The following is a 72,089-nucleotide window of genomic DNA, read 5'->3' on the forward strand; positions in this document are numbered from 1 at the left end:
TATGACAACCTTTTTGCAGTCATCCACAAACTTTGCTAACCATAGCCCTCGTGTGCTTGACTGTATTTCTGAAAAGTATACATCAGACAGGAGGGTTCCCGGAACTGAGTCATGGGGCACAGCAGTTTTTACCAACTTACAGTCCAACAGGGAGACCAAAATTCTTACCTTGTGGGATCTATCTGTGCCCCAGTTGGCAATCCATCGATGACATATGTGTTTATGCACAGGTTGTTGATTTTAGTGGATACAACATGCATGTGGGATGTTGGAAAAGGTATTTTCAAGGTCTATGTAGGCCATGTGGAGCTAATTTCATTGATGTATGTCCTGGGTGACTGCCTTGAAAACTGTCTAGCAGGTTTAAGGACCATAATCTGCCCCTGACCAAACCAAAATGGGTAGGGTTGGGTGTTTGTAGGCTCCCAATAGCTCTTTTTATGAGTTCCATAATGATGGACTCCATGGTCTTGCAGATCAGGCTTATTAGGCTTATAAGACAATAGTTCCCATGGGCTGTTGTGCACCATCACTTGTGGAGTGTGCCAAACATTGCTGTAACCCATTCAACAATTTCATATCCTGTACAGAGGGTGAGTCTCAACAGACTGTTCAGGTGCAGGGTCTGTTTGTTTTGGAGTTAACATATGACACAGCCAGGGACACCATGTTATCCCATAGACACTGTGCTTTTAGGTTTGGATAGAGCTGTTTAACCATTGTATATGTGATTTCAGGGTTTTCACTATCTCCAGGTATGGTAATGGGCTCTTTTGTCAGTGAGTAGGGGGTACATATGTATGAACCTGCCTGACAAGATGTTGGCAATGTCAGTCATGTACATGTATTCATTTACACTTTGCACTGACTCAGAACATATATGAGTTTACATTGATATTTATGACATAGCTAAAGAAAGCTTCATGGTTCTCTATGGACTCTTTGGCAATATTTTTGCCAGAACATGACTTGGGTAATGTTAGGAGTGCTCATTGTTTTTTGATTATACTGATCAGAGATTTATTGATCTTCTTTGAATTTTCACATTCTTTGAACAACTTAAGTACTTGTATTACATAGTTTGATTATGACAGGGGTCCAATATATTATATGGGTCTGTTTTCATATCACTGTGTGTGCAAGGCAGGATTGGTGAATAGTGACATGTGTCTGGAGTAAGAATTGCACCTGCCAGATATGTGTGGCCCACTGCTGTACTCAGACATGGCTTAAGTGTGTGAGCATGCACAGTATGACCTTTCAGTATGTTGTTGACTGAAATTTGCTTCGTTTGTTTAAGTGTGTGAGCATGTCCAGTATGACCTTTCAGGATGTTGTTGACTGACATTTGCTTCGTTTGTTTAAGTGTGTGAGCATGCCCAGTATGACCTTTCAGTATGTTGTTGACTGACATTTGCTAAATTTGTTTAGGTGTGTGAGCATGCCCACTAGGGCATATATATACTATATATGTGTGTGAATATTCAAGTTGTTTTTTACTTCAGGGCTCACCTTTATGCTGTAGATCAACAGGAAGCACTCTGTGCCTGCAGGACTTCCATGAGTCAATTTGCATAGACTTATCAACATTTCTACATACAGTGTGGACAGCTATTATTTGTAAATTTCTACCCGGGGGGGGGCACACCTGATTGTTACTGTGGGTGTACATAGGATGAGGGGTACACCTGACACATACACATTTGCTAGGCCTGCACTGCTATGTCAGGTACTCCATTTCAGTCTGTACTGTTGCCTATCATACTGGCTTGAGGCATACCACTGTACTAAAGACCTTAGCTTCCAATTACACACATATTCATTTGTCACTCCATAGCCTACCCAACTCACATCACACTGCCTGGCCTGCTGTTATCTGTCTGCATAGGCCTGGGGGGAGGTTACTCATATGCCTCTTCAGAGGGCATGATACAGCATTTGTTTGTGTTTGCATTTGTCTACAATTGTCCTGCTGGCTGTGACTGTTAGGTATGTGACCCAACCCAACTGGTATGTGTGAGTGACTTATGTTGTGTCTGTGCCAGTGAAATGCTGTCATGGCTTAGTGGTTCAGTACTGTGACTATAGTGCACAGTATCCTGAGTTCGAGCCCTGTCACTGCTTTTTATTTTCCTGCTGGGCAGACCTGACTGGTTAAGGATCAGTAAAGCAGGTGTGAGTGTGTTTACCTGACTTTGCTCAACTTTGCCCAACTTTGTTCAACGTTGCCTGATGTTGCCCAATGTTGCGCTGGTTAGCGCGGTGCGCAGCTATGAGCAATTGGATTTAAATATGCTCAATACTGGTAAAATGTGCTTAGCAGTGCTTTATATTGCTTAAATGCCAATTCCTATTTTTCGCTTTATTTTAATTATTTTCTTGTTTTTATAAGCGCTGCACGTTTGCGTGATGCTGCGCTATGCTTAAACATTGGAGATCGGGGAAAAAAAAAGTTAGAGTTTTATATTTTTAAACATTTATAAATGCCAATGGCCTTATATTTGGCCATTGGTATGCTTCCTCAACTGTATGCATCCTTTATTTGGAGCTGTCATAGCTCCATTTAGCTATTTGCAGAACGGTACTCCGTTACCAACCAAGTACATTTCTGCAGATAACACTAATCTTCCCCGGACAGGTTAGTGTTTCCTGGATCGCAAATTTACCTCATTTGCATAACTTTCACCAGCAAATGAGGTAATTTGCATACCATGACACTGTCCATGCAAGAGTAGTTTTAGCAGCTCTCGTGCACGCCCCTGCTGGCTGTTCCTGGATCGCACGGCAGACATATTGCCTGTTTGACGTCTTACACTACTCTACAACTCCGTGCAAGTTTTGTAAATCCGGCCCAGTATAAGAAAAGAATCAAAGCGATTAATGTTTTTACTTATACTGAAAGACTAAAGTACCTTAACGTGCACACTATTTTGTACAAATATGTAACAAGTCAGTTATGTTTAGTTTAAAAGTCAGTGAGCAATTCTTCTTTGTGAGAAATTACATCTTAAACTGTTTTGTCAATATCCAGGCATAAGAGATAGAAAGCCATGTCTAAAAATATGTAGAAATAAAATTGTTAAAAGGGATTCTTATATAACACAAATGATTCCAAAATTATGGAACAAAATATGTGTTGAAATAAAGCACACCACTTCATTAAAAGCATTTAAGGAAAAATTGGATAATTACATGGAAAATAAATATATTCTATGACTGTGTGAGTCTGCATTACAAAAGGTCTAACTGACTCTTTGAAACATACACTGAACTATAATATTTTTCAGTAGGCAGCAGCAATTTCTTTAAAACATGGTCACTGATCGTTTAGTCATGAGTGATTAAGATAAAATGGTCGAAAAGGGAGTTTAAGCAGTCAGGTTTTAAATATTTCTGCTGTATATTATTCTGTTACAGTTTCAGTGGAACAGAAGTTAGTAGTCAAGAGATTTATATGTGCATGAATATTATCATGGGTCGAGCTTTAAGTTTCATGAAATGATGCTTTTTCTTCAAGTTTTATAAAAAGCATAATAACCATTTCAGTTTAGTAAGAGAATCTGAATTTTCTCCACATGGGCTGAGGTACCTGCCAGTTTATTGATATGTAGAATCTGTATTTCTGAAACAATTAGTGATCAAGGATATTATTCAGTGTAATGATGCAGCTTGGGGTGGGGGTAGGAGTTAAAGGTGCTTTTCAGGTTATTGTCGAGCCAGTTCAGCAGGACATAGCCTCATGAGCCTGAGAGCCTTTTTTCACTGTGACTGGAATTTTAGAGTAAGTTACAATAAGTAAAGGGATTAGATTCTTCATGTACTTGGTTTTAGTGTTTTTTACAAGCACAATCTCAATGAGTTGCATCGAGAAGAGACAGACTTGTGATAAGTAAAAATGATTTCAGGATAAAAGTACTTCAAAGTATTTTGCAACCCACTGTAACTGTATATGAAGTGTTGGGCTACTCAGATCATGCAAGTTTTATATGTCAGCCTTTTCTATTTAAGTGCAAGATTTGATTATGTTTATTGCAGCAGCAAAACACACATGCACACACAGTCATGCAGACTCAGGGAATCACCCACAACAAGTACAATCACAACTGTACTAGAGAATGTGGGAAGGATATAATGTGTTGCTTGTAGAAAACAACACACACACACACACACACACACACACACACACACACACACACACACACACATATATATATATATATATATATATATATATATATATATATATATATAGGTCCCCTTCAAAACATCTAAAACCCATAACATCTAATTTCATAACACTGAGACCAGAACATCTAAAACACAAAACATCTAAAACCCATAACATCGAATTTCATAACATCTAACACTACAAATCACATGAAAATAACATTCCCTCCACATATAACGACACCAAACTACCAAACACACTTTTTACTACATTTCTGTAGGGGGGGCTTGATACAATGGGGTTAGGAAATTAACTTTTTCCCACTCTTGTGCGATCTTGGAGTTGGTATATTTAATTTACGGGGGGGCTTGCCTTTTTAGATGTTTTGGGTTTTAGATGTTCTGGTCTCAATGTTATGAAATTAGATGTTACAGGTTTTAGATGTTTTGAAGTAGACCTATATATATATATATATATATATATATATATATATATATATATATATATATATATATATATACTCACAAAACTCACCCATCTGTTTCTTCATCTGTCCATTCATTTTCCAATAACCTTCTTTATCCTTCCCTGAGTTGTGGAAAATATAACGTGGCTTTATATAATAATTATCACCTGTCAGAAAAAAATGAAAACTGCACTATTATTGTGAACTGAATTTATAGAAATCTGCATTCAGGAAGCTATGAATTTACAAAGTGACTGCTTCAAAACCCAAATTTGAGTTGTGACTTCCTTGTGTTTCTTACTGCATGGTAGTTGACATTTATGTATTGTACTTGCTAGATGCAGTATCTTTGTGTCTTTTGTATTTAATGTTTTATTGATGGATGTCATGCCATACCTGTCAAGGAATCAGATGAGACAAACCTAGAGAACAAAGAAATGTACTAGTAATGAACAATGGAGATGGCTATAGCATGAGAAGTATTCCCGTGGTGAAGTGGGATGTATTTAATTTTCATATTAGGTGATTTACTATCAAGGCTGTTTTGAAAAGTAGTAATTCCCATTAATGTCTTAGAGAAATTAGTCACCATGGCAGAGTAAGTCTCCACAGCTGTTAGATAACAGGAATTAATTTCTGGTGTCATTCTAAGGGGATCCAATGTCTGTCTGCCTGGAATGACATGACAACAAGCCACGCCTGTCGCAAGGGGGGCTTGTTTGCACTCGTCACCCCCGGGTTTCCGATATTGGCAAAGGCCTAAGCCCCTTTTATTAGTGCCTTTTTAAAAGGCAACCCCAAAACCAAACCCTCATAAAAAAAAAAATAAAAAACTATGTAATGGTATGCTGCTGCCAGGAAAGTCAAATCAGATGCATGCATGCCCTCCTCCCCTCCCTGCATGGGAGGAACGTGACTGCTGCTGTGCTGTGACTGGAAACCCCTGCCCTGAGCACTCTGAGAGCACCCCGCATCAGGTTTTACTTACTCATATCGCCCCCGCCAAAACTGCGATCAGACAAAAAGGGGGGGGGGGTATCCATACCACAAGGATACCCCCACCTCTGGGCTTGCGGCACCCTCACTCAGCAAGCCACAGACATAATTAACCATATTAAAAATAGGCAAAACTGTCTACAGTTTTCTCAAACTGTACCACCCAACTCCTCTCGTGAACCCCACACCAGCCTTCCTCTGAAGAGACAGATATAAATGTCTCTCCAAACTCCCACTACACAAGGGATATTTAACTACCCAAACTACCTGAACATTACCTGGGGCCCCCCAACAAGCCTAGCTCACCTCCTTCTGAGTTCATTCCCTCAAAATGCTATGGAACAACAAGTCTACATTCCCTACAAGAGGTGAAAAAATACTCACACTGGGATCATCACAAACATGGGGACAAAATGCTCACAACATATATCCCTCTCCCCATCAATCCCTACATAAACTAATCAGACCATCTCACCATCTCCCGCAAGACCCACATCCAAAACTAGACAACAAAAAAGACCACAGTCAAGACCACACTTCAGCCAACTTCACACTTCTCCCTTCTGCCCTGAGGAATTGGAAGAACCCCTGACCCCATTGGAATGAATCCCTTACAAATGCTTCACGAGTCAAATGCTTTTCCACGCAATCCCAAATCATAAATGATCACAATCAGCCATAAAAAAAAGACCCACAACCCACCCAAGGCAAGTGCAAAAACAACCTTACAACAAGAGGAGAAAAACAAGACAAGATAGAGCAAAGAAAAAAAAAGACAAGATAGAGCAAAATCCCTAAAAAAAAAGTGATCTCTCACATAATCACTCATAAAATCAACTTCATGAAATAAATCCAAGAAAATCCAAAAGACTTCAAAAAACAATCATAAAGGCAAAAAGATTAATAAGCGGCCTTAATCTCAGATATAAATCAAAGATATGCTCAAAATTACAGAACCCATACAAAAATCACTGAAACCCACAGACATCCCAAAAACATATCAAGTAAAATGGACTGGCCTGAAAATTCTCTGAAATCTCCAAAAGGCCAAATATCTCCCCCTATAGAGGCAGGCAGTAGCCTCCATCTCAATGCTCAGGATGCCCAGGTGAGCTAAGAGTGCTGTGATACAGCACTGGGCTGGACCGGGATAATGTCCTGGGGCTGTGTGCTACATGAACTCAATGAGGAACTAAACCCACACATAAGGCTGCTGTTTAATCTTAGCCCACACAGGATACGACACCACTAAAGTATGTGTGGGCGGTCAGTCCCACCCCACTCCACAAAACGGTGTGCAAAGCCATTACCGCTTTCATAAGCTTACATGTATAAGTCTGCAAAGCCATGGTGAAGAGCTCAATGGAACTCATAAATTGAAACTTAATAGGGGACAGGGTTGAATTGCAGATCACCCCTCTCGGTTTCACCAAGTTTTTTGAAACAGTCTTGAACCGGTCTTGGACTTTTTGGTTGTGAAACACACAGCACCACTTGATGAGGTAAAGGCAGTTCACACCCCTACCTGCAACCTTGAAAAGGACGACGAATACCCCAAAATGTAAACCCATATGTCACAAGATGAAGCTTGCAAATGTCACAAGATGTCAAGCAACTGGCTCAAGGACTCTGGGACACAGGGAACCTTTTGCTGGTGAGGCAAACATGTCAGGACCGGTCCAGTCCTGGGCCCCACAGAGCTTCAGTCCTCTTGCCCGGCATCTACTTTCATTCTTTGTGGCAAACATAGTCAAAGGATTGTACGACTGGATAATAGTTGTGGAGCAATCATGGCGACTATAGTTGAAAAAGTAGAGTCATGAGATATCCTTCAATAAGTGGTCTTATAGAAACGGACAACTGGTGTGCCAGCCATGGCTCCAGAGCCAACGCCTTAAAAAAAACAAGGTAAACCCCTAAAAGTAAACAGGTGTTACCACAACATTACTAAAGTAATTAAGTTTCACAGAGGTGGGTAAGACCCAATAAGGGTCCTTTGACGCCACATTGCCAAAGTGGTTAGGGTTGACACTTAGGAGGACCTTCATACTGCCCACCTGGGACATCCCCATCAAGGGAGGTCATTGTCACACTGGTCATTTCTCCTGTCATCTTCACTTATTGACAGGTGATTGAGCGGCCAATGCCCCAACTTATCAGACCAAACCCAAAGTACAAAAATATTTCAAGACCCCAAAAGTTGCTCACCAAAAGGCTAAAGGCACTCAAATAATATGCCCCTCACCAAAAGGATAAAGGCAAACCAATTGCCATATCAGTCCCGAACCACTGACTCATAGAGGGTGACTCAAGCCTGACATAAGAGGCACACTCCAGTGAGGAATTAACCACAATGAAGGCCCAAAAAAATCCAAATCCATCAGCATGCCATACGAGAGAGAATCCCTAACCTCAAGGGAACCTGAATCAAAAGAGACATGGACAGGAGACTCCATCACCTGGTATCACCTAGACCGTGGATGTGGATCCTGGTCAGAGAGACAGAGCACTGTGGAACAGAATCCTGGGAGATAGAGAGACATCAGCACCCCGTATAGGTCCTGTTCTGCTGGACAGAGCAGACGGCAAGGTACTGGTGCTAGTATAATCAACAATCTAATCAGCATGTGAGCTCCTCAGAAAATGTACAGATCGTGACCCATATTCTACTAACATCCTGATTCTATTTGTTGTATTCTTACATGTTGCACCATGTCTCACTAAACACCTCGCATACTTAGCTATGACATGTCCAGCATTCTATGTCGGAAAAACTGATAGAGCTTTTAAGAACAGAATAGATGAACATCATTATGAGATAAAAAACTAAATGATAATAATGCACTATATAGACATTTAGCAGGTAGTCCAGATTGTGTTATATTTAAATTTGCCATATTAGAAATATTGGAACTGAACTCGGGGGGGGTGGCGGGGTGGCAATTTGAAAAGTTTATTAGAAGAAAAAGAGGTGAAATGGCAGTTATTGCTTAACACAACCCCCCACCCCCCAGCATCAATGATAACATTTCCCTTAAACCAGTATTAGAACTTAGGAATTAATAGAGTTAGGATTGTATTTTAATATGTGACATACGTTTTGTCATTTGAAGGCTTGTACAAGGAATTATTTTAATTAATCAGAATAATAGGTTTCATGGTGTTTACTTAAATTAAATTTTAACATTTTTAGAGTACTTTTTTAGTTAATTTTATGTTTTTATGTGTGTTGCCCTTTTAACTAAAGTAATCATGTGACACTCAATTAATGGATATAGAACATACCCTTGGAGGTACTATTTATATATATAATGAGTTTTATTGAACATATTTAGATTCTGATGAAGTCCACCATGGTTGTGGATGAAAGTGCTCAATCTTATTATTAAAAATATATTTTCACCTTCTTGGATGGGTCTTTATTGTCTTGGTTGGAGTCTACAGCCTATTTGAGCGATCATTTTTTTTTTTTTTGGTTTGGAGTTGTTATTCTAGTGATGCTCTATTTGTGTGGATTTTAAAGATAGGGATCAGTTTGGGAGCAAATGTTTTGTAGAAATTTGAAGTAAAGCCATTGGGACCTGGTCATTGTGTTTTTATGTAGGCTTTTAATTGTATCAGCAATTTCTTCTGATATGAAGGAGGCTTCCAAGAGCTTAACTTGATGTTTTTCTATCTTTGGAAATTTGATATTTTTCAAAGGGAGTGTTATAGTTCTTTGAGGAGGGTGAATCCTGGTGTCTATATAGTTTCCTGTAAATCTTTTCAAATGCAAGTATTATTTCTTGGTTGGTGAATAACAGTTCATTATATAAGTTTGTTTGTGTCTTTCGGCTTTTCCCGATTAGGGGTCGCCACAGCGGAACTCCGGTCTGCTAATGATTGGTAGTTGATTTTTACATGCCGAGTTACCAGCCCTGATGCACAACCTTCAACGAAGGTACGCCCATTCACGCATGTCTCCATGCAGAAGACGCTCTAGCTGAGAATCGAACCAGACAGCGTCTTACTGTGAGGCAACAATGCTACCGCAGCACCAATTTACGTAATTACTGGTGGGTTTGGGTAAATGTCTATAAGTCTACCAAGTAGTTTTGAGGGTTGTTGTTCCCATTCTCAATAGTTAGTGAGGAATTTCATTTCCAGGAAAGAGAGGTTTTGTGAGTGAAGTAGATACAACTACTTTTCTTTGTTTAAAAGTTGGCTTTCTAACTCTGTTGTGAAGTTCAATTGAAGTGATTTTTTTAATTTTTTGGATTTTGTATATTATACTGTTTTCTTTTCATTTAGAAAGTTTTTTATAATATGAGGCTTTCTGCATCAACAGACCCCTGATTTTGGCTTTGCTAGCCACCCACAACACATCTAGTGTGATGTCCGAGGTGGAAAGACCATATAGCAGTTCTTCTAGTTCATTATTAATTACTTTTACAACTTCTTCTTTGTCGAGGAGATTTGAATTCAAACAACAAGTCTGGAAGTTACTAACTCTTTGGGTTTTTTTCAGAGGGATGATTTTTAGAGTTATCTTAGAATGGTCTGAAAATAGTCTAGGGCTAGCTGAGTACATGGTCTTTTCATTTAGTAGGGAGTCTGAGATCAGGAAAAAAATCAATCCTGGACCATGATTTATAGCATGGGGAGTAGAATGTATATTTATCATTAGGGTAAGATTTACCCCTTGAGTAAAAGGGGTCTGATAAATTAAAATCTAGCATTAAATCATCTAAAGCTTGTGACGCCTTAGCATTGTGTCATTTATTTCTGCTTGATCTATCTTTTAAGGGGTCAATGACAGTGTTCCAAAACCCCCATTACATAATCATGTTTCGGAAATTTTAGTAATAAGTTATAAATTTGTATAATAAATTTGTGTTGATTTGTACAAGGACCATATACATTTAGGAATAATACAGGTCTGCAGGACATAGAGTTAGTACAGTAAAAATAACACCACATTCCCAATCAAGAATAGTCTCATTCAATTTTTTTTATAAATATGGCTACTCCTTTTGAATTAGTCTTACTACCAGAGTCAGTGACTGAGGTTATCCAAGTTTTTTCTCTATCCCCATTCCAATCCTCATTAAGTAAGTATGTTTCTTGTAGAAAAATAATATTTGCTTGTGCTTGATAAAGTAGATGTAAACATAGTTTCTTTTTCTTTTTATCCTGCAGACTTATTCCATGAGTCTATCTCTGTCTCTGCAGTTAGTTTCCTGCCAGACCTCCCTGTTCTTGCTCTGGCTTTGGAATTGCCCGCCCCTCCTGTAAATTTGTGTTTGAACACTCTTCCTGGGTCTATCTCATTTGCTCATTCAACCAAGTACAGTGAGATCATACTTTGACTTCAGACACTCCTACCAGTCCCATCTGTTCAGCTCTATCCCAGCTCTATTCCAGTCTAGTGTCACTAGCTCATTTTACCTATTACAGAGAGAACATTTCTGAAGGGCAAGTCACTTAGGTCCTTAATTTTGAATTATCTTCTATTTCTCCTTTGTCCCTTCCCACTTTAAAAAAAAATGTTTAAGCTTGTTTCCCGCCTTTCCTGTAACTAGTCTAGTCCAGATACAGATTTGCTGTATCCAGGACTGTTTGTAAGCTTTTGAGCCCCCAAAGCCTTTCTGTGTTGGAGGGAAGCCTTCGAGCTTATCAATGGGAGTGGTAAGCACTAGGTAGCCTATCTATCACAAGAGTGGTTCCTGACCCAGAAATTGTAGTTTATTGGCCGTTTGGGCAGTTTTTCCATCTCTTTCAACTTTCTGGTTTAAAAGCCTGTGTTTGCGCTTGTTTCCCACCTTTCCTGTAACTAGTCTAGTCCAGATACAGATTTGCTGTATCCAGGACTGTTTGTAAGCTTTTGAGCCCCCCAAGCCTTTCTGTGTTGGAGGGAAGCCTTCTAGCTTATCAGTGGGAGTGGTAAGCACTAGGTAGCTTATCTACCACAAGAGTGGTTTCTGGCCTCAAAATTGTAATTTATTGGCCATTTGGCAGTTTTTCCATCTCTTTCAACTTTCTGGTTTAAAAGCCTGCATTTGCGCTTGTTTCCCACCTTTCCTGTAACTAGTCTAGTCCAGATACAGATTTGTTGTATCCAGGACTGTTTGTAAGCTTCTGAGCCCCCCCAAGCCTTCCTGTGTTGGAGGGAAGCCTTCTAGCTTATCCGTGGGAGTGGTAAGCACTAGGTAACCTATCTACCACAAGAGTAGTTTCTGGCCCAGAAATTGTAGTTTATTGGCCATTTGGCAGTTTTTCCATCTCTTTCAACTTACTGTTTTAAAAGCCCACATTTGCGCTTGTTTCCCATCTTTCCTGTAACTAATCTAGTCCAGATACAGATTTGCTGTATCCAGGACTGTTTGCAAGCTTCTGAGCCTCTCAAGCCTTTCTGTGTTGGAGGGAAGCAATCTAGCTTATCAGTGGGAGTGGTAAGCACTAGGTAGCCTATCTAACACAAGATCCAGGTACAGATTCTTAGTTGTAGCACTCGAATTTGCTTATTCGTGCTCAGCACTTGTTCAGAACTTGATGTTAGCACTAAATAAGCTACAAATTACTACAGCACTCAACCTTCCTCTTTACCTAGAGGAAAACAGTTTTTGTACTTACTTTCCTCACTTGCTTAGAGAAAAACAGCTCTTATACTCACTTTCCTCACTTGTCTAGAGGAAAGTAGTTTTTTATTCAGGCATGTCCAAGGTTCAGCTCCCAGTATTCTCTCTTGTCTATCTGATGAATCTGGGCATCTTGGGGCAATGCAGAAATTGCCTCATGTACACAAACAACCCTTTCCTCCTACCACCCAACACCATGACCTGTGAAAGATGCACTTATCTAGCCAAACTGGAGGTAAAGCTCTCTCCAACCAAGACTGAACTTGACAGTCAAGAGGAGAAGGTAAACACTTGCACCACACCACACTCATCACATAGTCCCACTAAACCTACACCACCAAAATCCACACATAGAAACACAAAAAACATTTGCAGAGGCTCTCAATAATAATCTGCTCAAGCAACAAAGACCTCCAAAGCAGAAACACAAGCAACCTCCACCCCCTAACACAACCCAAATGACACATAGCCCACAGACTCAGCGTGCCAATAAACCACAGCCCATAAGGCAAAACAATGTACCCAACACACTAGTCATAGGTGACTCTATAGTCAGGCACATTGATGTCCCACTCACCAGGTTAAACAAGGAGAAGGTTACTGTCAGCTGCCTGTCGGGTGCCAGGATCCGCCGCATAACCCACGCACTCAGGTCACTCCACAACAAGTACAAATATAACTCTGTCATTGTCCATGTTGATGTGATCAACATGAGACTTACCTCCCAAGACTACATGAAAAGAGATTTGGAAGAGCTCTCCGACCTTGTAGCCCAGGCAGGTATGACCCTAGCCCTGAGTAGCATCCTGCCATCACCCAGAATGATACCGCAGTACAAGGACAAAATGATTGACTTCAGCAATTGGTTAAGCTTTTGGTGTCATTCTAATGGGATCCAGTATCTGTCTGCCTGGGATGACATGGTCGACAGACCACAATGCTTTGCCAGAGGTGGTCTGCACCTGTTGCCCATGGGATTCCGGTTACTGGCTAAGGGTCTTGCCACCCCTATAGTGCCTTTTTTAGGCAATGTTCAAATGACAAATTCACCACCGTGACAGGAATAGGCAAGTAAAAAGTGAGGGTAATGCTACTCAATGCTAGAAGTCTAAATCTCAAAATGCACTCACTCGAGACACTCCTTAAAATGGAGAACATCGATATCTGTGTAGTGACTGAGACGTGGTTCAAGGCTCTAGAGAGCATGCCTGCATTACCAGGATATAACTCATACCACACTTTTCGGCCATCTAACCTGGACCAGAACACCAAAGGTGGAAGTGTGTCCATATTCATTAAGGATTTGCACACCTCCAGGCTAGATGCGCAGCATAATGCATCCGAGGTTACCCAAGTGCAACTAACTTTGGGAAAAACTGCAATCCAAATTGTAGCTTGCTACAGATCCCCCACCATGCCCCAGGATTCTCACTCCTCTTTTCTTGATATACTGGAAAATATTAGGGTTCAACCAAACACCCTAATAATGGGTGATTTTAACTATCCCACAATTAACTGGGAAAAATACTCATGTACCAACTCCTTCGCTCAACGCTTTCTGGAATTCATAAACTCTAATGACCTGGATCAACTTATCCACACCCCCTAGGGGCAACTATATCCTAGACCTAGTCATTACCAACATGAGTGACTGGTGTGCCACACCTGGAGTTAACTCCTCGTTGGTCAGATCCGACCATAAGCTAATCACCCTAGATATCCGTATTCTGCCCCCACCCACCATTAAGGAAACCATGGTAGAAAAATCTCTCCAAAGCCAACTTCATGCTTCTTAAGACAGAAGTGGTGAACTTCATGACACCCATACAGAGGGACAATACAGTTATGACTGCTGAATCCTATACAAATGCACTCTATAAGTGCTTACATGAGTGCATGGATCATGCTATCCCAAACAGAACCAAGAAGCTATCCTCCGAAAAAAAAGGAAACCAATCTGGTGGTCCCCTGCCATAAACAAACTCTACAATGGAAGGAGGAAACTGTTGCCAAAGAGAGTAAAATCCTATGAGTGGAGGAGCTCCCTGGTCAGCCTCGGTAAGAAGCTGAGATCCCTTATAAGATCCTTCAAAGCTAGCTACAAAAACACAAGAGCTACTGATTCTAAGGGCAACCACAAAGCATTCTATAGCTATGTCAAGAATCTCAATGGCAACACCCAGATCTGCTCTGAGTTACAGCACAATGGCATGAAAATTACATAATCAACTGATACTGCCAACATCCTGGCAGATAGGTTCAGTGCTAACTTTACCCCCCTCACCCCCTAAAGGGCCTATATCTATGCAGGATGAATGCAGAGTCCCTGTAATCACATCTATGCAGGTAAAAGCTGCACTCTCTAATACCAAAAACAGCATCCATGGGACCGGACAACATCCCAGGCTGCATTTTACATGAACTTCAGAATGAACTGGCTAGCCACCTAAGCACCACATTCAATCATAGTCTCACTTCAGGCTTTGTGCCCACTGAATGGCGCACAGCAACAGTTATCCCACTCCACAAAGGGGGAGCCACCACTGATCCTGGGAACTATCGCCCTATGTGGCTGATGAGCCTGGTCTACAAGGCCATGGAACATATCATCATGGAACTCATAAACAAAGACATTGGTAACCTCCAAACTCTGGACCCCACCCAGTTTGGGTTTGTGAAAGGCAGATCATGCCTTCTGAACCTGATTGACTTCTTTGAGGCAGTCACCAAAGCTGTAGATGAGGGAAAGGTGGTTCACACAGCCTGTCTTGACCTTGCCAAGGCTTTCAACACCATCCCCCATTCTGGAATTATAGCTAAACTGACTAAACTAGGTATAAATCCCTATGTCACAAGATGGGTTGCCAGCTAGCTCACTGACAGAACCCACAATGTAAAAGTTGCAGACTCCAAATCTGACTTCAAACCAGTGACAAATGGAATGCCACAGGGTTCAGTCCTGGGATCTCTCCTGTTTGGTACCTACTTCTCTGAAGTACAGTCTAACACAGAAGGCCTCTGGCTAATGTAGTTCACAGATGACTGCAAACTAGGAACCATAGTCGAGTCCCCAAATGATATGGACATCCTACAGAAGGGCCTCACTGAGGCAGATGCCTGGTGTCAGAGGCATGGCCTCAAGCTCAGTGCCAAAAGTGCATTGTCATCCCCTTTGGTAAAAACTCTATACCCATGAACTACCATATAGGCAGCAATCTACTTAACACCGAATGCTTGATAAGAGACCTTGGGACCCAGGTGGACAGTAGTCTCTCCTTTGATAGTCACATTACCACAGTAGTCAGGAAGTCCTTCTACGTGGCACATCTCATCATAAAAGGGTTGTCATCCAGGAAAAAAGAGGTCATTGTTCCCCTCTACTCGACACTTATTAGACCCATTATAGAGTACAACGCGCCTTTTGGAATGTACTTCACAAGACATCTGCAGCAGCTGGAAACGCCACAGACATACCTCACAAAGAGGATTACTGGCCTCAAACAAATGCCCTACACTGACTGCCTCAAAAAACTCCAGCTTTACTCCGTAGCATATCACCTACTCCGAGGTGATCTCTGCCTAACATATAAAGCTATGTCAAACCCAGAGCTGTTGAACATGCTACACCTAAAGAAATCCCAATCCTTCTGAGCTACACACTCTAGGGACTTAAACCTTGTCACCACAATAAACAGGACATGCTGGAGGGATAGATTCCTGTTCCAGAGACTTCCCATACTCTGGAACAGGCTACCCATCTATGTCAAGAAAAGTTCTTCATTAGCACTCTTCAAGAAAAATCTTGATGAGTGGATGGGAAATAGGAAATACACCCCGGGGATCACTTCTGTGTCTCTCCTCAACAGTGGCACAGGAAAATAACTTTCTTGGGTGGCGTAAGCCAGGGAACCTTGTTGGCTAGGCTTACTTAGGCCCTTGGGCCAATAGCCTAGTACCTACCTATGAACCTATGAACCTATGAACATACTCTACATTTAGTTGTGATCCATGTTCTTATGAAAGTGAATTTTGGAAGTCCCCTCCTCACAACACTGTTAAAAGTATAAGTATGAAAGTTTGGATTTTTCATATTTTCTGTAGCACTAAAATCTTTCAGAGTTACTACTGTGCCTAACCACATTGCTACTACTACTGAGAGAGAGTTAGAAAAGACAAGTACAGTATTTTCTACCTCAGTAATTTTTAAACTGGAGTTAAACAAACAGTAAACGAAAAAACAAACATTTCTAATAAACACCACCAAAATCCACACATAGAAACACAAAAAACATTTGCAGAGGCTCTCAATAATAATCTGCTCAAGCAACAAAGACCTCCAAAGCAGAAACACAAGCAACCTCCACCCCCTAACACAACCCAAATGACACATAGCCCACAGACTCAGTGTGCCAATAAACCACAGCCCATAAGGCAAAACAATGTACCCAACACACTAGTCATAGGTGACTCTATAGTCAGGCACACTGATGTCCCACTCACCAGGTTAAACAAGGAGAAGGTTACTGTCAGCTGCCTGTCGAGTGCCAGGATCTGCCGCATAACCCACGCACTCAGGTCACTCCACAACAAGTACAAATATAACTCTGTCATTGTCCATGTTGGTGTGATCGACATGAGACTTACCTCCCAAGACTACATGAAAAGAGATTTGGAAGAGCTCTCCGACCTTGTAGCCCAGGCAGGTATGACCCTAGCCCTGAGTAGCATCCTGCCATCACCCAGAATGATACCGCAGTACAAGGACAAAATGATTGACTTCAGCAATTGGTTAAGCTTTTGGTGTCATTCTAATGGGATCCAGTATCTGTCTGCCTGGGATGACATGGTCTACAGACCACAATGCTTTGCCAGAGGTGGTCTGCACCTGTCGCCCCTGGGATTCCGGTTACTGGCTAAGGGTCTTGCCACCCCTATAGTGCCTTTTTTAGGCAATGTTCAAATGACAAATTCACCACCGTGACAGGAACAGGCAAGTAAAAAGTGAGGGTAATGCTACTCAATGCTAGAAGTCTAAACCTCAAAATGCACTCACTCGAGACACTCCTTAAAATGGAGAACATCGATATCTGTGTAGTGACTGAGACGTGGTTCAAGGCTCTAGAGAGCATGCCTGCATTACCAAGATATAACTCATACCACACTTTTTGGCCATCTAACCTGGACCAGAACACCAAAGGTGGAAGTGTGTCCATATTCATTAAGGATTTGCACACCTCCAGGCTAGATGCGCAGCATAATGCATCCGAGGTTACCCAAGTGCAACTAACTTTGGGAAAAACTGCAATCCAAATTGTAGCTTGCTACAGATCCCCCACCATGCCCCAGGATTCCCACTCCTCCTTTCTTGATATACTGGAAAATATTAGGGTTCAACCAAACACCCTAATAATGGGTGATTTTAACTATCCCACAATTAACTGGGAAAACTACTCATGTACCAACTCCTTCACTCAACGCTTTCTGGAATTCATAAATTCCAATGACCTGGATCAACTTATCCACACCCCCTAGGGGCAACAATATCCTAGACCTAGTCATTACCAACATGAGTGACTGGTGTGCCACACCTGGAGTTAATTCCTCGTTGGTCAGATCTGACCATAAGCTAATCACCCTAGATATCTGTATTCCGCCCCCACCCACCATTAAGGAAACCATGGTAAAAAAATCTCTCCAAAGCCAACTTCATGCTTCTTAAGACAGAAGTGGTGAACTTCATGACACCCATACAGAGGGACAATACAGTTATGACTGCTGAATCCTATACAAATGCACTCTATAAGTGCTTACACGAGTGCATGGATCATGCTATCCCAAACAGAACCAAGAAGCTATCCTCTGAAAAAAAAGGAAACCAATCTGGTGGTCCCCTGCCATAAACAAATTCTACAATGGAAGGAGGAAACTGTTGCCAAATAGAGTAAAATCCTGTGAGTGGAGGAGCTCCCTGGTCAGCTTCAGTAAGAAGCTGAGATCCCTTATAAGATCCTTCAAAGCTAGCTACAAAAACAAAAGAGCTACTGATTCTAAGGGCAACCACAAAGCATTCTATAGCTATGTCAAGAATCTCAATGGCAACACCCAGATCTGCTCTGAGTTACAGCACAATGGCATGAAAATTACATAATCAACTGATACTGCCAACATCCTGGCAGATAGTTTCAGTGCTAACTTTACCCCCCTCACCCCCTAAAGGGCCTATATCTATACAGGATGAATGCAGAGTCCCTGTAATCACATCTATGCAGGTAAAAGCTGCACTCTCTAAAACCAAAAACAGCATCCATGGGACCGGACAACATCCCAGGCTGCATTTTACATGAACTTCAGAATGAACTGGCTCCCCACCTAAGCACCATGTTCAATCATAGTCTCACTTCAGGCTTTGTGCCCACTGAATGGCGCACAGCAACAGTTATCCCACTCCACAAAGGGGGAGCCACCACTGATCCTGGGAACTATCGCCTTATGTGGCCGATGAGCCTGGTCTACAAGGCCATGGAACATATCATCATGGAACTCATAAACAAAGACATTGGTAACCTCCAAACTCTGGACCCCACCCAGTTCGGGTTTGTGAAAGGCAGATCATGCCTTCTGAACCTGATTTACTTCTTTGAGGCAGTCACCAAAGCCGTAGATGAGGGTAAGGTGGTTCACACAGCCTGTCTTGACCTCGCCATGGCTTTCAACCATCCCCCATTCTGGAATTATAGCTAAACTGACTAAACTAGGTATAAATCCCTATGTCACAAGATGGGTTGCCAGCTAGCTCACTGACAGAACCCACAATGTAAAAGTTGCAGACTCCAAATCTGACTTCAAACCAGTGACAAATGGAATACCACAGGGTTCAGTCCTGGGATCTCTCCTGTTTGGTACCTACTTCTCTGAAGTACAGTCTAACACAGAAGGCCTCTGGCTAATGTAGTTCACAGATGACTGCAAACTAGGAACCATAGTCGAGTCCCCAAATGATATGGACATCCTACAGAAGGGCCTCACTGAGACAGATGCCTGGTGTCAGAGGCATGGCCTCAAGCTCAGTGCCAAAAGTGCATTGTCATCCCCTTTGGTAAAAACTCTATACCCATGAACTACCATATAGGCAGCAATCTACTTAACACCGAATGCGTGATAAGAGACCTTGGGACCCAGGTGGACAGTAGTCTCTCCTCTGATAGTCACATTACCACAGTAGTCAGGAAGTCCTTCTACGTGGCACACCTCATCATAAAAGGGTTGTCATCCAGGAAAAAAGAGGTCATTGTTCCCCTCTACTCGACACTTATTAGACCCATTATAGAGTACAACGCCCCTTTTGGAATGTACTTCACAAGACTTCTGCAGCAGCTGGAAAGGCCACAGACATACCTCACAAAGAGGATTACTGGCCTCAAACAAATGCCCTACACTGACTGCCTCAAAAAACTCCAGCTTTACTCCGTAGCATATTGCCTACTCCGAGGTGATCTCTGCCTAACATATAAAGCTATGTCAAACCCAGAGCTGTTGAACATGCTACACCTAAAGAAATCCCAATCCTTTTGAGCTACACACTCTAGGGACTTAAACCTTGTCACCACAATAAACAGGACATGCTGGAGGGATAGATTCCTGTCCCAGAGACTTCCCATACTCTGGAACAGGCTACCCATCTATGTCAAGAAAAGTTCTTCATTAGCACTCTTCAAGAAAAATCTTGATGAGTGAATGGGAAATAGGAAATACACCCCGGGGATCACTTCTGTGTCTCTCCTCAACAGTGGCACAGGAAAATAACTTTCTTGGGTGGCGTAAGCCAGGGAACCTTGTTGGCTAGGCTTACTTAGGCCCTTGGGCCAATAGCCTAGTACCTACCTATGAACCTATGAACCTATGAACATCCTTTACATTTAGTTGTGATCCATGTTCTTATGAAAGTGAATTTTGGAAGTCGCCTCCTCACAGCACTGTTAAAAGTATAAGTATGAAAGTTTGGATTTTTCATATTTTCTGTAGCACTAAAATCTTTCAGAGTTACTACTGTGCCTAACCACATTGCTACTACTACTGAGAGAGAGTTAGAAAAGACAAGTACAGTATTTTCTACCTCAGTAATTTTTAAACTGGAGGTAAACAAACAGTAAATGAAAAAACAAACATTTCTAATAAAAACAATATATACAAATAAGCTCAAGATGTGAAGTACCACATGATTAACACACTTTACTACTACACTCCATTTAACATGTTCCTAGTGCTTAATCTTCGTATAGAAAAATGTTTGTACTTCCATAACTGAGTCCAAACATCTGTAGTAGCCATGTGGGAAGAAGGATATAACAAGATATTCTTGTGAGAATGCCTAGTCACATTATTGCAAATAGCATAAATATTACAAAGTACATTCATATATAAAAGACGACTGTAACTGTGACCTGTGACCCATCTATAATTCCATGCTCTCACTAATTATACTATAACTAATAAATAAATACCTTTTTTTTTTTTTTGTAACAGGAAGACACGACAATGATATCACTATGCAACATACCCTGGATTATTACATACTATGATACATATTAAACAGACAGGATTAACTGTAAAGCACTTCAAGAGTGCTGCAGGTAAAGAACAGACTCATTTTGCTTTTCTCCTCTTACTATGTTGTTCTATGCAGCCAAGTCAGCAAGTTACAAAAGGAAACAGCATAAACAACATAAACAGCAATAGATCACCAGGTAGATGTTCACCAGTTAGATTAAAGGAAATTATTATTATTAGTTGTTGTTGTTGTTCTTTCGGCTTTTTCCCGGTTAGGGGTCGCCACAGCGGAATGCCGGAACGCTAATGATTGGCAGTAGATTTTTACAAACACCAAGGTGCCAGCTCAACGTTCAACCTTCAACAAAGACACACCCATTTACACGTCTTTCGAATGCCCACCCAACCACAGGGAGGACATGCAGACTCCACACAGAAGGCACTGCCCGCACTCCAGCTGAGAATCGAACGGGAGAACCTCTTGCTATGAGACAACAATGCTACTGCTTTACCACCGCGGGTACTATTAGTAGCAAATCACATATTATTATATTTAACTATTTTTTTGCAGATAGTACTTTGAGGACCGTTTCTGATTTGCTGTTAACCAAGTCTACAACACAATCCCCATTAGTCCAGCTCCATACAAACACAAATGCCTGAAATTGCCTTTAGAATAGCATACAAACACAAACTTGCCTGAAATTGCCTTTAGAATAGCAAAAGTCCCAGAATTTTACTTTCTTTATTCTTCTTTTCACACAGTACTGAAGGAAAATTGCCGTTTTCCCATTTCGGTGAGAAGACAGGGAGAGAAAGTGAATCCATGTTAGTTGCGACAGCAAAAGAGGGATTACAGTCCAAATGTTGCAGGTAGGGCCAAAAAAGCAGCCCTATGCATTTCCGGTCTAACCGACTTCACTGTTACGATCTGCAGCTTAGAATGTTGCAACGGAGCTTGCAGCCTGCTGTTTGAAACATCTACCATGTGGATCAGACCTAAACATTAAATCTGTGATGCAGGAAGGAAACGACACTGGAAAAAAGCTGTTTAGGACTAGTTTGTGCCGTGATCAATGGAATAAGTGGAGAATTACGACAATCTGCTAGTAGGCAAGCTACTTTTTAACTTCTTGATTACCATTCACAGATTTCCTGCTTTTAGAGTTTTGGGAGTTCCTCAAAGGCTTTGAGAAAGGCAGTTTTGGGTTCCGATGGAGTTTGAACTAGGAAGTTCTGGTAATTTTTTGAAAAGGCTAGAGTGCTGGGATATTTAGTTTGAAATTTAACTTTTTTGGTAAAAGGAAGAAACAAAAGGGTACCAGTAGTTGTCTGGCCTGTTTGATTTGCATTGATAAGTCCTGAGCAAATGTGATTCTGTGTCTATTCCAGTGTAGTGTTCCTTTCTGTTTTGCTGCATATAAAACTTCTTGAACATGTTGGTAGTTCAGTAGCTTAGCATAGACCTGCCGAGGATTAGCTGGGTTCTGTGACCTCCAAAGAGCTCTATGTGTTCTCTCTATCACAGTGTCTTTGACAGTGGATTGATTCTCCTACAAGGAACTAAAGATCTTTTTAATTGAAACTTGAAGTTGGACCTGATCATATGTTTCAGGGATTTCTCATATGAGTATGTTATTTATCCTGCTCCAAGCCTCGAGATCTGTAAGCTTTTGCTGCATGTCTTCTAAAACAGCATCTTTCTTTTTTATTTGCTTTTGGAGCTCCTCAATTTTCATTTCATTTGCTGTTGATTTGGCTTCAGTATGATCTAAACGATCGACAATTTGGTCTACCGTAGATCCAAAATTTGAGAGTTGGTCAGAAAAGTTTTGGATGGCAGACTGTACTGGCATTAGAACAGATTTCAGGTAATCCATGGTATAGGCCCCTTCTCTTTTTGCTTTAGAGGTAGACTTATTTACATCTTGTTGTTTTAATGTTTACTGCCTTTTCCATAAAGCTTCTTTTTCAGGTAAAGCTACTTGTGAAAGCTTAGTTTTTGCTGTTTGCAGTTGCATTTTTTCCGAGTCATTAGGCATGGTCTGATTTTACCAAGATCTTTGTTATTTACTATATGCAGCTTTACTCACAAGTAAGATTAGGCCTCAAAAAGACATGTGCCTTTGCTATAGAAGTATCCAGGGTAAAGAAAAAATAGTTTTTGTTGAGTAAGACTTGACTATTTGAATATTGATGTATCCAGATGGTTAGATGCTTATATTATGAACCCCATTTTCATGAGATTGCAGGCTGATGCTTTCTAATTATGAAGATTCAAATAGTGGATTGTGGAGCCATAAGGAGAGAGTGTTCACAGGCTGTCCACCATCTTGAAAGTCATCAGTCAACTATAATTCTGTCAAGTGACAGTAAACTGAGCAATATTGTTTGGTACTTACGTATTATCGCAACCAGATTTCCAACTGATAATACGTAAGTACCAAACATTCATATGCCGTTCACTTGGCGACAAAATTATTTCACGTTATTGTATCAATTTCAAAGTGTGTAACTATTTAAAAAGTACCCCGATTTTTACGTTGTCCTACTGTTATTTTATGTTTTCTCCAGATTTCTTGGAGTATGAAGTTTACACGATTGTCTGTTATCGTCACTTAATTCCCAAAGCTTCCCTTCAGTTACGGCAGAAAGATTAATGTAAAAGGTAAAACTGGTAATGTCCATTTTCAGTTTGTTACATGTACTGATACTACTACCGCAGTCGGACATTAAACGGGCTGTTGGACATTACTGCTGATTCTCTTCCTACTGCAACTGATTGCTCCAGTGTACCTAATTCCCACTTGTGTCTCACTGCCATTGCACCTATACATACTTGTCAGCTGCCCAGATTTTTGCACAATGTCCAGCTTTTTCCCACATATTTTGGGTCTGTCCCTCATAAAATGTGTGACTGTTTACCAGGTCAGCAGGATGATCTGAGGATGGAAGACCATAAATAATGAGATATATATGCCATATCTGTAGCACCAGCCAGGTTAATTGTAGTTTTTATTAAGTGTTGTTGGTTGTTTATTTCTTAGTCAGTAAAGATAATCAAAGCCAAGAAAGAAGGCTGCCCCTTGTCTGCCTTATTATTTGCTGTGGCTATAGAGAAACTTCATAAATACATAGTAAGATTTAAAACAAATGATCAGTACAGTTCCAAAATTCATTTATTTGCAAACATTATACTGTTAACAATAAGTAATACAGATTCTTCACTAGCATATACAAATAAATTCATTAAAATATTTAAAATGATCTCTGGTCTAATGTTAAGTCAGAATAAAAGTAAGAATTTATTAATTAACAAAGAGCTATTTTTTAACAAAAAACTAACGGTGAATTTAAATGAAATAGCAAAAAAATAAATATTTAGGGGTTACTCATATCCAGTTGTACTGAAATAGCAGCAGTACATTATTAAAACAATATTACATAAATGGAATAATTTTTTTTTCAATGGAAGACAGGTTGATGTTAATCAAAATGGTTATTTTACTCAAAATGTTATATATCTTATGTACATAACTCTTTAGCTCCCTCTAAAGAACATACAAGATAAGTTAATAATTTGTTTAAGGTTCTTGTGACACCTTCAAAAACCCTAAAATAGCTCTCAGACATCATATAAGAGAATAGTAAGATGGTGTGACAGGATTTCCTGACCTATAAGCATATGCTATAGCATTAGTTATTAAACCTATAGCTTTGTGGTTAAATTGCCATTATTCAGCAAGTTGGAAAAAATGCATGAAACCATTAGGTTAAATAAATTGAAAAAATCACCATGCAGCATATACAAATCTTAAATAATAATATGAAGTGTCTGTTAAAAAATAATTATTTAAAACACTAATCATCCAACAGATTTGACTGATACAAGCAGCATAATAAAATATTTTAGAAACATTATATTTAAATACCATGAGCTAAAAACATGATGTCTCACATTATTGCTATAATATTTACACCAGAATAAACACATTGTCTGAATCTTCCACTGCAAGGAAATTTCAGTAAATGAAACCAGTGACCTTCTAAACACTTGAAACACTCTTCCTCAAAATTCTTCTCACTTACCTGGTTATCAAAAATACATTAAAAAGTAACCTAAAATAGGGATCTTTTGGAATGAAATGTTAAAAGAAACTAAAGTGCTTAACACAGACTATTTAATGATTTAGATATCAAAAAATGGCTTACAGTACAAATTGATAGAAAAGTTTTACTCTCTGAAGTTGATTTAAAAAGCATATCCACTCGTTCTTGTTTTTCTATGGAATCTCAAAACAAAAGGTGAGAAAAGGAGACCATATTTATCCAAAATATATAAAATAATTATGAACTACAAATCTTGCATGAAAGATAACTGTCAAAATTATACTGACATTTCCTTTATTTTACAGATTATCTTGGAAATTTCTTCATACATCATTTGTCACTCCACATACAATTGAAATTATATGCAAAATGGATGGTATTGGCCGTTGGATGTATAAATCGTTAATCAAAGCAACAATGGTAGTGCATGGCTTATGATTTCAAAGTTTTACAACCCTTTTGATGACAAAAAATTGATGGTTCCTGTAGGCACTGTGGTCTGATAAATATGTATTAACTAAACATTTAGTGTTGTTTAATGCTACATTTCCCAGGTGATAAAAACAACTCAGTTTCTACTTCTCTGGAAGTTATTAACGATAGCCAGGAAAATTACAATATAAGAGTGAAGAGGTTATGCCTTCATTTACAGAATTTATAATTAGAATGGTTGTTGTTTGGATGGAAAGAAATGAAACAACCATAGAATATAAAATCTTAATAAAACTGACTTAAAAACAGGGAAATATGTTCTTTGATCAGTGTATATAACTTGGCTATTTAACAAATCTTCTTTTCTACAGAAGACAGAGGCCGGGATTCACTAATCCTCCGTGTAAGACTAAATAAGTCTTACATGGAAACTGCAGCCTAAGAGGAAGACATCAGTGCACCATGCATATTCATGAGGGTGCGCTGACTCAACTCTAAGGCTAACACGGAGCGTGCAAGAGTGCAGGGGGCATGTCGAACTGCCGAGCAGTCCAAAAATCCATGCCCCTGCAAGTCCCTTAATCTGCAAATGTCAACTGAAATGAGCGAGTCTGCTGAAATGTGTACATACCCAACACTACACTCCCCCACATTCTAAATCCCTGTACAATTCTAAAATGTAAAACTTTCCTTTTTTTTATTATTATTCCTGATATAGCTGCCCGTATTTGCGCGTGTTTGCACGGGTTTGCCCATTGCTTAGCTACAGTTAACAGTTTAGAGATCGAAGAGGATACTAAGAAACATATGTGCAAATTAAGCCAAATAGCATAGTGGTAGAGCCTTTGCACAAAGAGGAGGCATTCCCGGTTCGAGTCCCACCACTCCCCTTTCTCTTTTCTGTAGGAAATCTGTATAGAAAAACAATCCCTGACATTTATCTTTTAAATATTAGTAGAAAGCATTGAAATGGCCTATGTAGTAGTGAATGATAGTTTATATATATATATATATATATATATATATATATATATATATATATATATATATAAAAGAAGGCGAAATGGTTATGCATACTGATGAATGCATAAGTAACGTATCTTAAGCAATGTGAAGCACTGCTAAGCAAAGTTTACCAGTATTAAGCACATTTAAGTATAATTGCTCATAGCTTAGCACTGTTTTAACTAGGCCAATGGATTTGCGCGGAGCTGCGCATCATGCCAAATAGCACAAACAAAGCATATTTGCACGTAGCTGCACACCGCACTAACTAGCACAACTTTGGGCAACGTCGGGCAACGTAGAACACCATAGAGCAATGTAGAGCAACATTGGGCAAAGTTGAGCAAAGTCAGCTAAACACAGCCACACCACCTGGCCGGTCTGGCCAGTAGTAAAATAAAACACAATGACAGGCCTCGAACCCAGGATGCTGTACACCATAATCACAGTACTGAACCACTAAGCCATGACAGCTTTTGACATGCATGCACTTTCAACACACACATACATATTAATGAAAGTTTACCCAGTGCTAAGCAGGTGTGCTTTCAGCTTAGATTTTCAAAATCGGCCAATCACAAATAAGTGTGGGAAATGAGGTATATTTAAGCCCCATAGGCAGGAATACTTGCCATAACTGGTTGTAGCTCCCATCTGCAGGCAGCATGACTGGTGTTGGAGAGGGGTCTCGCTTTCGAGTGCAACGGTGGGGCATTGAGGAGTCAAAAGTGATGGTTTGGCTCCTCATCCATAATCATGATGACAGACTCCTGCAGGGCCAGTTCCAGGGCACTGAATACAAAGTGAAAGCCTAGAACAGTCTAGCACATGATCTCACCAGTGCCACAGTCATCCCTTGGACTGGTGAGCAGGTCAGACACCACTACTCAGACCTGAAGAGATGGAAGCAGGACCAACTGAACCAGTGGATACAGGAGGCCCGTGGGATGGAAAATGCCCCACTACTGAGTAGGTAGCCATGGAATGAAGTATGTAAGAATTGCTATTGTAGTCTATATTATGGATAGGTATATGTCTCAATATCACTTCATTTACCTCACAGCTGCAGGTGTCCGTGCTGTGGATCAGCAAGCCTATGCAGATAGGCTGCTAAGGATGCACCACCAGGCAGGTTAGTAATTATTCTGCATGTATTGTTATATACAATAAGTGAGAGAGCATGAAAAAGGGAGTTGTAACCCATTAATAAAGGTATAATGCGTCTTGAATAAGTCTTCTGTAATATCAAATAAATGAGAGAGCATCTATAAAAGTGTGTAATGTAATTAATAAAGGTATAATTCCTGGAGTGTGTCCATGTCATTTTTCTGCGATATGTTGTAGTCTTGCATTATAGAAATATTACTGTTGTATTAAGCGCTGTCAGCCCACACTTGGGTAGGCCCATATAAAGTGGAAGAAGGGAGTGCCAATAGCTGTTAAGCATATATACAGTCCTCAACAGTTGGTTAATGGCCGGCATGTATAGGTTAATCTGGCACATGAGTAGCGTGTTATTGTGTTCCCCAGAAATGTCAGTGTGCTGCTAGAAATGTAGGGGGCTGTTAAAATATAATTGATAATGTCACCTGAACACATCCAGATATGTAGATATATACATATAAATAAAATATATAAATACATAGCAGTAACATCTGCATCCTGGACAGTCTGTATGTCAGATACAGGTCAGGTATATAAAGAACTAGCAAAACCCATTTCACAATTTAACGGACATTGCCAAGTGTAATAATACATGTAGGGGATATATACCTGCAGTCAATAGGAATGTAGTGTAAACTATAAGTACATATAAGTTGTTAATGGAGGTATATTTTTACACCCTACTGTATGTGCATAAACAATTCAATTCCACATGTCAATGGGTATGTCTAATCTCAAAACATTTGTTGGGACATATGTCCTATTGGTTCAAAAATATCTGCATTTACTTTGAGGCATGTGCCCTGTTCAAATACCACAATCTTGGTGGCCTGTTGCCACCAATCAATCCTGCATGCTGTTGGAATGTCCACTGTTGTTCTATATATGCATGTGCTATGCTTGCTGTTCAACTGTTGGAACTCTGGTGTGTTGGGTTAATGGGAATAATACTGCATGCTGTTACAACTAATTTGGAATGCTGTTGGCTGTTAACAACCCATATTGTCATTAAATCCTCCTAAACCTAGAACGTATGGGAAGGCCGGTCCCAGCGGACCTACCTGTCCCACCTCAGCTGGCGATGGCACCTGGCACCAGCAGGTCCGGTGCTCAGCCTGGGACCTCCTCCTTCGTTGGTCCTGTGCCACCTTCGGGTGGAAGTGCTGCAGGGGATGGGGCTCGTCCCCGTCATGCCAGAATGGCTGGAGGGGGCCACTTATCACCCTCCAAATGGTCCGGGCTGTGGTGTGTAGGGAGATCGAGCGTTCAGTCACTGATCCTCTACGCCAGCTTGAGGCACATGTGGCGCGACTCACGGGTGAGCCTGCTCCTCCTATGCAGCCCCCAGCACAGCCACCCTCTGGGCTGTGAAGGTGCAGTGGTGACTGCCCATGGGTGGGGATCTCAGTTCCACTGTTGCCATCTGTGGGCTCATGGGCTTGCAATTTCCAAACATCCTTCCCCATCAATGGTGTTCACCCACCACGTGTCATATCCTGCCCCTGTATGCATCTTGCTTGTCTTGTCTGTTTACCTCCCCAATCTACCTCCCCATATATACCCGCTTCCCCTACCACATATTCCACTCTCACCTAAAAAAAAAGGGCAATCTGCTCCAAAAAAATTACGCCCCATACATAGCTGCCCATTTTGCAGACATGTCCGCTGGACACCTAAACTGATATTTAATTGGCAGTACAACATACTTTGTTGTCCTCACCCTTCTCTCAGAGGTTGAAGGTTTCATATTTCCCTCCAAATTTCTAGCATATGCACAGCTGTTGCTGTTAAAGAATGGGCAGCTATGGACCTTTCCTACACCCGTCCTGCACAACCCAAACTGTTTTCCGTACAGTCTTTCCCTCTTTGCGCCCCTTTTTCACCACTTTCCTATCTCCCCATGTTCTTTTCTTTTAAAGAAATGAGCGCGGGGGTTAGCGGGAGTAAGCACTTTTAGGCAGTAGTTAGCGGGTTTGCACGAGTGTGCACTCGTGTGCATTTAGCTAAGTATTGCTAAGCTTCACACAAAACGTGCAAACCCGCTTACAACTGCTTAAAAGTGCCTTAGTCATCCTGCATGTGAGGGCTCTTGTTCTGCTCAGCAGAAAAATAAAACAACTCTGTCAGTCTCGAACCCCAGACACACTAGACTGCAAGAAGTACCACAAAGCCACAACAGATATACAGTAGGTTATTGCTGAAATAGATATATCATGCATCAGAATTACTGAATGTAAAGGAAAGATAGGAATGCCATAACACAAAACCTGTTATGTGGAACTTTACCAGCAGTTGTTGTGGAATTGTATTACATGACTGTGTTAACAGAACCAGACATTCTAGCAGTAAATAATGTTACAACAGCAGTTTACAACCCCCACACAGTATCATAGCAGGGCAATCCCCACCCAAATGTACGCAATACCTGTGTGTTCAGGGTCCACCAAGGATGTAGGTAGGCATACTCAGTACTGGAATTGCCTAGTTTTCTTGAGCATCCTGTGCTAATGTCAACAATAAAAAAGCAGAAACTGTGCAGAAGTGAGTACATCAATATTCACAGTATAGCAGTTCACAAACAGTCTTCTTCTTCTTTCGGCTGCTCCTGTTAGGGGTCGCCACAGCAGATCAACTGTTTCCATTTCCTCCTGTCCTCTGCATCTTGCTCTATCACACCAACCACCTGCATATCCTCTCTCACCATGTCCATAAACCTTATCTTAGGCCTTCCTCTTTACCTGTTACCTGGCAGCTTCATCCTTAGCATCTTTTTCCCAATATACTCTGCATCGCTCCTCAGCACATGTCCAAACCAATGTAATCTTGCCTCTCTGGCTTTGTCTTCAAACCTTGCAGCCTGGGCTGACCCTCTAATATACTTATTCCTACTCCTGTCCATCCTTGTCACACCCACTGCAAATCTTAACATCTTCAACTCTGCCACGTCAAGCTCTGACTCCTGCCTTTTTGTCAATGCCACTGCCTCCAACCCGTATAACATAGCTGGTCTCACTACCCTCTTGTAGACCTTCCCTTTCACTCTTACTGGTACCCATCTGTCACAAATTACTCCTGACACTCTTCTCCACCCACTCCATCCTGCCTGTACTCTCTTCTTCATCTCTCTTCCACACTCACCATTACTCTGGACTGTTGATCCCAAGTACTTAAACTCATTCACCTTCGCCACCTCTACTCCCTGCATCCTCACAAACAAACAAACAAGCAGTTCACAAACAGTACATGTGCCAAATGAATAAATCTCAATAACTACTTATGTATGGCAGCTAACTGTATAAGTAGAAAAGAAACTACATACTCCTTCGTATCTTGTGTTAGCATTTGTAGGGGTGAGTACAATTCTACACTGACAACTGTGTACTGGAAGTGGCAACATTCAGGTCTGAGTACAACATTCAAATCACTGGCTACACCCCTAGCTTCAGATATAAAAAGTATACCAACCTTCTGACTTACACAATGGTGTCCACAGCAGACAAGCATGGGCCCCACTTTGGAAAGCTGAAAGGGCTACGCCTACCTGACTTATCAATTTATAGCATTGGGTTGCTAAGACAGTGAGTACTGCAATCACCACACAGCAGGCTGCATGCAATTACCAAATGGTGGCCACCAATTCGTGCAGAAGCCATCACATGCACATGTGCAGATACCTATAAAAGCAGGCTGTACTTGCTGTCCACACATGCAATCATTCCATTGCTGGTACAGAAAGAGAGAGAGATACAGAGACAGAGACAGACAGACAGACAGACATACACCGACATCCAAATCAACAACAATAGCAACAGAAAAAAATAAATAAACAAAAAATATATACATAATTAAACTAAAAAAAAAAATAAGACACACAGAACTGAAATTTACAAACACATACAAAGGAAAGGTATGTAACAGATATGTATTTACTGGCATGTTGTAGATGTTTTTGAAGAGTACTCTACATACTTTGAATCATCCATATGTGGCAGCAATACGTATCTATGCACAGATGCCCTGCATAACTACTGCCATGGACAAATCAGTGTGGAGCTCTGTGCAGTGGGATATAACTGTGACATATGTAGACAAGCATTAAATGTCAAACATCTGATCCATGTTATCTGTGTTCTGTACAGTAGTGTGGACAATGGCTGTTTGGAGGAGTAGCGCAAACAGCTATATAAACATGGATGTGACAGAGTAACAAATGCATGATAGTCATATTAACATGTAGCTTAGCATTGGCAACTGCTGTACCAGGCTAGTATGCTAATCTAGCATTTCAGCTATATATACACCCTCTATTATTACTGTGTGCTCACATGTGACACCCGTTCATGTTGCAGCAAGGCTCAACAGGTCAGCCGCGAGGTCCACGGACTTACAACAGTGTGGACCTTGTGTGTGTATGGCACACACATATGGAGAGATCTTCCTGTGTCAGATATATTAGCATCTGTACATGTGCGTAGAGCAAGGGACATACTGCAACTGTTTGTGAAGGGTGGACATATATATGTTGTTGAAGGTTGTTATGTGCATATTTCTATGTAGGTTGTAGTGTGTGGCAAACAAGACAGCATACAGTGCTGGCATATGACATGTGGTGGTTAAACGCTGTGGGTATGATTTGTCAGGTTTATAGTGTTGCAGCCAGTGAGGCCTGCTAACGCTACATGGGCTGAGAACACCTTCAATGCATTCTGCACAAGACTGTGCAATATTATTACATAACTGTATACCTCACAACCTTCGCATAATTGATATTCCCACCATGAAAGGTGGACTGTATATGTGCCCATATGCATATGTATATGTACACCAATGTATGTTTATATGTATGTGTGTATATGTGTATATATATATATATATATATATATATATATATATATATATATATATATCTATAAAGAGAGAGAGACAGGGTTATAGTTACTGCAACAGATGCCTGGTGACACAGCCATGGACTCAAGCTCAATGTTGAAACTGGATTGGCATCCCTTCTGGCAAAAACTTTGTACCCATGAACTACCACATAGGTGGTAGTGTACCTAACACCGAAAGTGTGATAAGAGACCATGGGACACAGGTGGACAGTAATCTCCCCTGTGATAATCACAGTGCCACACTAGTCATGTAATCTGTCTATGTGGCACACCTCATCACATAAGGTGTGTCATCCAGGGAAATATAGGTCAGTGTTACCCTCTACTCATCACTCATAAAACCCATTATAGAGTACAATGCCCCATTTGGTATGTACCTCACAAGACATCTACAGCAACTGGAAAGGCCACAGACATACCACACATAGAGTAATACCAGCCTCAAGCAGATACCCTATGCAGACCGTCCCACAAAACCACAGCTAGACTGTGTCGCATACCGCCTACCCAGAGGTGACCTCTGCCTAACATACAAAGCTATGTCAAACCCAGAGCTGTTGGACATGCTCCATGTAAACAGATCACAATCCCTGCGAGCTAAACGCTCCAGGGACCTAACTGTGTCACCTCAATAAACAGAACATACTGGAGGGATAGATTCCTATCTCAGAGACATCCCATACTCTGCAACAAACCACCTATCAATAGCAAACAAAGCTCCTCATTAGCAGTCATCATGAATAGTCTTGATGATTGGATGGGAGATAGGAAATACACCCCGGGAATCACCTCTGTGGCTCTGCTTGACAGGGGCACGTGAAATCAAATGACATGTGTGTCAAAGGCCAGGGTAGCGTATGGCTAGGCTTCTATAGGCCCTAGAGCCAATAGCCTATTACCTACCTATGAACCGATACGCACCCACATGTACTTGTTGCAATAATTGCTATGTGAGGTTGACTAAGTGTGATGGTGAATTTGTTGGTAAATGTGTCAAAGTTCTGTATATGTGTGATAGCTTAGTGGGAAACTGTTTCTGTCATGGTATTTTGTGTCCTAGCTCTGATCCCAGCAAAAGATGTGTATGCTATTCTAGACAGAAAAAGCTGTATGGCATACAGTCTGACGTAGTCCCTTGGTGTTGACTGGGGTGTGCCATTGTAAGCTAAAACAGTACATGTATGCTTATTGATTGGTACTGCTGGGGAATCCAAATCCTGTATGAACTGTAGTACTACCTGAAGCTGTAGGCCTAAACAGCACAGTATGGTGTATGTCCACATTGCTTGTAATCACTGTTTTGTGTGTTCCCTGTAGTCCTCACAGATTACATACCTCAGGCATAAGGTTTTGTAAGTACTGACACACAGTGCTGCATGGTACACAGGTTAAGCTAATCTGGGTTGCCATACCTTTGTGTCTTGTATGTATGTCTGATGTGTGTGTGGGTATGCCTGTAACATGCCCTCGGTCATATGTGTATCACAGGATATAAGTGCATATCTAGCAACATGTATAGTCTAGTACAGCAGTATGCCACCTATATTAATGAACATGCACTTGCCATCAACAACTAGTGTGGTATACTGGTAATACTGTAACTGGACTTTACAATCATTGCAATGGATGACATATTTCTTTATATATTAGCTTGATATATACCTCCTGTGTCTAGGTGGTGCATTGTGTCACATACAGTGTGCCATGTACTGTTGTATAATCTTACATACTGGTTTCTCTTTGTTGCTGTCCGGAACATGGTTTGATATATAGAGCATGCCAGGCACTGTCAGGCAGTTGTGGGTTGAGCACTGATATGTGGAATTGAAAGTGTGTATCCTCTGACAGCCAATAGGTTGCTATATATGTCAGTTCAGTGATATCTGTACTTTATAATGTTAAGTGTGCCACATGACTTGCTCACACATATTGTTTCATTGTCTTCCAGGGTCATGGCTTTCCATCACAACCCTACCTATAGCCAAGCAGAGGATGAAGTGATAACAACCAGCCTGGTTCAGCACTACACCCTGCTGTTCTCAAGAACCAGCCAGGACCAGCATGAGCGGACTGCACTGTGGCAAGATGTTGTCCATAGGGTAAATGACATAGGTATGCATAACCGGACCTATGAGCAGGTACACCATCACTGCAGTGATTTACTTAGACATGTCCAGCAGCGTACGTCTGATGTCTGTAGACAACAGCTTGCCACAGGTGGTGGGGTAGCCATCCACCCCCCCCTTACCAGAGTGGAGGAGCTGCTCCTGAGCCTGGTGGCTCCTGGCCAACAACAACAGCAAACATGTATCATCTTGGAGGCCAGAGCCACCCAGCGAGTTGACACGGAGCGTGCAGGTAACATGGCATATCTGCAGACTACTGTTACCTCTATTGGTAGATCATGCATATGTGAGATGTGTACTGTGTAGTTAGAAGATGTGGAGCCTGATGTTGTGCAATACTGATAATTTGTAACATAATCTGTAGGCCTGTGACTGTCAACCATTGTACTACTGTAAGATTGCAAACTCACAGTAGCAATGCCACAGTTGTTGCCACTGACAAACTGTTTCATATCCTTGTAGGTCCCTCTGGTGTGACAGCAAGGCAGCAGACCCATGCTGGTGAGTGTGTTCTACATTTAATATTGCAAATTAAATGCTGTGCATGTTTGCTGTGAGACTATGCACATCTCAGTAACGTGAGTAGCTGCCTGAAACACATGCAATACACAGGGCATCCCACACAATTGTGGCAACACTGTAGTGGGCATTGGATAGGCAGAGTAAATACACATGCACACAACATACACAACTTTGTCATACGCAGTACACGTTAATATACTACACATGGCGTATTCAGACACCCGCTGTAAGGTCACACTCCAGTATCACAAATGTCATCCACACAGCACACATAATATACCTGAGGGATAGAGGCCTATCATGGGGCTGTGCGACACTCTTCAACACATAACACATTCATGTTAGACAGTGCTCCCTATTGGGCACCTTACAAAGCCATGTAACAACTGGCTGTGAAATGGTGAATGTAGCCATGGTACTGCAGTTCAGGTACAGCATGCTAGGTGTTGGTCTGGCACACATTAGTAGCCTTGAGTGACCACATGATGCTGCATGATGATGGTTCATGGTACTATACCCCACCCAGTTACAGTAACCACAGTACTACACATAGCATTCATTGTTATGCATCTCAATGTTGTGTGTGTGTGTGCAAACATATGCACCTATACACAATATGCATAGCAATCACCATTTGTACAAAGTGACACATATATGTCTTGTAATGCTATTGAGTATATAGGTCACATGACACACATTGGGTATGTGTGATGTTTAATGTTGCAGTTGTGTTGTAGCATGTCATGTCATGGCTGGCACTGGCATGTCCACAATATGTCCTACACTCACCATAACCACTGTACAATGGCTATGTTGAGCAATGGTATTCCATCAGGTATACATGCACCACTCATCCTGCGTGTATACATAGCATGCATGTGCTAAACCTGTGCCCACAATTATCTGCTAAAGACACAGATGCTCTAATCAGAAATGGATATCTATGTGTTACACAGATACACATCCAGCCATGGTATGTATACCTGTGAGTGATGGTGCACAGGACATTGCAGAGCTTTTAATACTTGCACAGCAATGTTGTGTCCATGTACACATTGCGTTTCAGGGTGAGGCCAATCACTGAACAACAACACACATGCATCAAAACCATGTATACTGTTATTAGCAAGGAATGTCTACACTCGCACTGCATGCTGTTGAGCAACACACGTCCTGCATGCTGACACATGTGATATGACTGTTTGGCTTGTGATACTGTACCCCACCATCAACCGTTATTGAGTATGTTCTGGATTGCTGGTGGTGTGTGTGTGTGTGTGTGTGTGTGTGTGTGTGTGTGTGTGTGTGTGTGTGTGTGTGTCTGCTTTAGTGAGGAGTGTATTTGTGTGCATGTGTGCATGTGTTCATGTGTGCATGTGGTCATGTGTGCATGTGTGCATGTATGCATGTGTTCATGTGTGCATGTGTGCATGTGTTCATGTGTGTATATGTGCATCTGTTCATGTGTTCATGTGTGCATGTGTTCATGTGTTCATATGTGCATGTGTGCATGTGTGCATGTATTCATGTGTGCATGTGTGCATGTGTTCCGACATCATGTACAGGTCGTAAAGTGTGTTTCCTGTCTTCCTCTCACAGGTGCTGAGGTTGGGCTGGTTCACTGCAGCAGGGAACCCAATATCACTGAGCCAAATAGTGATAATAAGGATAGGTATGTTGAGGCACAGGCATGTTTGCCAGGGTCTGTCGTTGGGCCACCAATCGACAGTACACAAGTGTCCACCCCATCCATGCACACAGTCTTACTGCCAATACATCAATCACCAATGCCCTTAGCTGAGGGACAGTGTACAGTCGGCTTTGGCCAGGACAGTGTGGTATCTATGGCACATGCATCCCACACAGCAGCCATACCCAGATGTCTGGAATGGTACCACATAGACAGATGTCCAGGGGTTCTCGTCGGAGCACTGCTACTCATCATGCCCCTGGCAGATGTGCCACAGGTCTTACAACCTCACACATGATGTTCATCGTGCATACAGCTGCAGTAATCACAGATGGGTTCTCTGCCATCAGGCGGTCCCTCAGTCGGCCGAATTCCAAAGTCTAGGTCTGGCGTCGGTTGTTGTCGCTTTCTCTCCTGACATCAGCGAGGCCGGAGTATATAAGACACAGCCGACGCCATGTTCTTCAGTCTTTTTTGCCGCACGGTGCCCGAAGCAGAAGCAGTTCGCAAGTGCCGGTCGGCCAGCTCCTGAATTACGGAAATATTGGAAACCGAAGTCTTCATTAAAGCTAAGTACCCCGTTGGGGAAACTTTTCTTGCCTCAGACCGATGTCAGAAAAAGTTAATAATTGTATTTCTTGTGGGAAGCAAATACCGCATAAGGATTTCCATTCCCTCTGCATACCTTGTTTAGGCCCAGACCACGACATCTCGGGCTGTCACTTTTGCGCTACCTTCAATAAGCGCACTATTAAGTGTCGGGCGGAGTTCGCCCAACACTATTTTGGTAAAGCCTTTGATTATAAAATGTCGTCGGATACTCCGACTACCGTTTTGTCCAAAAAACGCAAGGACAAGGACCAACACGCGAGGCCCGCGGTCCCCACCGACACCACACCAAAACAGGCTACACGTGGTCCGGTTCTCAGCGAGATGCCTTTACAGTCCCTGACTACTGACGACACTCCTTTGGCGGTGTCCTCTGTACCCGAGACCGCTGGTACCTCGGCCCTTTCCCAGACAACAACCACCGAAGCCTTTGCTAATGTTGAGCCTACTAATGTGGACAGGTCCACTTCCACCCATGGTGTCTTTAGACCCTCATCTTCTTTTTCTATTAAGGCCTTTACTAAATCCAAAGCAGCCAGGCATCCCAAGAGGCCTGTTGCACAGGGCCCATCTCCAGGCCCCATGCCTAAAAAACAGATGCTTAAAATGGCTGAGGATTTAATTACTCTTATCAGGGGTTCTCAAGCCCCTCCAGACAAGAGACCCAGAGTGGAGGAAGATTCTCCCTCTTCTGATCAGGGATCCATGTTATCAGAACATTCTGATGTAGAGGAACACTCTTACTCCTTTTTGAGGATTCGGATGCAGAGCAGTCCATTCCTTCTGTATCTCCTCCTGAGGATTTTTCCTTTGGGGAAACCTTGCACACTTTGAGGGGACACTTCCATTGGGAAGGCCAAGACTTTTCAGATTCCAAGAAAAGACTTAGGGAATTTCTTTTGTTACCTCAACACAGACCTCTGGCGATACCTCCTGTTTTGGACATACTTGATGTTTATTTGGAGGCTTGCCTTAACCCGGATTCTCTGCCTCCTGCACCAGTCAAACCTGATAGGTACTACAGAGTACCTAACTCTCACCAATTTCTCTTCAAAAGCCATAATGCTGACCCTGAAACCATTTCACAAGGCCCCAAGGGATTGAAGGCCTCCACTGCCAAGAATCCACTTCCTGCAGAAAGAGAGTCAAGATCTTTAGAAAGATGGGGAAAAAAGGTATATACCTTGGCCACCCTAGCCGTGAGGGCCTTAAATTGTCAGTTTCATATGCTTAAATATCAACAGTTCCTGTTATCACAATTAAGGAATAAAATGTCTCAACCTGAACAACCAGATTTGAAGGAGTTACAGGATATGATGCATAGTGCAGAGCAAGTGGGTAAACACACCTTACAATGTGGTTATGATGCCCTAGAGGCCTCAAGTAGAGCGGCTGCTACAGGATCAGTCATTCGCAGACATGCCTGGCTTAGGGAACAAAACTTGCCCGACCATGTGAAAGCTAAACTTCTAGATGCTCCTTTACAAAAGGATGTGCTGTTTGGTACTAATGCTGAGGAGATACTACGGAAAATGGAAGAAAAAGCCAAATCTATGCAAACTGTCAAAGCTTTTTTACAGGTCCAACCACCACGTTTTAGCAGAAATTGGCCTTCAAAAAACTGGTCCTTTCCAGCCACTGACAAGCCCCAAAGAGGTAGATACAGACATACAAGGGGCAGAGGACAATCACAAGGATCATATAGAGGCCGACAATGGCAAACTCCAGCACCAAGAGGTGGCGAAGACAGTGTACAACAATACAGGAAGCAAACCCAATGACTCCCTCATTTCCATGCCAAGCATGTCTCAGCTGGCAGCACCTTTGGGAGGAAAGCTAGCATTATTTGCAAGCAATTGGCATATTGTCACAACATACAAATGGATCCTGGACATTATAAACAGAGGCTACAAATTTCAATTTCACACTCTTCCAAAAATGAGAGGCATGCCAAACCTGCCACAAAATCAAAGGGCAGAGGCACAACTACAAATTTCAAAGCTCATAAGCATGAGAGCTATTCAAGAGGTACCTACTCACGAACAAGGTCAAGGTTTTTATTCAAGACTATTTCTGGTACCAAGGAAAGAAACCGACTGGAGACCCATTTTGGACTTAGCCATCCTAAACACATTTCTACTGCATCAAAATTCAAGATGCTCACATTACAGCAGCTTCTTCCCATGCTGGGAAAGGAGTTTTGGCTGATAACATTGGACCTCAAGGAGGCATACCTGCATGTCCCAATCAGACAAAGCTGCAGAAGATACCTCAGATTTCTTGCAGGTTCAATCCACTATCAATTCTCTGCATTGCCCTTTGGCTTATCTACTGCGCCCAGAGTATTCACAAAGTGCCTGGCATCAGTGATTGCCTACTGCAGACTTCAAGGGATACAAATTTACCCTTATTTGGATGACTGCCTGGTCCAAGCTGACAGCAAGCACATACTTCTGGAACATCTGGCATATGTGACACGGTTACTGCATTCTCTGGGATACACAATCAACAAAGAGAAATCAAGGCTAACACCATCTCAGCAAATAACTTTCCTGGGTGCCAACTTGGACACAAACACCCAGATGGCCTACCTTACGCCAGAAAAACAGGGGCAACTAACTCAGTACTTCAAAATACTAGCAAAATGTGCCAGGCTTACTGCAAGGAAAATCCTGCAGGCTCTGGGATTCATGGCATCTTGCATTCTTTTAATCCCATGTGCAAAGCTGCATATGAGGAAACTTCAATGGTACCTAAAAAACCTATGGTCTCAACACAGTCACAGTTTGGAAACAATAATACCAATAATTCCAAGTTTGCAAAAGGAATTTCTATGGTGGGCCCAAGCATGTCAAGCAAACACAGGCCTCCCATTCTACAAGCCTCAAGCAAAGCAAGTCATCACAACAGACGCCTCAGATTACGCCTGGGGGGCGCACATGATGGACAGGTGCATTCAGGGCAAATGGTCCCAAAAGGGAAAGCACCTTCACATCAATCAAAAAGAAATGCTAGCAGTAATAAATGCAATTACAGCTTTCAAGGACTTCCTGCATCCAGGACAATTACTGATAAGAACAGACAACACCACAGTAATGTGGTACATAAACAAACAAGGAGGAACACATTCATACCCCTTGTGCAGACTAGCCATGACTCTTTGGAACTTGGCTCTGGAATGGCAAATTGAACTTCAAGCACAGTACTTGCCAGGATTGGAAAACACGCTGGCAGACAATCTAAGCAGAAATATGACAGATCCACATGAATGGAAGTTACATCCTCAGGTGTTTACAGAAATAATCCAAGCGTGGGGGAGGCCAGACATAGATCTTTTTGCCTCCCACAGAAATCATCAATTGGAAAAGTTTTGTTCGAGGACCTTTCATCCAAAGGCCTGGAGAGTGGATGCCCTTTCATTCAGTTGGACAGCATGGACAGTTTACGCATTCCCACCTCTGCCTCTTCTGCCCAAGGTGCTTTTGAAAGCAAGAGCAGACAGACCGAAGATGATACTGATTGCTCCAGATTGGCCAAGGCAACACTGGTACCCACTCCTGAGGAGCCTAACACATACTCCTCCCTGGTCCCTGCCTCTAATGCCTCTTCTGCTGACTCAGCACAGCTACAAACTCTTCACAGTCAGCTGAAAACACTCAATCTCGCTGCATGGAAAATTCCTTAACACCACAACAGACCCTAATCTCCAAGGAGGTGCAGGATGTCATTTTGGAGGCCAGAAGGCCATCTACTAGAAAAGCTTACTCCGCAAAATGGAAACGGTTTTGCTCTTGGAATGAGAAAAAAGGCCAGGACCCTAGAAAACTGAACTTGCCTCAGGTATTACAGTATCTAGCTGAGCTGCTGAACAGTGGACTTTCATTTTCTTCCATAAAAATCCATGCCTCAGCCATTTCTGCAGAATTCAACACGGATCCTCCTTTATTTTCTCACCCACTCTTACGACAGTTCCTCAGAGGGGCTAAGAATATAAGACCACCAAGGAAACAACCAATACCAGCCTGGGATCTTAATTACATACTAGAAAAATTAACATTGCCTCCTTTTGAACCAGCTGTCTCAACAGATTGGCAATATTTGTCCTGGAAAACAGCCTTCCTTCTGGCTATCACTTCAGCTTGGAGAGTTTCGGAACTACAGGCCCTCATGGCGGTGCAGCCCTTTCTCATCTTCCATCAGGACAGGGTTTCCCTTCGTACCAACCCGTCATTTATGCCTAAAGTGGTATCCAGGGTAGCTTTAAATCAAGCCATACACCTACCTACCTTTTACCCCAATCCTCAAAACAAAGGGGAAAGGCTGCTACATTCTTTAGACATCCATAGGCAGCTACGTTACTATTTGGACAGAACAAAGTCCTTCAGGAAATCAGAACAACTCTTTGTGTCCTATGCTGTAGGGGCTCAAGGGAAGCCAGTTACCAAGCAGACTATTTCAAAGTGGATAGGCCACTGCATACGATTTTGTTATTCCTATCATGGGAAATCTGTCCCTACAGGTATCAGATCACACTCCACCAGGGCCACAGCTACCTCTACAGCCTTCCTCAGAGGAGTTCCTACCAAAGATATTTTGGAGGCAGCCACTTGGAGTTCTGTACATACCTTCACAAAACACTACCACCTGCCTTTATATTCCAGAACTAGAGCAGGCTTTGCCACTGCTGTGTTGCAGGGCATTCTGGCTCAACCCAGTTCTTCCTAGTACCTACCACCCTGTGCGTAGCTTTGGGATTCTACCCATCTGTGATTACTGCAGCTGTATGCACGATGAATATAGTACAGTTTTGTACCTACCATAAATGTAGATGTTCGAGTGCTAATACAGCTGCAGTACAGGTTTCCCTCCCTCCTTCCCCACTTGGTAAAGGCATGGGGCCTAACACCCTCTTCATACAACCTGACTAGGTTATCCTTCTATGGTTTATTTGCTTGCAACTACTGATTTTGGATTATATTGCATTGCTTGTATATGCATATAAACATAATTTATGTATTGCCTTCCTTCTGGGGGCACCTGACATCTGGGGCAAGAAAGACTGAAGAACATGGTGTCGGCTGTGTCTTATATACTCCGGCCTCGCTGACGTCAGGAGAGAAAGCGACAACAACCGACGCCGGACCTAGACTTTGGAATTCGGCCGACCGAGGGACCGCCTGATGGCAGAGAACCCATCTGTGATTACTGCAGCTGTATTAGCACTCGAACATCTACATTTATGGTAGGTACAAAACTGTACTTTCCAGGCTGTCATGGAGGCATAGGCATGTATGGAACAGTACACCAGACAGGGACTAAGGGCACAGAGGGCACAACACTGCTGTAATTGACAGTATCCGTGACCTAGCAGGTGCCATCCGTAATTACACTGAGGTCACTGATAGACATTGGGGTGAGACATTAGATGTCCTCCGCAATGTCATGTCCATGTGTCAGGACAGTGCGGGATGGTTGAGACATCGACGTGGACATATGTCAGCAACATCAGCAGCTGGCAGTCACCGCGGACGTCCCTCAAGTCACAACCGCTTCCATAGTGCCAGTACCAGCCCCAACAATGTTGGGGGTGGGCTGTCCATAGACCGTCCTAGAAGACCATGTGCACATGGCTCTGGACAGTCCCAGCAGGGACCTGGGTCCAGTGTACATCTGTCCACCTCTGAGGATAGTACCCAGTCTAGCTTAGTACCTGATACTGTCTGTAGCACACCTACCAGGCACAGGTACCATATCCGTGGCCAGAGACGGTGATCAGTAAAGCCTGGCAGATACAGTCTGTGGCTGTCCCACAAATACCCGTATATGGCAGCCACATGATGGAACTGTGTGCATGCAGACACACACACACACAGAAACCAGACACCTAGGGCTAACACATACCCGCACATATTACATCAACATTGGCCCATAGCAGTACACTTGGCCCTCACACACACACACACACACACACACACACACACACACACACACACACACACACACACACACACACACACACACACATACATGTCGATTGTATGGCTCAATGTAGGGCTCTGGCAAACCAACAACACACCCTGTGCATATGATGAAACCTGTACCACCTCCTGTCATCTGTAACATTGATGCAGGAACAGGCTACCATGGTGCTGATGCACAGGGTGACTTTATAGCAGTATAGCAATGTTAGCATGTTGTCAGCAGTAAAGTGTAATGATATCCTTGAAGGTGTAGCTGAGCAGGCATGATGCATTAAAGCTATGATTGTCAATGTAGTATTGTTTACACCAGTGTTAGTTCCAATAGTGTATTGTCCACCGACGTGTCACGTGGCTGATGTGTGTAGTATTGGCAGCATGTGTTAGAGAGTGGACAGTATGTGTGGGATGTGTTTAGCACAGATTTGCAGGTGTACATTTGTGAACATGGTGGAGGTGCACTGTCTGCATGTACGTGCATAGCGGACACATGGGCAAGGTGGCATGCCCTGTATTACACAGTAATACTCCATAGTTCCTATTGGTGGCCAGTATGCATTGTACTACACACATTGTGGAATTTGAGTACACATGTGTGTATGACATGGTTTGACACTGTGCTATGGGTGATACTGTTACTATCTGTCATTGTTTTGCATTCTGGTAGTATACATAACCTCAACAGCCTGACCATAAACAATCGTTCGATGATGTCTTGACAACTGACACACAGATGTAGGACACACAGTAACATTTGGATCCTTCAGGTACTATACTATGCCATTAACTAGTGGTATTCACCTGCACCCATTCCTGAGACCACTCCTGTTTGGCATATAGCTCTCTCAGGTACAAGCAATCACAGTAGGGAAATGTACGTCCACGTCTGGAAATGCATACTGTGGCCTATAATGCATTCTCCAGATGACACACACATCCTCCACAAGGGTATCATACAGACAGACACCTGTTGTCAAACCCATGCTGTAAAGCTATAAGCCAACTAAAGCATAGTCGTCCACCTTTACAAAACATAGTATCCCCACAGTACCACATAGGTAGTAGCCACCAACATGTCGAACAGGTACCGATGTGTACATGCAGCCAAGTGTTACGTCATCTCTCCTTTGGTAATCACAGTTCCAAAGGTATTTTGAAATCCCTCGGTGGATCACATAAGCAATAAGGGGTCTGCATGCATATCCACAAAGGTAGTTCTACACCTATAATGAATAGCCATCATTGACAGACTTTGCTGCGTTTGAACAGGTCTGAAATATACCTCAGCCATAAACCCTCACTCACACTATACAATAGAAACCGTAATGAGTGTGTGTGACATGGATGACCTAGGCCAGGGATCACTGCAGTGACTGGGCTTGTCACAAGCATACAGATGTGACCTAAGGTCTGGAAAGCAGCAACACATACTGGCAAAGACGATAGATGTGTTCATGGAGAAAGCAGGGTTCCCACCTATGAAATAATTGAGGTCACATATACGTATATGTATTTGCCACACAGCTACCTGACGTGCGATGCACATACTGTTGTCATACTGATATGTCATACAGTAGTAAAAGCAAAACCCACAACACATTGACCAACAGTGTCACACACATAGCACATACACACTCACCAAGTGCAGGATTCAAACCCCTACCTAACTACTGTATGATAAGAGAGCAATATAAATTACCACGACATGCTATACACATTACTGGAAGTTTGGCTTTCCACAGGTATATTTGTAGGATGGTGACATCATCAGACTAGACAAAGATAAGTATACCACTTTTAAGGTGTTTTACTACTCTCCAAAAATGTTGATCCTCTCCCAGGAGTTCACACACAAACACACTTGTCAAGTGCAGGATTTAAACCCCTGCCTAACTACTTCATGATACTAGAGGAGTACGCATTAACTCAACACACTATACACATTACTGGGAGTTTTCTTTCCCACAGGTATATTTGTAGGATGGTGACATCATCAGACTTGACAAAGTTAGGTATACCACTTTTAAGGTGTTTTAATAGTCTCCAGAAAGGTTGCTCTGCTCCAAGGAAATCACACACACACACACACACATCAAGTGCAGGATTCAAGCTCTTACTTTACGATACTGGAGAAATACGCATTAACACGACGTGCTATACACATTTTTGGAGGTGTTTCTTTACACAGGTATATTTGTAGGATGGTGACATCATCAGACTTGACAAAGATGAGTATACCACTTTTAAGGTGTTTTAGTAGTCTACAAAAAGGTTGCTCCTCTCAAAAGAGATCACACACAAACAGTTGCAGGATTCAAACCCCTACCTAATTACTTTATGATATTAGAGGAGTATACATTTACACAGCACGCTATACACATTTCTGTGAGTTTTCCTTTCCACAGGTATATTTGTAGGATGGTGACATCATCAGACTAGACAAAGTGAGTTACTTTAGGTGACATTAGGTGGGCTACATAGAAGGGATTTCTAAACACTTTGGCCATGTGATCATCAAAGGAGAGTTTACTATCTCCCGGGGTCCCCAGGGCCATAATTGCTATCTCTGTACATACTGGATTACCACCTATGTGGTAATTTGTGTGCACTTTGTTTTATCCAAAGGGGATGACTATGCATTCTTTGGCATTCTGCTTGAGGGCATTGTTTTGACACCAGGTATCTGTCTCTGTAAGACCCTTCTGGAGGATGTCTGTGTCAGTCATAGAGTTGATTATGGACCACAGATAGCAGTCATCTGCAAACCTGTTCAGCCATACTCCTCCCGTGCTTGCCTGTACCTCTGAGCAGTATCTACTGAACAGATGGTGTCCCAGGACCAAGACCTGTGGGATGCCATTTGTGACTGGTTTATAGTCGGACATGGCACCCGCAACTCTGAACATGTGTGTTTGATCTGTGAGCCAGTTGCCCACCCATCCTGTGACATAGCTGTTAATGTTCAAGCTGGTAAGCTTGTCCATGATGATAGAGTGGGGAATGGTGTCAAAAGTCCTTAGTGAGGTCCAGGTGGCCTGTGTGGACTACTTTCACCTCCATCTATGTCCTTGGTAACTGTTTCAAATGAGTCAACTAGGTTTAGGAGGCAGGATCTGCCTTTAAAAAAGCCAAGTTGGGTAGAGTCCAGTGTCTGCAGGTCCCCAATGTCTCTGTTTATGGGTTCCATGATAATTTGCTCCATAGCTTTGCAGACCAGGCTGAGTAGACCTATAGGGCAATGGTTTCCAGGTTCTGTTGTGGCACCCCCTTTGTGGAGCTGGATGACTGTTGGTGTATGCCATTCTTTGGGTACATAGCCTGTGGTAAGGTTGAGTCTGGACAGTGAATGTAGGTGAGGGTGTAGTTCCTTTTGGGGCTGGTGTAAGATGCAGTCTGGAACACTATCCTGTCCCATTGATGCTGTGTTCTTAGCTTTGGAGAAGGCTGTCTTTACCTGCATGTCCATGAAGTCTGGGGCTCTGCATTCTTCTGGGATGGACACTGGCCCTTTTGGGGGTGATGGCGGTGGAGTTTGCACTGAACCTGTCCCCAAGGATATGGCCAATGTAAGTTGGTTCAGTGTATTTCTCGCCATTTGTCAGTAGCTGACAGAATATTTGGAATTTGCCACCTAAATGTTTGGTATAGCTAACAAAGGATTTGTGGTTGTTATTCTTACATTCCTTGGCAATTTGTCTTTAGAAACTGGCCTTGGATTCTTTTATGAGCGATCATTGTGTCTTCCTAATAATGATCAGTGATGCCTTTCCTTTTGTGAAGTTTGCTCTGTCATGTGTTCGTTTCCTCCTTCTGTTGTATAGCTTTTTTATGGGCTACTACCACCAGATTGGTTTCTTGTTTTTGGAGGAGTGCATCTTGGTTTTATTTGGCATGTCTCGATCCCTGCATCCCTGTAGATGCTCATAGAATGCACTTGTAAATGATTCGGCAGGTTGTATAGCATTATCCTATAGCAAGGGGGCTTTGGAACTTTCCACTTTGGTCTTGGGAAGTGTGCAGTTTGCTTTTGAAAATGTCTTCACAGTGGTTTCCTTGACTGGAAGGGGGTGCGGGATGTGGATGTCCAGTGGGATCACTTTATGATCTGATATTACCAGTAAGAGGTTTATCTCTGCCGTGAAACACTGGTACCCCATGTTGGCGATGATCAGGTCCAGTGTGTTGTCACCTCTAGTGGGCATGGTGACCAGCTGTTCCAGGGCATTTGGGTTTTAAACTCTAGGAAACATTGGGCAAAGGACGTTGTATACAAGTAATTCTCCCACCCAGTGTTTGGGTAGTTGTAATCTCCTCATATAATGGTGTTTGATAGGACCTTTATATTTTCCACTGTTCTCAGGAATACTGAGTGAGGTTCCTGAGACAAGGTAGGTGAACTGTAGCAGGCTACAATCTGATAATCAGCTTTGCCCAATGTTAGTTGCACTTGGATGGTCTCCAAGGCCTCATGCTGTGCCACTAACCTAATGGTGTGGGTATCCAAAAGGTAAATGGATACACCCCTTCCTTTTGTATTTCACTCGTGGTTTTGGGTCCGAAGATCAGAGGATTTGTGAGTGTTTTACATGGAGCATGTCCAACAGCTCTGTGTTTGACATAGCTTTGTATGTTAGGCAGAGATCACCTCTGAGTAAGCGATATATGAGAGAGTACAGCTGGAGCATTTTGAGATGGTCTGTGTATGGCATGTATTTCAGGCTGCTAATGCTCTTTGTGAGGTATTGCTACAGGCTTTCCAGTTGTTGTAGTTGTCTTGTGAGGTACATAGCAAAAGGGGCATTGTACTCCATTATGGATCTAGTGAGTGATGAGTAGAGGGGAACAATGTCCTCTTCTATTCTGCATGAGACACATTTTGGGATGAGGTGTGCCACATAGAAGGATTTCCTGACTACTGTGGGGATGTGATTATCACAGGTGTGCCCACTGTCCTCCTGTGACCCAAGGTCTTTTATCACACTTTCAGTGTTAAGTATACTACCGCCTATGTTATAGTTCATGGCTACAGAGTTTTTACCAAAGGGGATGACAATGCACGTTTTGGCATTGAGCTTGAGCCCATGGCTTTGACACCAGCCATCTGTCTCAGTGAGGCCCTTTTGTAGGATGTCCACATCTTTAGTATTTACAGTTATGGCTCCTAGTTTGCAGTCATCTGGAAACTTCATTAGCCACAGACCTTCTATGTTAAAGTTTACTTCAGGGAAGTAGATACAAAACAGGACAGGACCCAGGACTGGACCCTGTGGTACTGCACTCGTCACTGGTCCAAAGTCATACATGGAATCTGCTACTTTCACAGTGTGTGTTCTGTCAGTAAGCCAGTTGGCAACCCATCTTGTGACATAGCAATTTATACCTAGTTTAGTGGGTTTATCTATATTTACAGAGTGTGGGGTGGTGTTGTAAGCCGTGGCAGAATCTACATAGGCTGTGCGAACCACCTTACCCTTGTCTACGGTTCTGGTGACTGCTTCAATGTCATCTATCAGGTGTAGGAGACATGATCTGCATTTTACAGACCCACCATGGCTGTGGTCCAGAGTTTGGGGATTGCCAATGTCTTTTTTTATAAGTTGTATGATGATACATTCCATGGCATTGCAGAGCAGGCTCATCAGGCTAATGGGGTGCTAGTTCCTGGGGTCCGTGGTGTCTCCATCCTTGTGTAGTGGGATAACCATCGCTATGCACCATTCAGCAGGCACAAAGCCTGAGGTGAGGCTATGACTGAACATGGTACGTCAGTGTGCTGCCTGTTTGTTCTGTAGTTTGTGTAGAACACAGCCTGGAAAGTTATCTGGTCCCATGGATGCTGTGATACTGGCTTTGGAGAGTGTTTTTTACCTGTGCAGCCATGATGACAGCAACTTTGCAGTCTTCCGTTATAGAGATGTGCTCTTTCATGGGTGAGAGGGGGGTAAGGTTAACACTGATCCTATCTACCAGGATGTTGGCAATATCAGTTGGGTCTGTATATTTAGTGCCATTGAGCTGTAACTCAGAGTAGATCGGAGTGAGGCTATGACATGGACCTGCCTGCTGGGCAGAGATCTCCTGAGTAGACAGTATGCAACGGAGTACAGATTGAGTTAAATTCAGTCTTGTTGCATGGGGCAACTGTTTGAGGCCAGTAATCCTCCTGTTGAGGTACTTCATTGGTCTTTCCAGCTGCTGAAGGTGCCTAGTCAGATTCATCGCAGGTGTGTTGTGGCACTCTCTGATGGGTCTGATGACTGATGGGTAGAGGGAACCTCCTTTGACCTACATGCAAAGACATTGGCAGTTTGTGGGAACACATAACATGATTTTCTGACCACTTTGTGAATGTGTTTCTGGAAGTACAGATGACTATCCACATTTGTCCATAGATCCCTTATTATCACCTCCATATTTAGGGTGTTGGCACCTATGTGGCATTTGTATGAGTTTAGCTCGAGGACATACTTTTGACACCACATCTGTCTGACTGAGACCCTTTTTAAGGATCTCTCTGTTGTCCCAAACATCGATTATGACAACTTTTTGGCAGTCATCTGCAAACTTTGCTAAACATAACCCTCGTGTGTTTGACTGTATTTCTGAAAAGTATACACCAGACAGGAGGGGTCCCAGGACTGAGCCATGGGGGACAGCTGTTGTTATCAGCTTGTACAGGAGACCATGATTCTTACCTTGTGTGATCTATCTGTGCCCCAGTTGGCAATCCATCAGATGACTGATGTATTTATGCACAGGTTGTTGATTTTGTGGATACGACATGTGTCTGGGATGTTGGCAAAGGGCTTTTCAAGGTCTATGTGGGACATATGTAGCTCATTTCATTGATGTATGTCCTGGGTGATTGCCTTGTAAACAGTCTAGCAGGTTTGGGAACCATGATCTGCCCATGACCAACCCAAAATTGGTAGGGTTGGGTGTTTATAGGCTCCCAATAGCTCTGTTTATGAGTTCCATCATGAAGTTCTCCATGGCCTTGCAGATCAGGCTTAGTAGGCTTATAAGACAATAGTTCCCATGTTCTGTTGTGCACCAACACTTGTGGAGTGTGTCAAATGTTGCTGTAACACATTCAACAGTTTCATATCCTGTACAGAGGGTGAGTCTCAACAGACTGTTCAGGTGCAGGCTCTGTTTGTTCTGGAGTTCAGTTATGACACAGCTAGGGAAACAATGTAATCCCATAGACGCCGTGTTTTCAGGTTTGGAAGGAGCTGTTTAACCATTCTATATGTAATATCTGTGCTTTCACAATCTCCAGGTATTATGATAGGGCCTTTTGTCAGTGAGACAGTGGTATGTATGTATGGGTCTGTCTGACAGAATGTTGGCAATGTAAGTCATTTACAGTTTGCACTGACTCAGGACATATATGAGTGCACATTGCTATTTATGACATAGCGGAAGGAAACGTCATGGTTCTCTATGGACTCCTTCACAGATTCTTTTGCCAGAACATGGATTGGATAATATTTGGAGTGCACATTGTTTGTTGATGATACTGATTGCAGGTTTATTGATCTTCTTTGCTTTTTCACTTTCTGTGAACAACTTAAGTACTTATGGTACATATTTTGATTATGACAGGGTTCTAATATATTATATGTGTCTGTTTTCATATAACTGTGTGCAAAAGGCAGGACTGGTGAATAGTGACAGGTTCCTGGGGTGAAACATGCAACTGCCAGATATGTGTGGCCCACTGCTGTACTCAGACATGACCTAAGTGTGTGAGCATGCCCAGTATGACCTTTCAGTGTGTTGCTGAATGAAATGCACTACATTTGTTGAAGTGTGTGAGCACACCCAGTATACACATTTATACTATATGTGTGTGGAAAATCAAGTTGTATTTTTACTGCAGGGCTCATCTTTGTGTCATAACTCAACAGGGATCATGCTGTGCCTACAGGGCTTCCATGAGACACTTTGCATAGACTTATCAACATTTCTACATACAGGGGGGACAGCTATTCTTTGTAAATGTCTACCCGGGGGCACAGCTGATTGTTATTGTGGGTGTACATAGGATGAGGGGTTCACCTGACATTTATACACATTTGCTAGGCCTGCACTATTTCAGACCATTTCAGTCTGTACTGTTGCCTATCGTACTGGCTTGAGGCATACTACTGTACTACGGATCTTAGCATCCAATGTCACGTATATTAGATTGCAACTTCATAGCCTACCCAACCCACATCACACCACCTGGCCTGCTGTTCTCTGTCTGCATAGGCTTGTGGGGGAGGTTACCCATATGCCTCTTTAGGGTCATGATACAGCATTTCTTTGTGTTTGCATTAGTGTACAACTGTCCTGCTGTGTCTGTGCCAGTGCAATGCTGTCATGGCTTAGTGGTTCAGTACTGTGACTATAGTGCACAGTATCCTGGGTTTGAGCCCTGTCACTGCTTTTTATTTTCATGCTGGGCAGAGCAGACTGTCTGAGGAACAGTAAAGCAAATATGAGCATGTTTACCTGACTTTGCTCAACTTTGCCTGACTTCGCCCGATCTTGCCCAACATTGCTCAACGTTGCCCGACGTTTAGCTAGTTAGCGCGGGCAATTTTGTTTACATATACTAAATAGTGGTAAAAGCTGCATAGCACTGCTTTATATTGCTTAAACATGGCAATCATGCCTCAGGTGGTGCTGCAGGGCTGCCTATGTCAGATGCACATAGTACACTCCTATACATGTTTGAAAACAGGTAGTGTCACGTTAGGCATCCCTTTTATTTTATGTGCGAGTCAGAGAGAGGTATAATTTCCAAGTTTCCTACTGAGCCAGTGTATGTGCTATGTGTTGCCTCTTTGCCAAGGCCAAGGCCAAGGCATACTGAGCATGCCTCCTTCCGCCTACTTTGGCAGGCTCAGGTTGTTCCTCCTCCGAGTCACGCTGTGCCTGTGCAGGCCTTGGCAATGGTGGGGGGGCTGTTTGGCCCTGCCTCATGCTGTTCCTGCTGCAGCTGTTTTCGCAGGATCATATTGTGTAGCATGGCACATACCATGACAATTTGGGTACATGTCGTTGGTGAGTACTGCAAGGCTCCACCAGATGTGTCCAGGCACCGGAACTGTGACTTGAGCATCCCAAACACACGCTGGATTACATTTTGTGTTTGTGCCTGTGCCTCATTATGGTGTTCTTGTTCAGGTGTGTGTGCTTTTCTGATGGGTGTCATCAGCCACGGCTCCAGTGCATATCCAGCATCCCCCACTAGGTGACCGTCAGAGATGTCACCATTGGCAAATGTCTGGTACAGCTGCGTCAGATGCCAGATATGGGAACTGTGGTAGCTTCCAGGGCAGCCAGCACACACATTCAGTATTATGCCCTGGCATCACACACAACCTGGCAGTTGATGGAGTAGAAGGCTTGCAGTTGATGTAGGCCCTACCCCGCTCACCGGCTGGTGCTTTGATGTGTATGTGCGTGCAGTCAATTGCACCCACTACCTCAGGGTATTCCACTATTTGCTGGAAGAGACGCATATTGCTGGCCAATGCCTTATGAGAATTAGGGAAATATACATGATTACTGACATGTGCTGACATGGCATTCAGGAATTGGTGTAGTACCCTGGATGCTGATGCCTGTGAAATCCCCATCATATCACCAGTTGGTCTCTGGAAAGTACCTGTTGCTAGTATTCTTAGGTCAACACATACCTTGGTTTCCACTGGGATGGGTTCCCCACTGTTGGTTCTGTGTGTGAGGTGTGGCCTGCACAGCTCAACAATTTGCTGCAGGAGGTCTCTGTCCAGTCTATAGCGCTCCACTATCTCCAGCTCATGTAGCCCCTTTTAGGTTACCCTGGGTCTGTACACTCTTCTCCATCTCCTCACTGTGGGATGCTCAGCAGCATTCGCAATGGCACCACCCTCAGCATCTTGCACATATTGCCTTATAATAGCAATGGCAGCCCCTAACATTTTTTTGTCTCAGTTAAGCTTTTTAAGTTTTCACTTCTTTTTGTATACTGCAGTGTTGCAGTGCTTCTGAGTAAAACATGAGGGAATGTTGTTTGCAGAGTTTTAAGTGCTGGGCTGGGCTGGGCTAGTGTACTGCCTGTGTAATTGGCTGATTCTGATTGATTTCACCTGGCTTCTCTGCTAGTTCTCCTTGGTTAACTTCCTACTACTTCTTTTCCTTCCTTTTCCCTTTCTGTTTCCACAGGGGGCAGCGCCACACAAACAAGCACAAACACATGCACACGAGCACACACGCACGTGCACAGGCTTACACAAGCTTAAACAGGCTTAGGCGGGTGCACATCTGCTCACACAGGCTTAGCCAGCCTTACACAGGCTTACACGGGTGCACACACGCGCACACAGGCTTAGACTGGTTTACAGGCACTTGCACGTGCGCACACAGTGTAAGCATCTTTGCAAGAAACTTTAGTGATATCCACTGCGTACACCTTCGGTTTCTGGGTTTCAGTTAAGACAACTGTAGACACGCCTCTTCCAGTCCTGAGTGACTCACAGCAAACACATGCCACTCTGCTCCAATAAGCTTACAGTCTTTCATACATACCCCCTAATGATGTCACCTATCTTCAACTCTGCTACTCCCCTAATCCTACACTTACACTCTAGGGACATGGTTCACATGGCAGGGAAAATTGGTATTCACTATCCTTATCCTCATTTGCATAGGATTGCCTACTAATGCTTGGTTACATCTCTCAAACTGAGCTTCCCCCCTTAGCAACCACTACTCAGTAGCCATGTTGTCTTCAGCCTGCCATTCACCTGCATGGCAGAAGAATATTTTTGATAAACTGCCTATTTTTGGCTTTTTTTTTTATTTTCTGGTTTTTATAGCACTGCACATTTGTGCGGCGCTGCGCTACCTTTAAACATCTGAGATAGGGGAAAAATGTACTTTTATTATTTTGCAACAGATATAAATGCCAATGGCCTTATATTTGGCCATTGGCATGCTTCCTCAACTGGATGCATCCTTTATTTGGAGCTGTCATAGCTCCGTTTTGCTATTTGCAGAATGGTACTCTTGTTACCAATGGAGTACATTTCTGCAAATAACTCTACTCTTCCACAGACAGGTTAGTGTTTCCTGGATTGCAAAATTACCTCATTTGCATAGCTTTCAGCAGCAAATGAGGTAATTTGCATAACATGATGCTGTCCGTGCAAGAGTAGTTTTAGGAGCTCTCATGCACGCCCCTGCCGGCTGTTGCTGGATGGCTCGGCAGACATATTGGTTGTCTGCCAGCTTACTCTGCTCTTAGACTCCATGCAAGCCTTCATGAATCCGGCCCAGACTGTGTATATTAAAAACTGATGTCAACAGCTGTGTAAATTGTTATTTGCTTTATTATAGGTTCATAGGTGGGTACTAGGCATTCTGCCCAAAGGCATTTATAAGCCTAGCCAGAGTGTGTTGGCTTTCGCTGCCCCCTTAGATTAGTTCCCTGTGCCACTGTCCAGCAGAGCCACTGAAGTGATCCCTGAGATAAATTTTCTGTTTCCCATCCACTTATCAAGGTTTCTTTTGAAGAGTGTTAGTGAGGACCTCTGCCTAGTGTAGATTGAGATCTTGTTCCAAAGCATGGGAAGTCTCTGGGACAGGAATCTATCAATCCAGCACATCCTATTTATTGTTGTGGTGAGGTTTAGATCCCTAGAGCGTGAGGCTCGAGGGGACAAGGTTTTTTTAGGTGGAGAATGTCCATCAATTCTGGGTTGGACATGGCCTTGTATGTCAGGCAGAGCTCACCTCTGAGTAGGCAGTATGCAACCGAGTACAACTGGAGTTTCTTCAGTCGAGCTGCATAGGGCATCTGTTTGAGGTCATTGATCCTCTTGGTGAGGTACTTCTGTGGTCTTTCCAGCTGTTGTAGGTGGCTTGTAAGGTACATCCCAAATGGGGCATTGTACTCTATGATGGGTCTGATGAGTGATGAGTATGGGGGCACAATGACCTCTTTTGATTTGGATGCAAACCCTTTTGTGATTAGGTGGGCCACGTAGAAGGATTTTCTAGCCACTTTGGCAATGTGATTAGCAAAGGTGAGATTACTATCTACTTGGGTCCCCAGATCCCTTATTATGTCTTCCGTATTTAGGGGACTACCACCTATGTGGTAGTTTGGGGGTACTTTGTTTTTTCCAAAGGGGATTACTATGCACTTTTTGGCATTTAGCTTGAGGCCATGTGTCAGCTGGAGAGTCAATTATAGCCCCTAGATTGCAGTCGTCTGCGAACTTGGTCAACTATAGTCCTCCTGTGATTGCCTATACCTCTGAGAAGTATATGCCAAACAGGAGGAGTCCTAGGACTGAGCCCAGGGGAACGCCACTTGTAACCAGTTTAGAGTTGGACCTAGCTCCTGCAACTCTCACCATGTGGGTTCTGTCCATGAGCCAGTTGGCAACCCATCTTGTGACATAGGGGTTTATGTTCAGGCTGGTGAGCTTGTCTATAATACCAGAATGGGGAATGGTGTCGAAGGCCTTAGCGAGGTCCAGATAGGCTGTGTGTACCACCTTTCCCTCGTCTGTAACCTTGGTAACTGTCTCAAAGAAGTACACCAGGTTTAGGAAGCATGATCTGCCCTTAACAAAGCCAAACTGGGTAGGGTCCAGTGTTTGAAGGTTCCCAGTGTCTCTGTTAATGAGTTCCATGATGATGCGCTCTATAGCCTTGCAGACCAAACTAGTCAGGCTTATATTTTTTTATTTTTTTTATTTATTTTTTATTTAACATTTGTTGACCGGGAATGTCCGACTAGGTTCCACAGAGCCTGTTTTCAGCGGAGGCCCGGAGAGAAATGCTCCAGATGGTGGTGGTGGATTATAGGGTGATAATTCCTTGGGTCTGTTGTGGCTCCACCTTTGTGGAGCAGAATAACCGTTGCTGTGCACCACTTTATCAGTATATAGCCTGTGGAGAGGCTGAGTTTGAACATTGTAGTTAGGTGAGGGTTTATTTAGGTGAGAGGTTAGTTCATCTTTGAGCTCATATAGGACGCAGCTTGGGACACCATCCGGTCCCATTAATGCTGTGTTTCTGGCTTTGGAGAGGGCTGTTTTAACCTAAGTGTCTGTGATTTCAGGGACTCTACATTCTTCTGGTATGGTTATGGGCCCTTTTGGGGGTGAGAGGGGGGTGAGGTTTGCGCTGAACCTGTCTGCCAGGATGTTGGTGATATTGGTCAGTTCAGTGTATTTTGTGCCATTCTTCACTAACTCGGAGCAGATCTGAGCATTGCCACTTAGATTCTTGACATAGCTAAAGAATGCCTTGTAGTTATCTTTGGAGTCCTTGGCAATTTTTCTTTCAAAGCTCGCCTTGGATGATTTTATGAGGGATCGTAGTTTCTTACTGATACTGATCAGGGATGTCTTCCCTTCTTGAGATTTTACTCTTTTCTGTACTAGTTTCCTCCTTCTGTTATATAGCTTGTTTATGGCAGGAGTCCACCAGAATGGTTTTCTTTTCTTGGAGGAGTGAGTCTTGGTTTTGCTTGGGATGGCGCGATCCATGCATTCTTGTAGCTGCCTGTAGAATACATCAGTAAAGGATTTTGCAGCTTGTTATCCTTCAGCATGGGGGCTTTGAAACTTTCCACCTCGGTCTTAAGTAACATGAAGTTTGCTTTTGAAAAGTTTTTCACGGTGGTTTTCTTGTCCGGGGGTGGGGGCGGAATATGGATATCCAAAGTGATTTGTTTATGGTCAGATCTAACCAGCGAGGGGTTGACCTCTGGTGTGGGACACTGGTCACCCATGTTGGTGATGACCAGGTCCAATATGTTGTCACCTCCAGTGGGAGTGTTGACCAGTTGAACCAGGGCATTTGAGTTTATAAATTCTAGGAAAAGTTGGGCAAGGGAATTAGTACTTGAGTAGTTCTCCCAGTTAATGTTTGGGTAATTGAAATCACCCAATATTAGGGTGTTTTGTATGACCTTTATGTTTCCCACTGTTTCCAGAAACACAGAATGGGGGTCCTGGGACATGGTGGGTGATCTGTAACAAGCTACAATTTGAACTGCAGTTTTACCCATTGTTAGTTGCACGTGGATGATCTCTGAAGCATCGTGCTGTGCCACTAACCTGGAAGTGTGGGTATCCTTGATGAATATGGATATGCCCCCGCCTTTTGTATTTCTGTTTGGGTTCTGTGGCCAAAATGTATGGTATGAGTTGTAGCCTGGTAGTGCTGGGGTGCTCTCTGGAGCTTTAAACCAGGTTTCTGTTACTGCACATATATCGATTTTCTCCATTCTGAGGAGTGCCTTGAGTGCATGCATTTTGAAGTTTAGACTTCCGGCATTGAGTAGCATTACCCTCAGTTTTTTTTTACTTGTGCTATTAACGGTGGTGGGTTTGTCTTTTGAGCCCTGCTTAAAAAAGGCACTATGGGAGTTGCAAGAGCCTTGGCCAGTATTCAAAAGCCTAAAGGTGATAGGTGCAAGCTGTGAAGCAGCGTGGCTTGTTGAGTATGTCATCCCAGGCGGACAGACACTGGATCCCCTTTGAGTGACACCAGAAATTTAGCCAATTGTTGAACTCGAGAATTTTTTCTTTATACCGTGGTATCATTCTTGGTGAGGGCAGGATGCTACTCAGGGTCAGGGTCATACCAGCCTGGGCTACGTGATCGGAGAGCTCTTCCATGTCTCTTTTCATGTAGTACAGGGATTAGCGTGTTTGTTCCTGTATATGAAATTTCAATAAAATATTAAAACATCCATGTTTCTTCAAGTGCAAATTCAAAAATACCTTTAGGAAAATGTATTAAATATTAACTCACCTAAAGTGGACGGCTGCGGTGGTGCAGCGGTTAGCATTGTTACCTCACAGCAAGAGGCTCTTTGGTTCGATCTTCGGCTGAGATGTCTTCTGTGCGGAGTCTGCATGTCCTCCCTGTGGATATGTAGGTTTCCTCTGGGTGCTCCAGTTTCCTCCCACATCCCTAAAGACATGCTGCAAGTGGATTGGACACACTAAAATTAGCCCTAGGCATGGGTGCGTGCATGTGTGTGCCTTCCATGGAAGGTTGGGAGCCAGGCTGGCGACTCAACACCATAAAACTCTACTGCCAATTGTGATAACACAAAGACAGTTTTCTTTTTCTTCAAATTGAAAAGTGTAGAACTTGGCCATCCTTGGGCTATGATGCTGTTACTGCCATACATGGATCTACTTACTAGACAATAAAGTAGTAGCACTTGGTTTCAACCCGTTTTGAGTTTAACCAGGCTGGGAATGAGTCACTTATTTAGACCACAACACCCCTCCAGCTTGGAGAATTAATTTGATTTGAGGCACCTTCAGTTCTGAAGCCATAAGTAACTATTGGATGCATGTCTTCATGTCAGTCTGGTTAATACAATGCCTTTCATGGGGGGCACAGTCAGGGATAATAGTTAATTAAAGAGTTATGAATGAACAAAAGAAAAAATAAAACAACTCTGCAAGAATGGAAAATATAGAAAAGTTATGTATTTAAAAGAAGACTCCAATTAATTTATATAAAAATAAACAAATGTATATGCTATTAATTGCCTTCCCCTAAATACAGAGAAAGACTGAGTATGTTTATGAGTAGTAGTTCACACAGGTCATCTACATAGCAGCAGATAATTTATGGTGAATGAAGGGGACTGGAGGACACCAGCACTGGGATTCATAAAGGGATACCATGGGCGATAAGCCCTACCATGAGCAGCCAACCTGTAGCAGCAACCCTTTCCATTTCAGTCACAAGCCCATCACAGTGTTTTCCATGTCTGGGCCATCCCCTTGACTGCACTGTAGGATAATGTGGCATTTCAGGGGAGTGGCTAATGCTCATTAGTCATGTGTTTTCCCCAGAATTCTCTGCAGCAAGTGATTTGTGCTGACCAGTGATTCAGAGATTTGCTCATCAGTGTAACCTACCATGGCCAGTCATCATAATTTACACAGCCAAAATATGGTGGTCACCCATTCAAGTCAATGAAATAGACTGTGATGTGGTACTGAAGTTCAATGGAGAGATAGTGGTGGGGTGAGTGTGAGGGTGTGGATATGTGTTTGCATGTCTGCAGGGGTATGAATGACCTGGGATGACTAGCGTGTGTGTGATTACTTGCATGTGTGTGTGTGTGTGGCAGTGAATGGGGGTGTGCCTGTGTACAATCCATGGGTTGCCAGTTTTAATTATCTCCACAAAGTGCTTTATAGTGTTAGCAGGAATTAATGGCAATTCAGAGACATGCAAACTAATCAATAATAAGGATTTCCTCAATGCATATAAACATTTATCTGAATCAAATTTTCTGATGTTGTGTGACCTTTCTGAATCTGTGGACATGTTTTTTCTTTATTTATTTATTGTTTAAATGTGCAGTTATAGAATTTAACAAGTTTGACTGTGTATCAGCAACTCATACCAAAAAAAAAAAATGTATGACCTTGGCTGAATGGGTTAGCATCATCTGTGGTTCCCCAGGTAGCCAGCACCCAAGTTAGGTACATAGAGAGCCTTCTGCATCAACAGAAGAAACCTACTACTATACCTATTCATAAAAGTGAAGACAAATGTACTCTATCAAACTGTAGGTTAATTAGCTGAACAGCAAACATTGTGAGATGTTTGATTGGCTTTGCCAAGGTGAAAAGGTAAAATCATGCGCACTAAATTTAATACTGTAATCAATAATAAGGATTTCCTCAATGCATATAAACATTTATCTGAATCAAATTTTCTGATGTTAAGTGTGACCTTTCTGAATCTGTGGACATGTTTTTTCTTTATTTATTTATTGTTTAAATGTGCAGTTATAGAATTTAACAAGTTTGACTGTATCAGCAACTCATACCAAAAAAAAAAAATGTATGACCTTGGCTGAATGGGTTAGCATCATCTGTGGTTCCCCAGGTAGCCAGCACCCAAGTTAGGTACATAGAGAGCCTTGCGCCAGATATGGATCTGCATCAACAGAAGAAACCTACTACTATACCTATTCATAAAAGTGAAGACAAATGTATTCTATCAAACTGTAGGTTAATTAGCTGAACAGCAAACATTGTGAGATGTTTGATTGGCTTTGCCAAGGTGAAAAGGTAAAATCATGCGCACTAAATTTAATACTGTAATATGAAAATATTTCTGACGCACTATAGATATAATCAGGTTAGATTCACTGTTATCCTGAAAGGGGCATGCAGAATTACTTAACTAGGTTTAATCTTCCAGACTGCATTATCAGCTGATACAAGACTAGCTCAAAGATTGTATTTAACAAGCGAAGATTAGTACTGTTCTTCTGTAATTCCAGCCATTACAAGAGAAGTTTCCAAGTGGTCAGTCCTGAGTTCCACATTATTTCATTTTTTTTCTATCATCACGACAAAATAAATTGTGTATATGATACAAAACTTCATAGAAGACAGTGTACAACAATACAGGAAGCAAACCCAATGACTCCCATTTCCATGCCAAGCAGTCTCAGCTGGCAGCACCTTTGGGAGGAAAGCTAGCATTATTTGGCAATTGGCATATTGTCACAACAACAAATGGATCCTGGACATTATAAACAGAGGCTAAAAATTTCAATTTCACCTTTCCAAAATGAGAGGCATAAACCTGCCAAAAATCAAAGGGCAGAGGCACAACTACAAATTTCAAAGCTCATAAGCATGAGAGCTATTCAAGAGGTACCACTCAAACAAGGTAAAGGGTTTTTTATTCAAGACTTTTCTGGTACCAAGGAAAGGAACCGACTGGAGACCCATTTTGGACTTATCCATCCTAAAAAATTTCTACTGAAAAATTCAAGATGCTCACATTACAGCAGCTTCTTCCCATTGGGAAAGGAGTTTTGGCTGTAACATTGGACCTCAAGGAGGCATACCTGTTCCCAATCAGACAAAGCTGCAGAAGATACCTCAGATTTCTTGCAGGTTCAATCCACTATCAATTCTCTGCATTGCCCTTTGGCATCTACTGCCCAGAGTATTCAAAAAATGCCTGGCATCAGTGATTGCCTACTGCAGACTTCAAGGGATACAAATTTACCCTTATTTGGATGACTGCCTGGTCCAAGCTGACAGCAAGCACATACTTTGGAACATCTGGCATATGTGACAGGTTACTGCATTCTCTGGGATACAAATCAAAAAAGAGAAATCAAGGCTAACACCATCTCAGAAATAACTTTCCGGGGTGCCAACTTGGACACAAACACCCAGATGGCCTCCCCACGCCAGAAAAACAGGGCAACTAACTCAGTACTTCAAAATACTAAAATGTCCAGGCTTACTGCAAGGAAAATCCTGCAGGCTCTGGGATTCATGGCATCTTGCATTTTTTTTAATCCCAGGGCAAAGCTGCATATGAGGAAACTTCAATGGTACCTAAAAACCTATGGTCTCAACACAGTCACAGTTTGGAAACAATAATAAAAAATTCCAAGTTTGCAAAAGGAATTTCTATGGTGGGCCCAAGCATGTCAAGCAAACACAGGCCTCCCATTCTACAAGCCTCAAGCAAAGCAAGTTTACAACAGACGCCCCAGATTACCCCGGGGCCAAAGATGGACAGGTGCATTAGGGCAAATGGTCCCAAAAGGAAAGCACCTTCAATCAATCGAAATGCTAGCAGTAATAAATGCAAATTTCAGCTTTCAAGGACTTCCTCTGGACAATTACTGATAAGAAAGACAACACCACAGTAATGTGGTACATAAACAAACAAGGAGGAACACATTCATACCCCTTTTTGCAGACTAGCCATGACTCTTTTGGGAAATTGGCTCTGGGAAAGGAAATTGAACTTCAAACACAGTACTTGCCAGGATTGGAAAACAGCTGGCAGACAATCTAAGCAGAAATATGACAGATCCACATGAATGGGGTTTCATCCTCAGGTGTTTTCAGAAATAATCCAAGCTGGGGGGGCCAGACATAGATCTTTTGCCTCCCACAGAAATCATCAATTGAAAAGTTTTTTTCAGGACCTTTCATCCAAAGGCCTGGAGAGTGGATGCCCTTTCATTCAGTTGGACAGCATGGACAGTTTTCGCATTCCCACCTCTGCCTCTTCTGCCCCAAAGGGGCTTTTTAAAGCAAGACAGACCAAGATGATACTGATTGCTCCAGATTCCCAAAGGGAACACCCCACTCCTGAGGAGCCTAACACATACCTCCCTGGTCCCTGCCTCTAATGCCCCTTCTGCTGACTCAGCACAGCTACAAACTCTTCACAGTCAGCTGAAAACACTCAATCTGCTGCATGGAAAATTCCTTAACACCACAACAGACCCTAATCTCCAAAGGGGGTGCAGGATGTCATTTTAGGCCAGAAGGCCATCTACTAAAAAAGTTTCCCCAAAAGGGAAAACGGTTTTGTCTTGGAATGAGAAAAAGGCCAGGACCCTAGAAACTGAACCCCCAGGTATTACAGTTTTAGCTGAGCTGCTGAACAGTGGACTTTCATTTTTTTAAAAAACCATGCCTCAGCCATTTCTGCAGAATTTAACACGGATCCTCCTTTATTTTCTCACCCACCCTTTGACAGTTCCTCAGAGGGGCTAAGAATATAAGACCACCAAGGAAACAACCAATACCAGCCTGGGATCTTAATTACATACTAGAAAAATTAACATTGCCTCCTTTTTAACCAGCTGTCCAACAGATTAATATTTGTCCTGAAAACAGCCTTCCTTCTGGCTATCACTTCAGCTTGGAGAGTTTGAACTACAGGCCCTCATGGCGGGGCAGCCCTTTCTCATCTTCCATCAGGACAGGGTTTCCCTACCCAAACCCTATTTATGCCTAAAGTGGTATCCAGGGTAGCTTTAAATCAAGCCATACACCCACCTACCTTTTCCCCCAAACCTCAAACAAAGGGGAAAGGCTGCTACATTCTTTAGACATCCATAGGCAGCTACACTATTTGGGCAGAACAAAGTCCTTCAGGAAATCAGAACAACTCTTTGTGTCCTATGCTGTCGGGAAGCCAGTTACCAACAGACTATTTCAAAGTGGATAGGCCACTGCATACGATTTTGTTATTCCCATCATGGGAAATCTGTCCCTACAGGTATCAGATCACACTCCACCAGGGCCACAGCTACCTCTACAGCCTTCCTCAGAGGAGTTCCTACCAAAGATATTTTGGAGGCAGCCACTTGGAGTTCTGTACATACCTTCACAAAACACTACCACCTGCCTTTATATTCCAGAACTAGAGCAGGCTTTGCCACTGCTGTGTTGCAGGGCATTCTGGCTCAACCCAGTTCTTCCTAGTACCTACCACCCTGTGCGTAGCTTTGGGATTCTACCCATCTGTGATTACTGCAGCTGTATGCACGATGAATATAGTACAGTTTTGTACCTACCATAAATGTAGATGTTCGAGTGCTAATACAGCTGCAGTACAGGTTTCCCTCCCTCCTTCCCCACTTGGTAAAGGCATGGGGCCTAACACCCTCTTCATACAACCTGACTAGGTTATCCTTCTATGGTTTATTTGCTTGCAACTACTGATTTTGGATTATATTGCATTGCTTGTATATGCATATAAACATAATTTATGTATTGCCTTCCTTCTGGGGGCACCTGACATCTGGGGCAAGAAAGACTGAAGAACATGGTGTCGGCTGTGTCTTATATACTCGCCTCCTGGACGCTCAGAGAAAGCGACAACAACCGACGGACCTAGACTTTGGAATTGCCGACCGAGGGACCGCCTGATGGCAGAGAACCCATCTGTGATTACTGCAGCTGTATTAGCACTCGAACATCTACATTTATGGTAGGTACAAAACTGTACTTTCCAGGCTGTCATGGAGGCATAGGCATGTATGGAACAGTACACCAGACAGGGACTAAGGGCACAGAGGGCACATAACACTGCTGTAATTGACAGTATCTATGACCTAGCAGGTGCCATCCGTAATTACACGGGAGTCACTGATAGACATTGAGGGTGAGACATTAGATGTCCTCCACAATGTCATGTCCATGTCAGGACAGTCTTGGGATGGTTGAGACATCGATGTGGACATATGTCCAGCAACATCAGCAGCTGGCAGTCACAGCGGGCGTCCTCAAGTCTGGCCGCTTCCATAGTGCCAGTACCAGCCCCAGCAATGTTGGGGTGGGCTGAGCATAGACCGTCCTAGAAGACCATGTGCACATGGCTCTGGACGATCCCAGCAGGGACCTGGGTCCAGTGTACATCTGTCCACCTCTGAGGGGATAGTACCCAGTCTGATACGGCAGTACCTGATACTGTCTGTCATGGCAGCACACCTACCAGGCACAGGCTGGGTACCATATCCGTGGCCAGGCGGTGATCAGTAAAGCCTGGCAGATACAGTCTGTGGCTGTCCCACAAATACCCGTGTATAGCGCGCCACATGATGGTGAACTGGCATGCAGACACACACACACACAGAAATGAGACACCTAGGGCTAACACATACCCGCACATATTACATCAACATTGGCCCATAGCAGTACACTTGGCCCTCACACACACACACACACACACACACACACACACACACACACACACACACACACACACACACACATTGCACATACCGATTGTATGGCTCAATGTGGGGCTCACAGCAAACCAACAACACACGCTGTGCACATGCTGAAACCTGTACCACCTCCTGTCATGTGTAACATTGATGCAGCAACAGGCTACCATGGTGCTGATGCACAGGGTGACTTTATAGCATAGCAATGTTAGCATGTTGTCAGCAGTAAAGTGTAATGATATTCATGAAGGTGTAGCTGAGCAGGCACTGATGCATTAAAGCTATGATTGTTAATGTAGTATTGTTTACACCAGTGTTAGTTCCAATAGTGTATTGTCCACCCACGTGTCACTTGGCTGATGTGTGTAGTATTGGCAGCATGTGTTAGAGAGTGGACAGTATGTGTGGGATGTGTTTAGCACAGATTTGCAGGTGTACATTTGTGAACATGGTGGAGGTGCACTGTCTGCATGTACGTGCATAGCGGACACATGGGCAAGGTGGCATGCCCTGTATTACACAGTAATACTCCATAGTTCCTATTGGTGGCCAGTATGCATTGTACTACACACATTGTGGAATTTGAGCACACACATGTGTGTATAACATGGTTTGACACTGTGCTGTGGGTGATACTGTTACTATCTGTCATTGTTTTGCATTCTGGTAGTATACATAACCTCAACAGCCTGACCATAAACAATCGTTCGATGATGTCTTGACAACTGACACACAGATGTAGGACACACAGTAACATTTGGATCCTTCAGGTACTATACTATGCCATTAACCAGTGGTATTCACCTGCACCCATTCCTGAGACCACTCCTGTTTGGCATATAGCTCTCTCAGGTACAAGCAATCACAATAGGGAAATGTACGTCCATGTCTGGAAATGCATACTGTGGCCTATAATGCATTCTCCAGATGACACACACATCCTCCACAAGGGTATCATACAGACAGACACCTGTTGTCAAACCCATGCTGTAAAGCTATAAGCCAACTAAAGCATAGTCATCCACCTTTACAAAACATAGTATCCCCACAGTACCACATAGGTAGTAGCCACCAACATGTTGAACAGGTACCGATGTGTACATGCAGCCAAGTGTTACGTCATCTCTCCTTTGGTAATCACAGTTCCAAAGGTATTTTGAAATCCCTCGGTGGATCACATAAGCAATAAGGGGTCTGCATGCATATCCACAAAGGTAGTTCTACACCTATAATGAATAGCCATCATTGACAGACTTTGCTGCATTTGAACAGATCTGAAATGTACCTCAGCCATAAACCCTCACTCACACTATGCAATAGAAACCGTAATGAGTGTGTGTGACACGGATGACCTAGGCCAGGGATCACTGCAGTGGCTGGGCTTGTCACAAGCATACATATGTGACCTAAGGTCTGGAAAGCAGCAACACATACTGGCAAAGACGATAGATGTGTTCATGGAGAAAGCAGGGTTCCCACCTATGAAATAATTGAGGTCACATATACGTATATGTATTTGCCACATAGCTACCTGACGTGCGATGCACATACTGTTGTCATACTGATATGTCATACAGTAGTAAAAGCAAAACCCACAACACATTGACCAACAGTGTCACACACATAGCACATACACACTCACCAAGTGCAGGATTCAAACCCCTACCTAACTACTGTATGATAATAGAGCAATATACATTACCACGACATGCTATACACATTACTGGAAGTTTGGCTTTCCACAGGTATATTTGTAGGATGGTGACATCATCAGACATGACAAAGATAAGTATACCACTTTAAAGGTGTTTTACTACTCTCCAAAAACGTTGATCATCTCCCAGGAGTTCACACACAAACACACTTGTCAAGTGCAGGATTTAAACCCCTGCCTAACTACTTCATGATACTAGAGGAGTACGCATTAACTCAACACACTATACACATTACTGGGAGTTTTCTTTCCCACAGGTATATTTGTAGGATGGTGACATCATCAGACTTGACAAAGTTAGGTATACCACTTTTAAGGTGTTTTAATAGTCTCCAGAAAGGTTGCTCTGCTCCAAGGAGATCACACACACACACACACACACATCAAGTGCAGGATTCAAACTCCTACTTTACGATACTGGAGAAATACGCATTAACATGACATGCTATGCACATTTTTGGAGGTGTTTCTTTACACAGGTATATTTGTAGGATGGTGACATCATCAGACTTGACAAAGATGAGTATACCACTTTTAAGGTGTTTTAGTAGTCTACAAAAAGGTTGCTCCTCTCAAAAGAGATCACACACAAACAGTTGCAGGATTCAAACCCTTACCTTATTACTTTATGATATTAGAGGAGTATACATTTACACAGCACGTTATACACATTTCTGTGAGTTTTCCTTTCCACAGGTATATTTGTAGGATGGTGACATCATCAGACTAGACAAAGTGAGTTACTTTAGGTGACATTAGGTGGGCTACATAGAAGGGATTTCTAAACACTGGCCATGTGATCATCAAAGGAGAGTTTACTATCTCCCGGGGTCCCCAGGGCCATAATTGCTTTCTCTGTACATACTGGATTACCACCTATGTGGTAATTTGTGTGCACTTTGTTTTATCCAAAGGGGATGACTATGCATTCTTTGGCATTCTGCTTGAGGGCATTGTTTTGACACCAGGTATCTGTCTCTGTAAGACCCTTCTGGAGGATGTCTGTGTCAGTCATAGAGTCAATTATGGACCACAGTTAGCAGTCATCTGCAAACCTGTTCAGCCATACTCCTCCTGTGCTTGCCTGTACCTCTGAGCAGTATCTACTGAACAGGTGGTGTACCAGGACCAAGACCTGTGGGATGCCATTTGTGACTGGTTTATAGTCGGACATGGCACCCGCAACTCTGAACATGTGTGTTTGATCTGTGAGCCAGTTGCCCACCCATCCTGTGACATAGCTGTTAATGTTCAAGCTGGTAAGCTTGTCCATGATGACAGAGTGGGGAATGGTGTCAAAAGTCCTTAGTGAGGTCCAGGTGGCCTGTGTGGACTACTTTCACCTCCATCTATGTCCTTGGTAACTGTTTCAAATGAGTCAACTAGGTTTAGGAGGCAGGATCTGCCTTTAACAAAGCCAAGTTGGGTAGAGTCCAGTGTCTGCAGGTCCCCAATGTCTCTGTTTATGGGTTCCATGATAATTTGCTCCATAGCTTTGCAGACCAGGCTGAGTAGACCTATAGGGCAATGGTTTCCAGGTTCTGTTGTGGCACCCCCTTTGTGGAGCTGGATGACTGTTGGTGTATGCCATTCTTTGGGTACATAGCCTGTGGTAAGGTTGAGTCTGGACAGTGAATGTAGGTGAGGGTGTAGTTCCTTTTGGGGCTGGTGTAAGACGCAGTCTGGAACACCATCCTGTCCCATTGATGCTGTGTTCTTAGCTTTGGAGAAGGCTGTCTTTACCTGCATGGCCATGAAGTCTGGGGCTCTGCATTCTTCTGGGATGAACACTGGCCCTTTTGGGGGTGATGGCAGTGGAGTTTGCACTGAACCTGTCCCCAAGGATATGGCCAATGTAAGTTGGTTCAGTGTATTTCTTGCCATTTGTCAGTAGCTGAAAGAATATTTGGAATTTGACACATAAATGTTTGGTATAGCTAACGAAGGATTTGTGGTTGTTATTCTTACATTCCTTGGCAATTTGTCTTTAGAAACTGGCCTTGGATTCTTTTATGAGCGATCATTGTGTCTTCCTAATAATGATCAGTGATGCCTTTCCTTTTGTGAAGTTTGCTCTGTCATGTGTTCGTTTCCTCCTTCTGTTGTATAGCTTTTTTATGGGCTACTACCACCAGATTGGTTTCTTGTTTTTGGAGGAGTGCATCTTGGTTTTATTTGGCATGTCTCGATCCCTGCATCCCTGTAGATGCTCATAGAATGCACTTGTAAATGATTCGGCAGGTTGTATAGCATTATCCTATAGCAAGGGGGCTTTGGAACTTTCCACTTTGGTCTTGGGAAGTGTGCAGTTTGCTTTTGAAAATGTCTTCACAGTGGTTTCCTTGACTGGAAGGGGGTGCGGGATGTGGATGTCCAGTGTGATCACTTTATGATCTGATATTACCAGTGAGAGGTTTATCTCTGCCGTGGAACACTGGTACCCCATGTTGGTGATGATCAGGTCCAGTGTGTTGTCACCTCTAGTGGGCATGGTGACCAGCTGTTCCAGGGCATTTGGGTTTTAAACTCTAGGAAACATTGGGCAAAGGACGTTGTATACAAGTAATTCTCCCACTCAGTGTTTGGGTAGTTGTAATCTCCTCATATAATGGTGTTTGATAGGACCTGTATATTTTCCACTGTTCTCAGGAATACTGAGTAAGGTTCCTGAGACAAGGTAGGTGAACTGTAGCAGGCTACAATCTGATAATCAGCTTTGCCCAATGTTAGTTGCACTTGGATGGTCTCCAAGGCCTCATGCTGTGCCACTAACCTAATGGTGTGGGTATCCAAAAGGTAAATGGATACACCCCTTCCTTTTGTATTTCACTCGTGGTTTTGGGTCCGAAGATCAGAGGATTTGTGAGTGTTTTACATGGAGCATGTCCAACAGCTCTGTGTTTGACATAGCTTTGTATGTTAGGCAGAGATCACCTCTGAGTAAGTGATATACGAGAGAGTACAGCTGGAGTATTTTGAGATGGTCTGTGTATGGCATGTATTTCAGGCCACTAATGCTCTTTGTGAGGTATTGCTGCAGGCTTTCCAGTTGTTGTACATGTCTTGTGAGGTACATAGCAAAAGGGGCATTGTACTCCATTATGGATCTAGTGAGTGATGAGTAGACGGGAACAATGTCCTCTTCTATTCTGCATGAGACACATTTTGGGATGAGGTGTGCCACATAGAAGGATTTCCTGACTACTGTGGGGATGTGATTATCACAGGTGTGCCCACTGTCCACCTGTGACCCAAGGTCTTTTATCACACTTTCAGTGTTAAGTATACTACCGCCTATGTTATAGTTCATGGCTACAGAGTTTTTACCAAAGGAGATGACAATGCACGTTTTGGCATTGAGCTTGAGCCCATGGCTTTGACACCAGCCATCTGTCTCAGTGAGGCCCTTTTGTAGGATGTCCACATCTTTAGTATTTACAATTATGGCTCCTAGTTTGCAGTCATCTGGAAACTTCATTAGCCACAGACCTTCCATGTTAAAGTTTACTTTAGGGAAGTAGATACAAAACAGGACAGGACCCAGGACTAGGCCCTGTGGTACTGCACTCGTCACTGGTCCAAAGTGATACTTGGAGTCTGCTACTTTCACAGTGTGTGTTCTGTCAGTAAGTCAGTTGGCAACCCATCTTGTGACATAGCAATTTATACCTAGTTTAGTGGGTTAATCTATAATTCCAGAGTGTGGGATGGTGTTGAAAGCCAGGGCAGGATCTACATAGGCTGTGCAAAACACCTTACCCTTGTCTACGGTTCTGGTGACTGCTTCAATGTCATCTATCAGGTGTAGGAGACATGATATGCATTTTACAGACCCACCATGGCTGTGGTCCAGAGTTTGGGGATTGCCAATGTCTTTTTTTATAAGTTGTATGATGATACATTCCATGGCATTGCAGAGCAGTCTCATCAGGCTAATGGGGTGCTAGTTCCTGGGGTCCGTGGTGTCTCCATCCTTGTGTAGTGGGATAACCATCGCTATGCACCATTCAGCAGGCACAAAGCCTGAGGTGAGGCTATGACCGAACATGGTACGTCAGTGTGCTGCCTGTTTGTTCTGTAGTTTGTGTAGAACACAGCCTGGAAAGTTATCTGGTCCCATGGATGCTGTGATACTGGCTTTGGAGAGTGTTTTTTACCTGTGCAGCCATGATGACAGCAACTTTGCAGTCTTCCGTTATAGAGATGTGCTCTTTCATGGGTGAGAGGGGGGTAAGGTTAACACTGATCCTATCTACCAGGATGTTGGCAATATCAGTTGGGTCTGTATATTTAGTGCCATTGAGCTGTAACTCAGAGTAGATCGGAGTGAGGCTATGACATGGACCTGCCTGTTGGGCAGAGATCTCCTGAGTAGACAGTATGCAACGGAGTACAGATTGAATTAAATTCAGTCTTGTTGCATGGGGCAACTGTTTGAGGCCAGTAATCCTCCTGTTGAAGTACTTCATTGGTCTTTCCAGCTGCTGAAGGTGCCTAGTCAGATTCATCGCAGGTGTGTTGTGGCACTCTCTGATGGGTCTGATGACTGATGGGTAGAGGGAACCTCCTTTGACCTACATGCAAAGACCTTGGCAGTTTGTGGGAACACATAGCATGATTTTCTGACCACTTTGTGAATGTGTTTCTGGAAGTACAGATGACTATCCACATTTGTCCATAGATCCCTTATTATCACCTCCATATTTAGGGTAGAAAAAATGCAGACCTGTCCCTCAAAGGTGACTCCAAAGTAGAAAATACGGTAGAGATGAAGTAATTGGAAGTCAAGCCACCACGTATAAATCCACACTTTTATTTTAAAATGAAATGAGCGCTTTCGCGTGCATCCAAAAGGCACGCTTCTTCAGATTCATTATACAGGTTCTCTAAATATCCTTTTATATAAATCCAAGTAAATTAAAATCATTAATCATTCAATTAATTCAAATAAAATTAAACAATTAAACAATCAAATTGTTTGTTCATATTAATAGCCTATTATACCATTAGCTAACTCATAAAATGTCGTAAATTCCCTCTACTAGAAGGGGCATCATATTAAAATAGCATAAATCAGCACTGGCTAAAATGCATAGATGAAAATAATAATATGATAATATTATACAATATTTATGACATTTAACTAACAAACTCTATATCTCAACAGACAGTAAATACATGAGTAAATATTTGAAATACGTGCATCATGTCTTATGCTATTATATATCATTGTTACTATGTTGATCAAAGACTATATGAAAAATATATAGAAGTAAATATATAAGACATCAACAACAATATTAAGTAACATCATGAACAGCATAGTGTATGAAAAATCCATAAAATTTGATCAAATATGTAGAATGTGTATAATAATGTGAAAATATGAAATATGAAGACTTGATATGTGAAGTATAAAAATATATATGTACATAAATATGTAGATAAAATAAATAAAATAAATATATATATGTACTTAAAATTCATATGAATATATCATGGCATATTAAAT

Source organism: Protopterus annectens, chromosome 1.part0 (genome assembly GCF_019279795.1).
Source record: "Protopterus annectens isolate FY-2018-M chromosome 1.part0, PAN1.0, whole genome shotgun sequence".
NCBI classification, from domain to species: Eukaryota; Metazoa; Chordata; order Ceratodontiformes; family Protopteridae; genus Protopterus; species Protopterus annectens.